Source organism: Varroa jacobsoni, unplaced genomic scaffold, assembly GCF_002532875.2.
Source record: "Varroa jacobsoni isolate VJ856 unplaced genomic scaffold, vjacob_1.0 scaffold_928, whole genome shotgun sequence".
Lineage (NCBI taxonomy): Eukaryota > Metazoa > Arthropoda > Arachnida > Mesostigmata > Varroidae > Varroa > Varroa jacobsoni.
In genome coordinates this window covers 268,949-341,037 of record NW_019213830.1, presented here as the reverse complement: position 1 = coordinate 341,037, position 72,089 = coordinate 268,949, and the positions used below count along the sequence as shown (strand labels likewise).

The 72,089-nt window shown below is 42.0% G+C and overlaps 1 protein-coding gene and 2 long non-coding RNA genes across 7 annotated transcripts in view; 2 read left to right on the top strand and 1 right to left on the bottom strand.

Moving 5' to 3' along the window:
• Window positions 1–10,473, bottom strand: part of LOC111265061 (uncharacterized) — a 24,841-nt gene extending 14,368 nt beyond the window's left edge. For all 5 annotated transcript variants that reach the window (XR_015312908.1, XR_015312906.1, XR_002683249.2 and 2 more), the window contains exon 1: window positions 7,148–10,473. The gene's annotated coding sequence lies outside the window, so the exon portion shown is untranslated. The remainder of the gene's footprint in view (window positions 1–7,147) is intronic.
• Window positions 10,474–35,539: 25,066 nt separating this feature from the next.
• LOC147752864 (uncharacterized) lies at window positions 35,540–37,740 on the top strand. The gene is made up of 2 exons (XR_015312910.1): window positions 35,540–36,712; window positions 37,025–37,740. It is a non-coding gene; the product is annotated as an uncharacterized LOC147752864 (long non-coding RNA).
• A 7,901-nt stretch (window positions 37,741–45,641) lies between these two features.
• LOC111265062 (uncharacterized) lies at window positions 45,642–53,285 on the top strand. The gene is made up of 4 exons (XR_002683250.2): window positions 45,642–45,767; window positions 47,325–47,429; window positions 47,659–48,278; window positions 52,550–53,285. It is a non-coding gene; the product is annotated as an uncharacterized LOC111265062 (long non-coding RNA).
• Window positions 53,286–72,089: the final 18,804 nt, after the last annotated feature.

Genomic DNA, 72,089 nt, shown 5'->3' with positions numbered 1-72,089 from the left:
TATTCTTGGGGCATCGGAGAGAGGCCCCTAACTTCGATTTTGTCCATACACGTTACGCGGCAGTATTCTGGCTAGACGAACGGTCAGTGGATCGCGCCATGAACCCATCAACTCTTAAGTCGACAAGAACGCTGGTTACCGTCTCGGTACTCGGCAGGGTGGACCCAAGATATATAACTAGCTTGAGCAGGCGTATAGTATCAGCAAGCCGATTGTGTGGACCATACGGAGGCAATTTAGCAGCGACAGCCACACCCGAAGACATGCTTCGTACACGCATGTGACACAGATGTAACGAAGATTCGACAAGAAGATCCAGCTAATGCCGATGTGAGCGTTCGCCACTGCTTTCTGTTAGCACCAAAACACTTGTACGATACCGATCATCTGCAACCTACTTGTTTATAGCCAAATCATACAAAATCAACCATTATCACCGCAATTATTTTCATATTTACAGAGAAATCACACCCTATCAGTTGCTAGGTGGATCCTATACATTTCCTACAACGACGGAAGTGTAACTTATAGCCTTGTATAGTTTAATACGGATTAACATCAGAGGACGATGGTACAGCCACATTGCTCACTGGGGTGAGGGGTGGGGGGAGATGAGATCAATGATTTTTGACCCTCCGCGGCGAAATTTGAGCGACGAGACAGGTTAGGAGCAACTGGCAGCGTAGAAGAATAGTTACAGCAAGTGTTTGTCTCTAGAATAAAGACAGAGCAAGAATGTGCTTATTACTAGATTATAGATTGTGGTTTGTCTGCGGTTTGTAATTAGCCATGAACGATATCCCACTGCGACAGCGGTCTGATTCTGTTCCTTGTAGTTTTTCCTGTGCGTAGCATCGACTAGCTACTCCATTTAATTATATAAATACTGGCTTCACTGGGGGGGGGCGGGATCGTACTGCGTTCGAAATAATTGCATCAGCTGGCAAAACGCGTAGATCGCATATTTACAGACCAAGCGATGAACAACACACGTATTAACGAAACAGCCACACAGACGCACACACATTTTTTTTATATATATATATATATATACATACATATAGGCGTTAAATGCAATAATAAGATACACCGCCGTCAACTAAATAGTGCCCTGTCGACAAAAGAAAACTTAAATAACGGTTTCGGACGTTAATAAAAAACAATTAGTCGTTTTAGTCAAATTGAAGACAATTAGGTATGCTTCCACACACCTGTTTTATTCGGTACTCGATTATGGACATTGTGTATGTCGAGAATTTTGTCAACGTTCATAGCATTTAACTATTAGGCTATAAATAATCGTCATCGTTTTGTATGTATACTGTTGGAAAACAAGGAAACATAGGAAATCCGGCAAGTTCGTCTCCTACAGACACGTTGCTGTACCCATAAGGTGCTAAAAAAGCAAACACAGGCCCATCCACCGGATCGTGCGCGCCGTTTTTTTATCGAGGAGGTGATGAAAAACAAGTTTATGGCGACCAAGTGATGACATGACTAATAACAGATTCTACAAAGATTTGAGTAGGTTTTATCATCATTAGAAGACTTCGTGTCCATCGCTTCTGTCTACCACTAATGTTCGCTAGAATATCTACTGTACGGGATATTTTCGGTGTCGCGGTGATACATGATAATTACGGCTTACTTGCCCGGTTTGCCCGTCTACTATATCTGCCATCAGCGTCTTGATGCTGTTCCCCCATAGAGAGATTTGCTGAACACTCACACGTGTCGCCACTGCCGCCGCTGTGACGTAATGGTCAATCATTGACATCTGAGTTCAGCCGTTCGTCTTCATTGATAGGTCCCCCTATACGGAGACACACTGCGATTTAGCCATCGGCTGCTGTTTGGGTATTCGGCACTGCAGCGATAATAGCTTTCCCTGTGTAGCGGTCCTTTATTAAGGGATGACGGCCAGGGTAATTAGTAGTTGTTTGGACAAAAGTGGCAACATCTCTTTTTCTCGCTCACAGGCCTTTCACGCACAACTCGATAGCGTCCGTTACGGTATGACGACGACTATTGCAACGCAACGGAGATGCTTTCATGAAAACAACGTGCAAGAGTTCCCTTGCACGTTACGGTGCAGACTTTTTATGGGCTGCGGTTCCTTAAAGTTAGGTCTTTTGCATTGTGTTCGTATTGCCGATAACTACAGAATCTCACTGTTCATGCAGCATACTTCACCTAGGAGCTCATAACTGCCATTGTCATTTGGTATGTTCGGACAATGAATGAACAAAAAATTTAAATAAGCACAAAAATTACATTTAAATAAAGTACTAATTTCTGTTGCACTACGGTGCTGGTATATCTGGTATAAAGCGTTTCACTGACTACCTATAAAGCTATCCAGAGCTAGATAGAGGTTGCCGAGGGCCTGCTATCTACGGGGTATAGGCCGTTTGAGGACTAGTGATCTAATATGTTAGGGCGCCGTTTCTTTCTTTGGCTGATACGGAAATTCGTTAGCACATGCGTGGCATAAATGAACTGCTCGCGCTCTTCGTTTTACTCGTGATCTTATGATGGTATTGAAAATTTTTACATGTAAACAAGCAAAACAAAACACGCGCCTATGCAGTAATTATTAAACGTTTCATATTTAGTATTCGCTTGTATTACATTAAAGTGTTTCTTCGCAATGCAGCAGTGGCTATTTATCAACGGAAATCACACGACCACCAGGTTTCCCGAAATTTTCTAAAGACGCTAGTGATACGCGTTGCGTACACTTGGCGTGAAACAGGTCATCCGCAATGCAACCGAGACGCTGTGCACGTACATCTTTGCCCCAGACACACCATCGACTCGAAACTACAATGACCACGCACGAAGCATGACTCTTCTATTTACCACCGATAATGTATCACATGTTGAGCTATTTAGTGCATAAGCCGTGCACATACGTGCACCCATATACACATACATATATTATACCCTCAAGCGTTTAACTCGTCCATTCAATTACAATACAAATACAATGAGTAGTTCATTCATCGATGCATCGTTAGCCGTCAATCCGATAGCGACCTGTCGGCATTATTATGGGCCACTTCAACGATTCGACAACTATCGATAGGCAGATTGGAAGCGAGTGATGTCCTGATCCAGGACAGTGCGGACTGATAAGAGACTTAGTAGTAAGTAGTATTGGTATCTGCAGCCGATATTGTAATATGCATTGTTATAAATAATAGTAAGATTTGGACGGTTTTGCGATAAAATTAATACTTCATCTACGCTGTGTCTGTTGTTCAATGGTCGCTCGCAGCTGCAGCTATAAGAATCACCAATATGAGAGCCCTGGCAGGACCGACAGGGTCGTAGACTATATCAGTCTGAAATTTGCAGACGGATATTGGATCTTGTTGATATCTCTGTTCTTGATAGTGCTGCTATAGTTATCCACTTGTTATTATTGGTTTGAACGTATGCATTAGTGAGTCCGCGGCAACTCCTTCGCAGCGCCAGTGCCGATCTCTTTTAGATTGACGTTGCCATTACGGTTGTCTACGAAAACAACTGTTCGCTTTGTTTACGTAATACATTTTGGTTAAATTCTATTATTATTACAGTTGTTTCTGTCGATAATGGTACCGCCGACTAGTTTCTGTCTAGTCGGAGTTTACATATATAAAATTGTGACTAGACCTTGCTTCCCTATGCTTCTATCTGACAGAACATGTAAATGGTTCCTTGTCGCTTTGAAGCGAACTATAGGCATAAATGCTGGAAAAGGTGATTCTTAAAAAGCAGATTCTTCGAAAGCTTTATACCCTTTAGTCGAGAGGATACGACAATTTACTTAGATTACGACCAGTTTAAGTAGGCACCCATTTTAAAGGCACCCATAAACCTGCCTATTTTTCGTGTTTTGCGTGCGATACTCAGGTCGTTAGGCACTTCTTCAGGCGGCTGGTTCCCATCGCCAAGGGACATATGTATACATCCGGCTTCGAATCAGGGTCATTTGGCAAGTAAACATATTAACCACAGCGAAACTCCATAAACCTACCTGATTTTTTCCCTCCAGTTAATTTTTATTCGGCTAGATTGCACCAAATCATTGGATCCTAAATCATACATTTTTACAGATTTTCGTTTATTGGTATACGTTGGTACATTTCTCCGTTTCGGTGCAGACTGAAAATACATCATGTCAGCGTGCGAAGATTTTTATGCGGGTAATTAACAATCGACGTGGTGCCCAGACACGTGACAGCAATAGGCTTACGTGGGCATGACAATCCATGTTACAGTGTTTTGGCTATTGGCATTATATAGGCTGACAGGGGAACTCGCACGCATCTATTGGATGCAACATGCCTTTACGTAATTTACGGGAACAGCAGAAGAGCAAGCAACGTGGAGGGTGATTTCTTCCTCAGGCCCAATACTAAATATGCATATGCAATTAAATAGAAAACATAGATAAATAATGCGGATGTAACGAAATAGTTAATAACAATCAATTAATCACTGAGATATTCGAAAAGTGGCATACACGAATATCGACTTTAGTTAGTAAGTTGAAAGTGCTGCTCAAAGTTCATAATCAGCATAACTTTGATTTCCACTTGATTTCGCCAAAACGGCAGAACAGCAGGGCATTTGCAGGAAATTACTAGGTTGCAGAAGGTTTATTTTTCCTTATCTTATTAGCGACGATACCGGCTTATCAAAATCACACGTAAAACACAGTTATGAACAACGACGCGACGAAAATATTGTACTGTTATAACGTAAAAACGTCCGATTTAAACGGCCTCAAATTAATGAACGCTTCTTTTTTAGAAAAACGATTTAAAACGCTTCAGGAAAAGAAACAAGGGGAAGAGGTCTGATCTATCCAATGTTTTCGATTTAGGGATTAGAGGTTCTAACAAACCGAGACGGAATAAGGAAACTCAAACTGTTAACTAAAGAAGCTGACGAGAATTAAGACGGGGGTATATTGACAAGGCGTCTCATTAGGAACGGAACCAAATGTGGCCAATTTTCAAGCATAATTTGATACATTAACTATTAGAAAATGTACAAACAGAACGTACTGTCGTGTTTCGTACGTGGACATATAGTGTCATCGATGAAGACAACATAGAACGGTCAGCTTCAACAAATCAAACAAGCTTAGATATTGCTGTTTAAAAATAAAGAGCGCCGGACTGAAAGTGATTGAGCCACAGATAGAATCCTACGAACGGCAATAACTTTACGAGATAACATTTCGATTAATTAAAATCTGGTGAAATGGTAGCCCCTATCAATATGCTAGTTTTTTTTGTTGAATTCAAGACGCTCCTCATGGTATAGTAACAAGTTTCCCCAACTGTGCAGTAGTAATATGTGGGTCTGTGAAACGACGTAGGCTCGAAAGCGAGGATGGGCAAAATTTGCCTATCTATTTGTTGCCAGGGGGCCATCAACCGCTTGAAACAGTGCTTAGCTAGAATAGTAACCGATGTAACAATTCCAAACACGTCTTTCAGCGTAAATTAGAGAGATAGCGCCTCTCGTTTCGCAGATGTCAATTGTATTCGAAATTTCTAACGGGCTGTCTTGTACTGAAAAAAACATGATAACTAAGCCTAAGATAAAAGAGTCTTGCTCTCCTATCCACATCGGATTGGAACAGGAATTACAATGACCTACTGATCTCGCTGTAGCTTCGGAATGCTTTGATGTTGGCTATTATGGCCCACTTCACCATACGTACGTCGCCGATTGAACAAGTATTATGATGATACAGTTTAATTAGTTGGGCTACAACAGACACCTATAATTCTTGTCACGATCTGGACAACTAGGCACAAATAAAAAATACCCCCCGATGAAATTTTTCATACCAGTTACTCGTTACTAGGATAATTAATTAAATTGCCAATGTGTATATTCGACAGATTTCTATGATATGCACAAGCGCACAACAACCTCCTCCAACAGACCATTGTAGCAGCAATTAGATGTGACATACATACGCTACAAGGTTTCCAAGAGCGTCTAACTAGATGGCCATTGGTGCGTTGGAGTGCTTCACACATCTTCACCTGACCGCAGGAATATACATGTGTTCAATCAATAAATAGTCGAATCACGATCCTGCGCATAGACACGCACACAATGGGTGGCTTCGTCTCGATGGTGATCTCATTTCATTGGAACACTGAAGACGCAACGGCCGTTACAGACAGACCTGTAACTGCGATATATCCACGCCAAGCTCAAGTGCGCGCATAATCATTATTCAAGTGTGATTATCATGCGGCCGGTAGTGCGCAAAAGATCTGCGACCACCGCTGGCGCATAATTAAGTCGACGATATAGCAACGTTACTCCAGGTAAGCCTCACCGGAAGAAATTTACAGGCAATGACTAAGGGCATCTAGGCATACAAGTCCTAAACTAATGATTGTAAGCCGCCCTAGTATCGTATTGCTTATTTATTGAACTTTATCAGTTTTAGTGTTATTTAATTCCGTATGGACGAGAAAATTCTTTAGAATCTGTTTTCACCAACTGGCACCAGAACATTCAAGAAAAGTTCCATCGAAACGCCTTACTCTATCGATAACGAACACCATAAGGTAAATAGATCGCGGAGCAGGTCCAGCTGATGATCCGAATTCACTTCGACCTTTCGGACGGCTGGTACATCCCAGCGAGAAGCGAAGTAAATCCGCACCCGGTTTCAACATCCTACCTCCTTACGAAGTGCCTTCAAGTCTGCTAGACACACACGTTCCAGCCTAGTCTCTCTACTACTGAGATTCGTTTTTAATACTATAATACCTTTCTAAGTTCATATGTGATAGGTTCGAAGGTAGCGGGTTTGCCTACTAATCTTAGAAACACGTTGTCTAAGCTTCACATTGGTCATAGACAGCAGTGTCGCACGTAAGACTGGAAACACTTAATTTATGGGAGAGCAGAAGGCTTTTACTGTTTTTCGAATTTCTTCCTAAGCTAGTCCTTAGCTTTTTCGAAATTGTTAAATTCACCGTATAATGATATCGCTGGAAGGTGCTGATAGTCGTCGAGCCCCTAAATAAGCATCCTATGCCAATGTACCAGCACGGCTGATCGCTGTCAGAATAGCAACTTTTCAAAATAAACGAACATTTCATGTCCGACTAGTTACCTGGTTGTTTCGTGAAAGGAATGACACATCGTGTCACTCACTCATGTGTCACTCCTGTTCGTTCCGAGCTGCGGGAAAGCTGTTCTTCATTTTCGGATCAAGTGCTCCGTGATCGTGGACGCATCGCTGTTATGCCGCTATCTACAAATTTTTATTTTGCGGTTGCACTGGAGCCGTGTGATGCTTTCACTATCTTGTCAACGCACGTCTTCTTTCAATGCGGATCCAAACACTTCACTTATAACAGTTCTGTGATATTTCTTTAAAGAACTACACATGTCCCCTTCAATCTTTACGTCAAGTATTTACGGATTACCGCTTTGGACTTCCTTAGAGTTCAGCTAAATGCCATAAAGGAATAACGACTACACGATATACCCAGTTTCAAGAAGCCAATATATTTTTCAATTAGACATCGTTTTTTGTTAGAGTTAGTCTAGTGTTCAAAGCATAGTATGATAGTAACGGAAATTTCGATTTTTTTTAACATCTATGTCAGCTACGAGAAACGCAGCGATGTTACGTAAATATCATCGTGAAACGCGTCCTATCTAGATACTTCTAACAGAGTTCTATCTTCTCCCACTGAAATTGACCTTTTATTATGCGATGCTGTTTGCTTCTCTATTTTGTGATACAGTGGCATCCAGATTAACAGGGCTAAAGGAGCAGTGTTTTTTCTATTAAAAAAAAAAACAAACAAACTATTTTTACAAAATATCAAAACAGTGTATTCTAATCAGACTTAGTTCATGATTCCAGTTCTGTGGAAATAGGCTTCATTACAAATGCGCAAATCATGTCAGCGGATCAATCATATAAATTGTGCAGCTTTGTATATATACACATTATGTTATATACACATTAGTTTAAAGAACCTTCGAAATATTGGTGCCTGTTAGAACTTCACAGTTGAGTAACAGAGCATTCTAAATTTCTATTACGAATTACTTCTTCGCCCTTCTGGTTAGTAACGAAGCGGGAACATTACGTCTACGTATGGATAAAGCATCGATCATTAGCGAGACTGTCTCTGTTATCTATTTCAAGTAAACATAAAGCGACAGTGATCAACAATACTTAAGTTGGTAAAACAATTTTTTGCAAGAAGATCTTTGGAGATTCACATGAAATACATATACTCATCCCTGTCAGTTTACGTGGGACGATTGACTAAAGTTAATGAAAATGTAAAAACGGATCGATACACACGTTGAAAAAATATACTAGGTCGAAAATATGAACCAATTTTACACCGGATGGATTGGCTTTTTGCTCTCTGAAATGGTCTTTGTTGGGTTTCCGGTTCAACCCCATTAAACATGACGATCAATATCTGAACTATTTAAACGCAGCAAGCTTTCTCGATCAATTAGCTGAACTTCATCTTTTTTTATCATTACAGTAACAAGCTATAGCAACAAAGATCAGCAGTTTAAACTCAGCGGGGTAACTTACTTATAAGTTCTATTATCATAAGGTTATTATCAGTCAGGTGGTGTTTGTTATTCGCGTCCATAGTCTCGTCTTGTTAGCGGCGCTTTTGACGTAACCCGTCCAGGTCGAGACGTATTCGAGCTTCCTAGTCTTAAGTGTTGCAAAGAGCAAAAGTAAATAGCCCTTTGTATTGCCAAAGTACCCTAATAAAATTAACAATCACTAATGGGGAATTTCTACTTTAGTCAGCAAGCTGATTAGTTTAGAATAAGTGAAGTTAAGTGGTGAAAATTAGCGCAGGCAGTTGCTAGTTCAAAGTCTAATTAATGACACATGAACTACTGCGCCGTCCACCTCCGACTGACGTAGTCTGTCTTCCTCCTCCACGGAAACACTGCAACGTACAGTGTCCCAAAATTGTACATTTGATTCGCATTCGTATTTCTTATGAAGATTCCCCAGAAGTTCCATTTTAAGGCTGCGGTTTACCGTATCAGCAGTAGGTTGAAATATCGCTTCACTTTTCTCGGCGAAGCCTTCCTACCAGAGCCTTCATTTTCAAAGAAGCCACTGCGCAAATTCGCATCCAGAGGCTTGGGGAAACTAACAATTTTGGTGCTGCCAGAGCTGTTCATTAAGCTTACATGCAGCGAAAACGAGGTTAATCGGAGCCATGAAGGTTAAACTCCCTGCCGCAGAACAGTAAAATAGGTGTTCTCACTTGAGCCTCAGATTCGAGCAGATTTTTTGCGTGAGAGGGTCGGTTATTCGGTTCGCATAGAAGTTATGGGCGGGAATCGAGACGGCCTTGATCTATCAGTTACCACAGAATGAGGCCGTTGGATTAATTACCATGCCACCGTGGTAAGCATTTTAGTTTTTTCGTATGCCGACAGCGGCGCTACAGTGCTAGGGTACGCCAGCATCCTAGCGGGACAAATCAAATGAAATAAAATAAGTACATCTTCTATCAGTGGCGTTCGAGACTCTGGGAGGACTAGGGCCTATAACGACAAAATTCCTGCAAGCAATTTAAGGCTGGGGATCCAAGATCAGAACTGTTCATACCCCAGTAGTTGTCGATGAATGTATGGCGAAACAACACGATGCTGTTATTGGCATGATGCTTTTTTCAGACTGGGGCGCATTTTCTGCCAAGGAGGAGGGGTTGATTGTCATTCATTCATTCATTCACATTGACACCCTATAACTGTGATATTTCATAGCACTTAGGTATTACTTGAAACAATATTGTATATAGTTGCATAATACACGTAGCACATGTATAATTTCTTTGCTGTCAGATTTCGGGTCCGAAAAAGGTTCTGCCCTTCAAACAGTAACGCATCATAAGAGCACAAAAAAAAAGTCTAGCTCGTCGCTAGCTAACTATTGTGTTCATCTATTTGCCTGGTTGAAGGCTGTTGGGTCGAAGGACTTTATGAAGCGCTTGTGACACAGAAGACACGTATTTTCGCCGGTAGGTAGATTGCGATCGGTAGACTATTGATTGTTTGACGTGAATATTATTACAACTTGTTGTTATTGACTCGTATTTGTTCTTATCTGTCCGATGTGTACTTAAGCGTTCGTTTCAGTTCTTTAATAGTACACTGAAAAATGCAACTTATTAGACGTCAGCCAGTATGTCGACGGCTTTCGTTCTAGATATTATGATCATATAAACTAACAATATACTATTAGAGTATATTTATCTATCCTCAAAAATAAATGCTGCTTCTGGTGATGCTAGTTCTGCTTCTTGTTTGGCAAATAGTCGAAGTAATGCACGAAACAATTATTCCTAGTTTAATATTATTACCATAACTATTACCGATCATAATCAAGTGAAGGATTGCTAGTCTACATGTCCTCGTGGCAACGTTACTTTTAAAACCAAATACTTGGAAATGTATCTGTTGTTTGTATATATATATATATATATATACATTGTTCTGATCATTCAGTTAAAGTAATTACATACCGTTTTCAAAAGGTGAGCTTTCTTTCGATTTATCAAGCGTCTCCTAAACTGTAGAAAAGGAAAAACAGGTAGATTATTTTTCATTTACGTCGCAGCTTCTTGATGTCTTCAAGTTTTCAAAAGCATGTTAGGCAAACTGCTTACTCAAAAGTTAACATATCGAATTACATTACGGAGGTACTCTACAGGCAACCAGAATTGCGTACTTCGCGTTAGTTACTGCTAACTGGTTTGCTTTGAAATAAAAATTAACTTAGTGACGCGAATATAGTTCCAGTTTAAACAAGCAAGGCCACATATGACTGACATGAACAAACTCTCTGACCAACACGATACGTTTTCAAGCGTCAAGTACATTTACATTTATGACAAAACTTATGCCAACACTGATAATTACTTGAAAATCTTAATAGTTTCTAATCTATGCAATAAAAATGCATGTCAACTAATGGCACTTTGAGTTTACGAAGCAACCGCCCAGGTTCGATTTTGTGCCGAAACTCTAAGAAAATGTAACTTCGTTTTTTACACTATGTTTAGCCACTGTTGCCTTTTATAAGAAACTGTTTCTTTGTAAGGACCGAAATAATTCAATATATCGATCTACGGAGTCGTGCGAAGCATTTTGAACGAGAACGTATGAAGACAACGAACGCGCTTCAGTGTAATTGTAAAAAATTTCTTTTTCTAAATATCTGAAAACGAACACGATCTTTTACTTAGACTTAGTCTGTTGCAGAAGCGTAGCTCAGAAGGGTCTAAAGGGAACTCTCTTGTCTTTTGAGCCAATGTTGCTTCAAAATGTGTTACAACTTATTCTAGTGGAATAAGAAAAGTAATAATCACCCGTAGATTATTTAAGGACACCTCGCATTTAGATTTACCAGGAAAAGCTTCAGAAAGACACGCTTCTCGAAATAAATGGTATAGCAAAAATCAAGGATTATAAAAAAAATCCATATGCCATTCCGGTTTTAACCTAGGTGGCCAGATAACATCATTACTGACAGATATTGACGAGAATACTGCCTATCCACACAATTATATGCTTTATTACATACTAATAAGGTGGATGTCTACCCTGCTAACCTCCTCACGGGTCATCAATTGCATGTCGCAGTGATTGCGCGTTTGTACAAAAACCACGATGCCACTCTAGAGGTATTTCAGAAACGACAGAACAAAGAATCTAGGGCTTATAGGTTGTTTATTCATCGAAGCGACTCTACTGCTGGGGTTTCAATTATGGCAAATGTCGCTTGTACAGTTCAAGACTCTTAATGCTATGTCATCACGCTGTCAAAAGACCTCGTGTCTACGCGGTTTCCTGTGAGTTTCCGCGCAGGCTACAAGCAAATGGTGCAAAGTAGGCTTAATCCGGTTATTATAATATTGTAATGCAGAAATATTTCTGCCTAGGAAAACTTCGGTTCCGACTTGCATTCGTTGCTTAAGAGGCCAATTTGCCTGATGTGGAGACGGTTCTGGGGAAAAATTGTAATAGACCATGCCTTACAGGTAAACTCGGCTAGATTACAGAGCAAGCAAAAAACACACACACATCCACAAAACATGTGGATCGTAGCGAATAATAGCGGTATGTCAAAATTGCTTTGACATGCTCTACCTATGGAGCAAAAAACGAGACTGAGACTTAATATATCTTTGCCAGTAGATACAATAATAGACCGGATTATTATCCGTACCTGGAAGAGTATTATCTGTACCTGGAAACTAGATGAGCCGCTAAAACTTCCAGCCATATTTTTTTTTATAAAATCCATGCCGAAATCGAATTGCTATAATTAATTCTTATCCGAATGAGCTCAAAGCCACAGCCAACATTTGAATCCAAAGGGCATTGTATAAGGGTTCCGTACGCAAAACGAAACTGCAAACTTGAAATAGAAACTCAAGCGTTTCGTTAAACCAATGGTGATATTTAGCGGTGGATTTGATTACTATGCAAATTTCTACAATCGGCTATATAAAATATACTTAACTTACATATCTAGCACGAGAGCAACATCACCAGCCATTGTACTCTCAGATTTTATCTATGCGTATACAACGTATATAGCTATATTATTTCAAGTAATAAACAAGTAAAGATTTTGTAAATCCATAGATTACTTTTAAAAAGTTAATATATAAAAGCGACTAATATAAGGGCTTTTGACTGCTAAATGTTGCCACCGTCAACAATATCTAAATGAACCGTAATAGTTGTTAAACTGTTCTAATCATAGGTGTCTCATACAATTTTTTACCATTGCATGCGGTTAGATCTCAGCTTCTTTGTCGAATACAGATTTTTCTATGAACTGTTCTAAGTTCGTCATCGCAGCGTAACTTAGAGCCCTCCACAAGCAAACCTTTTGACTTTTAATGCACTCAGGTTTCCTGAAGCCTCCACTGTAGCAAACGCTGCTTTTCAAAACAGGTAATGCCGTTTCGAAACCCTCTTTAGTCCATGTAACATAATTTTTGAGAAACTCGCCTACCATTGATATGCTATGCCCCTGAACGAATCATCGTTATAACCAGAGTGGGTATCGCGCTCTACAAATCAGCTTGATCCCAACTTAGGTACTTTATTATATGCGGTGGAGTCTCTCGTCTGGGGGGCGAAGACTGATCTTAAGAAATGTCCTCATTTTTTCCTTTAATACTATTAAGGTGAAATTTAATATCATCATACATTTCAGCGATCCACAATTACATATATGACTTTAAATTTTACTGGGAATGAACGGGAAATTAGGGCAATTGGGTTTCGTCAGGCGAGACCGAAGGCAGCCGGAAACGGCAGAATAAGGTGTGTCATCTTCCTGACCTACTGAGAGTGTCAACAACCTGCTAAGAAAACTATAAAGTCTCAATACTTAGCGTATCGGAATTTTAATCTTCGTACATGCTTAACGTAGCTTGTTATTCTGTTATATACGTAACACTCTTTTCAGAGGGCAAAGCTAGCATTTGAAAGTTAATAATTAATAAAGAAAGTTAATAATAATTTACAGCCTGAGATCATTCCACGACGTCCTTCCAGTGACCGCTAAAAGACAATAGTCTCCTTCCATCTTATAATTGACCTCTATTAATCGACATATCTTCTCCTATTTTTTTTTTTTTTCTTAGTCAGTACATGCATGATATTAGTCGAGCTTTGACGAAAATGTACTTTTCTTTGTAAGGAAGATAACTGACCTGACTGCTGACGGCGAACCTAAAAACGTTTTCACGAATTTTTCGAGGGACATATGGTGGTCTGGGTTCGAACCCGGGCACAGAGACACTTCGTTTTGTGGCGGTAACTATTGGTATCATAGAAATGTAAAGCGCCAAACGTTCTGTCTGTAGCATTAGTAGGTGTGTTATTATTATTATTATTATTTTGATTATCATGTGATACTCATCCGTGCCTGACTCAGTGTATGCGTATTTCTGTCAGAGGAATGCTTATAAATGAACCAGTCGATGTTATACATTTCGATTGCGTTTTCCGCCTTCACGCCGTACGCCGACATCGTAACGTCTCATCGTCTTCTATGCATAAATACCAATGAGATAAACGATCTTCCATTCACGGAAAATTTCAATGAACTTGTAGCACAATAAATCAATTTACACTTGCGGCCGTCTGAGACAGACCCTTATTCTTTCATTCTCTCGCTCCCCGAAACCACTCTGTCACTCCCGTTCTCTCCCTTACTTTTTCTAATTTCCCCCCTCTCTCAACGTCATTTATCGACGCCGTTCTATCTATTTATCCCCCTCCAAAAAAAAACTGACGCGAACTCTCGCTCATTTCTCGCTTCATTCTGCCTCGGCCTGCTAACTTTCGGTGATCTGGTCAAACGTTTTTATACATCGACTACATAGAACATTATGGACAACACAGACAGCTCTGTCGGGGACTACATAGACTTCGGCTTTAGCAGTTCGAAACGAAAGCATCTTTTTTCTTATGTTCGTCCGCGTTTTACTTCGATTTCATCCGGAGGCTTTTGAACATGTGTGCCTGCCTGCCTGCCTGCCTACCTGTCTGTCTGTGTATCCATGTTTGTCTGTAGCGTGGCTCGTGCCACGAGAAATTCGCACAGACGACCACCATAGCTGCCGAAGACGGTCGCGATCGCCACCATCACCGAGACGTGTCAGCTCATCAGATCGTGGTGCAGAGCATTTGACCGGTTCGTCGGATTGCTGCTATTGCCGCCATACCTTTGGCCGCTTCGAAGTTTGTCGCTATTAGCGTTCTGTTTCCTTTTTGACGTACGCCAACTTCAGACGGTATGATAGTAGCTATGATAGCAGTAGCGATAACCATAGTACGTACGGATGAACCGACAGGTCGACGAAGCCGCATCAGGCGCGTGCGGGCTCCGCTATAGATGACGCGCTTGTATGCATACGTAACGAGAAGCGAAAACGGCAGGAGCAGTGGCCACAGTCGTTATTAACTGGAGACAATGGCAGAAATCGAGTGGTCTGTAGTCGAAAAGAGGACGCTGAGAAATGTTGTGATCGAAACGCGAGCGAGTGACGGTGTAATTATTTGTGCACTAGAACGAATCGGCAGGCACGGAAAAAAACAATGCTGAACGTGCTTTCCTCCAACATAGTCGTTATAATAATTGGCATCAGCATCATCGCTAAGATAGGAATCACCAGAAGATAGCATAGCTAAATAACAGTAATAACTTGAAAACTATCAAATGTTACCACAACGAAGAAAAGCATGTAGTATAGTCAGTGAAACATAAGAAAAGAAACAGCTCGCAAATGTCACAGGGCTAATATATAATGGCGCCAAAAGGCAGCGAGTGCTGCTAAATTGAATCGAACAAAATGGCCACAGTCAATGACTGTGTGATATTTATCCAATGCGATCGTTAGCCAATTTTACAAGACGTTGCTATGCGCTGCATTTCTTAAGAAAGCGTTCTTTGAAGGCAATCATTTGTCACCCTCGACATAGAAAACACAATCTTGAATCACTCTTTTTGTCAGCATTACAGAAACGAACTATATATCCCAACAAAAGCCAAATACAGTTCGAACGTTTGGCAGCATATTTTCTAACATTGCCTTAGCAGCACCAGTTAACTAACTACATGTCCCGAAGCAACATGGAATCCCTACATACTCGCCCCATGTCATCATACCATTAGAAAGCTATTCGACACTTGTGCAACACCACTTAGCCCACGCCGTTCAGCGGTCCTAGAGTCTTTGCAGACTGAGCCCTCCTTTAAGCCACGACGTTGTTAGGACGCGTTCACGTCCGAGGTTATGGCTCGAGAAAATCGAATCAGCACTATTTCGCTCTGCCTTATCTAGGTCAGGTATTTTTCTTGAGTCTTTAGGCCATCTTCCTTTGCGTGTCGCCTACCTAACGATTCGGTATCATTCATCTTGTTTCAAACCACAAACTTTCTACTCGAGATTCGAGAGATCGCAACTCCATTCTCCCACCTGCAGTAGAGACGGTGTCTGTATTGGTAACGGTGATCCTCCAACGACTTGGCCCGAGCTCCGCTGCGCGTGCTGCGTCTGGATCGCTTTTGGCCTGTGCATTTGCTTAGCCCGCGACTGCACAACGTCGTATGTATAAACGAAGTAACAAAAGTCAACGCGAGCTGACGTTATTCCGGAATGTACAGGAAGGATATCGCCGCCGCGTTGACGCTATTTCTTCGATGAATGATGCGCGAAGATGTAGTTGGACATGGCAGCGGCTACTGCAGGTGCCGCTGTTATGACACCCGCATCTATTTCAAAACCACTGATGCACTCGAAATACCCACTAAACTATGGCTGATGCAAAGTCACACATTACATTTGCCGGTAACGGGCTTTTGGCATCGTTACCTGTGCGTGCGCTGGCTCATTTGTTCGTTCGTGGTAGAACGAAAAGACTCGCGACATTCACTCAGTTGATTGCTAACGAAGAAAGGACATTGCGCGGCGACAACGTAGCAGACGACAGCAACCACGAAAACACAACAATGGGCAACGATGGCGGCAGCAGCAGCAGCGAAGCTGGTGCAGCCAGAACGCCGGGCGGGCAATGACAAACTGTGCGTTAGTGATCCGGTCACCATCGTATCTAACGGACCACTCTTTGCTCTCCCTCTGACCCTATCAATTCCTTTCTTTATTTGTGTATCTCTCTGTCTTCTGTGGCTCCCAATAAAATAGTAGGCACAATCCGGCCGATAACAGAACAGAGTCGAACCAGAGAAGAAGCAGAAATGAAGGAGTGGAGTATTCTGCAGCCACCAGAATACGTTACGTCGCAGTCTTTAAAATGGATAGAAATTTTTGGCTTCTCTTCGCGGGTTGCCACCGCCGCCGACAATCAGCCTTGCGTTACGTGGCAAGTTAGGTGAACGCGCTAAATTGATAGTCACTACAGCGGCTATTGGGTTTGGATTGAATTCTCGCCCTGTTACCATCAGACCTTATGAGATGACTCTGATAGAAACATCTGTGATCCTGCTTGCCAAGGACCTATCAGTTAATTACGGGGGAATGGCTGAAAAAGGATACAAGCAAAAAGCAGAAGTTATTCGAATAATAAGCAAAATATAAAACGAATATGCGCATTGCATATGTTGCCGTAGGGTGCAAAACCCGCTTTACATACATATACACACACCTATATACATATATGTATGTGCATACATACATCCATGGGTGTGTCTGTGCAGGCTCATTGACGCAACTGTTGAACGGTCTCAGTGTACATATTATATACTGTATTCCTGACCAAGACGCATGCCGGCCCAGCAAAAAACAACACTTGATTTTTCCAAAAGAAGGCCGCTCAAAACTCAGATTCTAATCTCAAAAAGATCGTAATTTATTTCGTAAAACGATTTGACACTCGTTGCAGTTGCTTACTGCTCTTATACAAAGAAAAAAAAACTAGTAGGCCTGCAGAAGTGCGTTTTACTTTTATCGATCTTATGGAGCACTATTTAATACTTTTTGCCCTAATACCCCATGAGAGATCTGCTCCCTGTGGCGAGATTTCGATAGCTAAGAAGTATACACATACGAGAGGGCACGTAGAGATAAAGAGTCTAATTCATACTTGCTTCGGCCAAAAGTGGCTGTGGACGGATATTCAATTAAATAATTTATAGAAACCACGTGGTCTCGATGAAGCTGAGAATAGTAATCCTCGTCAGCTCGGCAATCAGCCATGCTTTACTAGTGGATTATCGTCTACTAATAAATATATAAATACAATGTCTTCATTAACCAAGCACACCGACAAGCGCATATCACGAAGTCCGGGATCTTCTCGTTGTGGGTGGACTTAGTCCCTGGGCTTTCAATAGCGAAGGCTTGAGGTCGATCCTCGGCCACTAATCAGTGATTTTTTTTCCAAATTTCATAACTCCTAGCTTTCAGCTTACCGAGTCACCGTATTTGACCATGCTAAATATCATGACACTCCCAACTTTTAATCGATTTATTTCGTTTTACCATAGCCGATGTTGCCTATTGCGAGCCTATCGGCGCTGTGAAGTTTCAGCCTTTATAAAAAAGCAGCTAATGATTTTATAATAGCCATGGCAGGCAGAATTTGCATGACGCAGCCAGCAAGCAGCTTACATGACCTGGTCAATAACTTCTATACGGCACCTTCATATAGATTAAAGATATTATTAAGCTCTCAAATGTTTAACAGGCTAACATCTCGCGTTAAATTTGGCTTTTGACACACCGTTTGACCGACGCAGCTTTCCAAAGGCATAGGCACGAATCGTCTGTCTGGATGCATGCTAAATCTATTGTTTTTAGTTGATGCCGAAGAAAGCGCCAGCCGACATCAATTTCATTTCGAAACCGTTTATAAAATGCGGTTTTTTGACGTCATGAACGAAGTATTAAGAAAAAAAATTTCTGCTTTAACGGCATATCGTTAAATTAGTGTTAGCCACGTATTTTACGTACGTATGCTTATTCAGAGTTGTGGAACTACACACCACCGATCTTATCGATAATAATAGTAGAATGATTTCGTACTTATTTTATCAAATCTATATTTTTTGCTTATACTGGGTGTCAAGGGAACAAGTTTGGTAATTCTAGTGACGTGTATAAAACAGCTTGAATAAAGAAGCCCAATAAATCTTTGAAAATTGCGTTGAGTGACTGTTATGTGTAAAAATTTCCATTTGATTTCCGCTAGTTCGTGTAAGGCATGTCTGTGTGTAGCTGCGATTCAGCCTATTGATGGGGGTCAAAGGTTTGAACTGCATAAGCTACACTTGAAGGCATATATACATCTGGATTGGAGGTCACTCCTACAAAGTTTACGATCCTACTTAGGATTCAGATGTTAGGAAACAATTAAGTTACTTTTGCGGCTGCCCAAAGCTAATTCCTCTATATATTTCAACGGTTGCACAAAAGGTATCTGGATTTTTCAACGACAAGAAAGCATCGAACACTTTATATATGCAACATGATTGCTACCCAATATTCGTGTGCGTCGTTGTTCAACAATAACATAAACTTATTAACGCTAGTAAGGTAATTGATACCTTATGCCATGTTGGCAAACTCTGTTCGACAATTCCTTGGATCGTTCTCATGTACAACGTTCGTCAATGATGGTCGCGGTAAATAGGAACTTTTAGAATTTCGTTCTTTCCGCGTCTCGCTGTTCCTGGCGCAATATGCAAAAAGGACGGGTACGGGAATCAAAGATACCTTGATTTTCTACCTGTCGAAATGACACCGCTCAACTTTTCACAGAATATAACATAGGACGACCTTGAAACATCTTCGAAATTCAACGCCTCTTCTCTTAACATAACGTTAGCACTGTTTCAATTCACTTGCTACCGGTACGTGCAGATATAAGGCTTCTAAAGTAAACATGGCCTTATCAGTCAGCAGAAAGCCTTTCCAACAGAATAGATGTAAAGATAGGCTGAACTGATCAATAAAAGTCACCGACTTGAGTAATGATTTTATCCAATTTCGCTTTATTTGATAGTTGTATTATCACCCATCAATCCCTGCGTACTATCCTGAAGATCTGATGCCTATGGCTATAATCCATGCTCTTAATTTATTAAGGCTATCTAAAGGAAGTGAACTAATTTGTCTGTAGAAACAAAACAAAAGTATTTTTATATTACCGCAAAATTTAGTTACTCACTCATGCAATATCCGACCCAGTATACCTGGTCACTTTTGCAACGTACAACGCTTTTGACCCCTTTTTAAGAATCGTCAACTAATGAAGATGTGTTGATTGTGTCGGAGATTATGACCTCGTCGGTGCAGAACTGCTAAACGAGCTAAATATCTGTCCATTAATATCCAATGCCTATGTCAAAAACTATACAAAACAGTGTATATGGTAATTCTGTTGTTCCATATAATTCATTCGTACCCGTGTTAGCGTCTCTTCGTCAGCTTTCCTTCTGTAGATTTTTACCCTTTATCGAATCGTTTATTCTAAGCTAATCTACAAAAGGAAATTGCCGCTGTAGGTAGATTTTTTTCGTTAGATACCGTGCCAGCAAGCAGGACATTAAAAAATACGCTTTTTTAGTAGGTCAGTTTTCTAATCGATCTCAACAAAAATTACACATTTCAGCCAAAAAAAATATCAACAACAGATACCAACTTGTCTACCCTATTGTTTACTTTGCTTCCGATCTACAACTATGACGACCTTACGTTAGATCATTATTGCTATTGACATCGTTGTACATCAATGTACTGGTTCTTACATGGGCTAACAAAAACAGGATATATCGATGCGATGAAACTGAGCGATCATTCGAGAGGACACTAGTGCACTAACAATAATGGTTTTTGTTAACATAACCTTTGGCAATGTCTTTCCTTTTGTTATGCTGACATTCAAGTGACCCTTTACCGAGTGTTTCCTGGACTTTTTTTCTGGTCGCCGTGTTTACCTTCTCTCTCGGATCAAAAACCTGGTGGGGGTCTCGTTATCATTGATATATATCTCTTGGCATTGCTGCTATTGTACGAATTTCTCGTCGTAGGAAGAAAACGAAACAAGATCGGAGATTTGTCACAAAAAAGATAGAAACAAAAAAAAGACTCGAATCACTATATCACCATTTACTGCGCATCCTTCTCGTATCCGGCGATTTGCCGCCGTCGGCTCCCAGCCAACAGAACCTCATTCGGTTATCGACCGAATGCGTGGTAAGCGCCAGTGCCCGTGTCAACTTCAAGAGGATGCCAAACCCAGAGTACGTCCAGCAATCAGCATGAGCAGGGGAAGTGGCCAGGTGAGTTAAGAGGCACTAATTCGTTTGCAATAAACTGACAGACAGGCATACAGGCACATGTAGTCTGTCTGCTAGAAACAGAGAATGACTGATGCGATAGCGTGTCCTGTTAGATTCGGTTGCAACAATAGTAGCAGCACCAGCATCAGAATCCGGAGCTCAGACTCCTATGGACGATTACTAACTAAGCAGAAAAAAGTCGTTTACTTATCATGCTCTTTGTCGTAATGTACACTTCGTAGTAATTCGAGGAGGACATAGACACACGAAGTGTTTAATTGTTATAGTAACTATAGAGCGATATACAGTTGAGTAGACGTCAGCCCAAGCTGGGCCAAGTGGCAGAAGCATATGCCGCCGCCACTGGACAAATCAAAGGTTTTGTTGTTATCGTTGTCACCATTTACCCTCTTGGTAACAGTTGGTTGTAAGCCACTTTTGCTTTTCGAGCGTGTGTATTCTCGATCGCCGCCTTTCGACAAGATGAAGTTCCGTATGATGACTAGCTGTAGTTCATTCGCTGTAGTACGATGTCCGTCCGAATTCGGCCTCTCGTGGCCACTCCCTCAATGACCGACCATCGTTGACTGAACGGATCCCGAAACGAAAAACCGAGAAGTTCGGTCCGACCAAAGGCCGAGTTCTGCTTTAAGCTACTACCACGTCCGAACATTCTACTGCTACAGCAACGGCACAATGCCCCTTTCCATTCGTTGTTTGTCGTAGGGCGCCTCGGTATTTCCTTCTTCGAGTACGAGGTCTTTTTGCCCTTTGCTGCCTTGAATAACGTTCAACTTGTCATACCTATTACCCCCTCTACGCGGAATCTCCGCCAGCTGACAGCGTCACTGCAATACGCATGTCAGCTTAATCAGGCCAGTAACTAGGCCTACTTACCATGTATTGCTAGCGTACGTAGTACTCGCGTAGATGTTTATGCTCACTGAAATCTTCTGTTGGTCAAGCTTTTGCTCTTACTCTTCTTTTTTCCTCGTTTCTCAGCATTGCTGCGACGGTTTGTACTGTTAATGAACGTAAAGGGAAATGCCAGGCTGATACGGATAACAAACTTAAATGAAGGAACTGATGAGCGCCAGCCTAGCTAGCGCTAGTAATAAGCGAACGACAACTGGGTGTGTCAAGTAATACCGTGCATGGTCCCCGTTAGCTAGGGGGATCCAGAAGACGCAGCCTTATGATCGCGATTAGTTAGGCCAGAGATTGACGGCATCAATTGTCCTACGACGCCATGCGAATGACCACCGACCACACGTGGTCTCCCCGTTGTTGAATGATTGTAGCGTCAATGGTTACAGCAGCAAGGTTCATACGTCTAATTCGCAGGATCCTCCCAAAGGTCTGCCCTTCCTCCTGTTTCCGATATATGTATTTACTGTTACTGCTGTCTAATTATGAAATGAGCGTTATCACTATCACACATTTGTACCCCAGCAGGCACTAGTCCTGTTGCGTTGTATCATCACGCCTCAATGGGTTGATCGGATGATGCAGAACTAAATGTTAGCTGCATACATGGGCATTCGAACGCATTTGACAGTTATCCTTGAATCCTTGAGTGGATAATCCTTCGATCAGGTGATAATGGCGCGGTGGTCATCATGGTTCAAACGATGACATCCCTATTATATATGTATATATTACCTATATATGTGGTATAATATACTTCTAGCATTACTGGCGAAAAAAAATTGGTGAATAGTATTAATTACTTGCTTCAAAGTATTGTTCAAACAGGACATCCAAAACGCCGTTTTCACTAAATTGTTTGCTATCGTAGTTTTTGTCTTTTTGAAAGATTGGCGGTTACGTGTTTCCTTCAATCGACTATCAATAAAGCGTCGCTTTCATTCGGCAGTGAATCGAACTACGAACGCTTCGTGTTAGTTTTATCCCGTTCGACGCTCTGTTGCTATGCAGGTTTTCAATGTCAAAACATTTCGTGTAATTGCCACAAAGGTTTACGCGAGAGCTTGCGAGATACAGAAGCAATGGCTTGTTTTTTTTTTTTATCGCAATTACTATCTCTTTCACCGAATGCAGGGAGGTATTGTGTATCGAACTCAATAGGTCGGTCACGTATTCAATGCACTGAATCAGGTGAGTCACGGAATACGAATCAATTAGTGGCACAACAGACAAATAGGAAGGCTACCAACCGTTTCGATAGGATAATACCGGTCACCCGTTGTATCGAAATCAAACACCCCAGCGTTCTTTGAGGCCGTAAATCTCGTTCGTTCTTCTTCGCTATGTCGGCATCGACGGCTGGCTAAGTCATTTAAAGCTGAAGAGAGGACGAATGTATTTCAGCCATTCTGTCAACGAAGCTAGCCAACTTCATTCAGAAGAGACAGCTATAGCAATACGATGCTATCACTATCGTCAATACGAGCGTAAGATCGACTTCGTTCATATGGCCCCTTTTTAATATTTCTGTAGTCTCGTGCGTGTGCTGACCGAAGAAAATGATGCGAATTATGATATGACAATGGACTCAATTGTTAACAGACCAGTGGTAAGTCTAAATGCTGCTACCGGTTGCCGTAAAGGTGTTGGAGCACGAGGAGGATACGCTCATGAACAATTACGCTTAGTCCCGCGCACCGTGATCGGCAGTTCGTTTCTTTGATGGTCGAAGACGGGGCACAATACAGGGGTACGTGGGGGAACAATGCTAAAATGTACTGTAAATAAATGCACGCCTGCATACACACACAAGGAATATCTAAGGTTGTGTGTGTGTGCATAAAACCTTGTATGTATGCGTGTCTGGTGTATTTCTGACATGCCAATGCTAATTCGTTAATGTTAAATCAAACAAAATCCAGCTTTGCAGACGATTAAATGCTTTTCGTGAATGCAAAAGTGATCGGCTATGGCCGAAAATGATATACAGGTCTAAATTCCCCTTCAGAATATACCCTAAAGGTATACGTGATTGATTCATACGTATATGCACCAGCTTAAACGATTTTTTAGGTTAGTCGAGCACAATTAGGTTTATGGAAGTAGTAGGCATCGAACCGTTTCATTTTCCACTACCAACTACTGATTAATCGAGCATAGTCTTGCCGGAATCACAAACGGTTTTTTATTAACGCTTTTGCATTTATATCAAGATCAAGCAATATTCATTGTTTATTCGTTGAATACCGATCAGCCACGACTTTTGCTATTAATTCTACCGACTGGAGCAGGGCTTTTCCTATTTTTTTTTTTTTCGAAACCACGAATAGGTATAGAACACTGTGTAAGCTGTTATTGATTATCACACTCTCAATAAATGATGCCGCACTCTGTCAGCCATAGCTTCGATGCGCCGGACATTAGTCGATCAGTATATGCGTGTGTCGCGTTTGTTCGCGCGACGCATCGGTGCCGATATATGATCGAAAGCGATTATGAGTATATGTATTGCTTACTCGCTTGCTAGCCGAGTCTACCATATTTCTTAGTGTTTATCAAATTCCTGCCGAAGTCAACCGGCGGAGTCAGAGCCAACTAAAGAAAATCGACGATAACAACGTCTTGCATGAAAGACACAGTGCTGGGAAGAGACCGTGCCAGGACGCTACCAAAGCAGCGACAGCACACACAGCAGCTAAATCCCACTAATGGACAGGTAGCTCTTAGTCAGTATAGCAGGATGAATTCAGCATTTATGGGTGTGGCACCACAAGGCACAAAGGCTAAAGGGGGAGGGGGGGGGGGAATAGCAACAGCAACAGCAAAAGTAAAGCGAAACGACGATCGCCAATAGGATAGAGTAGTGACTGTGCCGTCCCCACCGGCATTTGTGATACTGACAGCGCTAGCTGTCGTATATGTCTACTTCGGGGTTTCCGCAGGTTCGACGGAGGTGGCGCCACAGCCAAGGTTCAAACATGAGCGCCATCGTCATCAGAGTTCATCGATGCTACGAGGAACTAAAAACAACCAAACGGATGGACATTAGAACGGCGGCAATGAAAGCCCAGCCAGACTCATAACCAGAAACAAATGTTTCGATAGACATCGACGGAGCCCTTTAGTGGCAAACAACAACAACAACATTTTACTGAATGAGCCCTTGGTTGGGTACAACAGAGCCCCTACTTCGCGATGTCCTGCCCCATGCGTCTTGTTCACTATGGCAACGAATCACGGTTGGCAACAACGACAGCGACGGGAGTAGCCTAGACAGATAGGGGCGAACGAGCAACGTAAGAGAAAACAACAGTTTATTCATTACTTAACTTACCGGCCACCTCCGTCGTAGCTAATGCTATGCGTGATAGGAATCCGCAACGAGCCAACAAGCTGTATCAGGGTGACTCTGGCAGAAGTTATCTTTTTCGCCGTTAATGCACGTTTAGCATTGCGGCTCTCTGATCAAACAAGCGGACAAATTTACGCTCAGAAATCCGTGCGACAAACAAGCTTAGCGTAATGCTGCATTGTTTGCCACTAGCAGTGCAGAAAAGCACTATGTGGGCATTAAGCACAGGTACAGACGCAGGCTAGAGGTACACACATATGGCGATTAGACTGAAACCTACATAACGGCGGAAAAAACGCTCAGAAGATAAGTGGAAATGATACAGAATCTGTCGTTCGATGCCGCTATTGCCACTGCTATAGATGGCGGCTTTACTGCCTTTTAGAGCAGATTTTCTAGTGAACTATGTGCCAAGTGACCCTGGCACAAGTTCCAATGGCGCAATGTGCTGCAGTGCATTAAAACCTGGACTGAGTTCTGATAGAGCGTGTAGCATGTCTGCTACCGACAAAGAACATCACATTCGGTTAAAAGTAAGGACTCCTTAATTTTGAAGAATCAGCTGTTTGGAAACTCGGATGTGGTTTTCGCTGTGGCTACGCGAAACCACTACCGCTTCCATTAGCTTTATTTAGTTTGGTATGGGTGAGCCATGCAGAAGCTATACCAAATATGCGTTGTTATCACAGACGCCTACCGACTATACCTAAGTAACCAGTACAACTAAAGCCACTCACGCTGAGTCTAGGGGGTACCGTATAGCCAGTCTAACGCTACGCTGTAGGGCATTGGCTTATGCAGACTCAAACAGCTTTTGGAGCCGAAGTCTATGCATGACGTAATGATAATATGAACGTCCTGTGCATATAGATACCTGTACGCGGCGATACATCAGCGTGTGTTCCTCTTAAGCCAACGAAGTGATGGACCGAAAAGCTTATGAAGTCCCACGACACGAGGTCTTCATGAAGTTGGCGAAGTGTCTATCTCTTTGGTGATTATACGTGGCACCTAACAATATCCGCCGGCAGGCCCAACGACAGCCGCAACCAGACGTACATAGTAAATAAAACTGACAGTCAAGTTAAAAAAAAGATAGGTATAATTCGCGGCGAAGCTCGGCGGGCATTCCTTTGCCGCATTTCTAACGCAGACAAAACACGGAAAAATAGTGAGAAATATGAAGAGCTAGGGCATTTTGTAGTCGTTGGTCATCGTTTCTATAAACATTTGACTTCTAGCTGCATAGATGGGGCAGTAAAGCATAGCGAACAGGAACATGAATCATACTGTACTGGGATCGACGATTTAATAAACGTTACAATGGACGGCCTATGTACAACATTGTTAACTACCTCGTGTCTGCCTGTCTGTCTCCACACATTTGACGTGAATGAGACACACGGACAAACATGAGTAAACATAACTGAAAAGGGCAAATGGGTAAAAGCAAATAGTAATCAAATATATAATTAATATTTATAACTATTATATTGCAAAGTTGTTATGGACTAGGAATTGTATCGGTAAGGTGTCTGAGACCGGACATTTTCTAGCAAATTTGTTTGGCTTAGGTTTGCTGTTGTTGTCGTTAGAGTTTTTATTGCTAAATTAACAAAATAAAGAAAAGCATCAACTTTGTCCGAAGACTACTCGTTAAACTACGCGACATTGAAAATGTATTGTTAAAATATCGGAAAAAATTTGCCCGTTTACCAGCAGCCCTTGCCGAGCAATTGATCGTACCATAGCCAACGACAAAAAGAGATCGAAGATTCCGGCACGCACAAAGGTGTCTACACCTCTGCGTGGACCATTCGTCGACCCGGGGGGTTTTGACTGTTCATCTATTCTGGGAGCTAAACCATATTCAAGCGCAAAGTTGTGTAGCCTCTCGTTTTTCAGAGGCCTTAGCTAGGCCACCTGACCTATATTTACTGACTAACGGTTGGTATTACAGTTATTATAATGAATACTAGTATAGTTACGTAGTTTGTTTGGTAAACACATTGCGCTTCAATCGGATGTGGCAAGGGTGCAAAGGACTATGTACGCGATCGGTCAATAGCACCTCGTCCGAATCGCCAGGGTTTATCTTCTGTTGAGCATAACACACAAACTATACTCGTCCAGGCGTTGGAAGGCGTTTGAATTTGGAGAGATGGCCGACATGCCGATCGTGGCCGCTGAGGCCCGCCCACTCGGTTCGGGGTGCCATCTGTACCGCTGGAGTAAAGAATGTTGTCTAGATCACTATAACACTGGAAAATACATTGGTGTGCAGGAAACGAAATCCTCAATCAACTTATAAGGTGACCAATGCAAAAAACATCTGTTCAAAGGTTAAAAATTGTCCTACTGCGAGTTCATTCTACAGAGTCGCTGTACCTGCTCATACTATTTATCGAACTGGCATTGTTATTTACATGATAACACATTAAAGTACATTGATAAACAATTGTGTAGGTATAAATGAAAATAACGCACCCGAGCATTATTCGTTTAGAGGTAGCTCGAGCACAGCATGAACCTGTAGCAATACATACAATTATTTAGTAACATAATATTATTTTCCGTACCAGCTATACATCAATGAGCGATTGGCTTTCAGGCCTCGGATTGATGCAATGTTATTATAAATAGTCACATAGAAGGCTAGCAATCACAATGGTAGCTAACAATGGAACTCTCGGTTTGCTCAATCATCGTACCTTAAGGTTACTCTTGATGTGACCACTATGTGAACCGCTCAAACATTATGCAACTACTCAATGTCTGACTGCATTGATGGACACGTTAGGGGAGACGTTATTGGAGGACGTGTTAGGCTTGCTTTATAAGGGGACAATTACACATGGCTTGGCTAGTCGTTTGTATATATATTGTTCCTAGTATCTTCAATTGGCGGTGGAATCTAAGCAGATAGGCTCAGTCAGTGTCGGCCTAACAACTACCCTTGTCTACGCATATCAGTACGATGTGTCGCAGATATATCGTGTTGGATTATTTCATGCATCTGAAATGCGTAACAAACAAACATCAAAGGCTCAAGTAGAGCCTGTGGCTGTAGTAAGCGCAACATAGCGTTTCTTCTCAAACCAATTTACCTCGCTCTTAAATATCGCCGACATATCAGCTAGATTTCGGCCTTTAGCAAAACTTCGTTTGTGAATCTCGGCCTCCTTCTTTCACCCCTCCTTCCGCCCCCAGTCAGAGCTAAACCGCTCCAATCGTCAGGAGCTGCTCGGCGATTCAATAGTCAAACTTCGTTGAACAGCCAATATTCCTTCCGTCAATCCTTTGATCAATATCGATAAATAACGGTCGTCTCGTCCGCAATCAGAGATCGCGTTAACACTTACATCGGCTAACAGCCACAAGAAAAAACAACATCAACTCGACGAACTCCCCACTACTACAATAGACTGCCATATTCTACTCTTAGTACGCCATAAGAACACTCGGGACGAAATACGTTACGGAGTCTGACTTTTTCCCGTTCCAGGCACCATATTACCTTCATAAAGAGTCGAACCGGCAGCTTGAGTTATCGTTGTAGTTGACCGATGGACGGCAGTAATCATAAATGATTCGCGCTTCGTCGTTAGGCAAACGCTGAATCGGACAAAACGTGCACCCTGGCTGGTTCTATTCTTATGATTACGCCTATGTTTGAGTAGTGCAATCATATAGAGAAGTTTTTCTTAGTAAGCGAGCCATTTGCTTGTGGGTGGATGACTAGTGAGAAAACAGTCATCTCTCGATCAGTAAATCCAGTAGAGTATGAAAGCAAAAAGTTGACTAGAAGTTCAGCCGGCAACGTCCTTGCTGCCGTAATCATTACTAGAATCATCATATCACAATACGTATGGATATCAGTCACACGTAGTCAATACGATGAAACTTCGCTGTCACATCGTTAACTTACTCAAGCCAGATATTCGACAGATAAAACAGTGCCAATTACTAATCAATATTTTAGTTGAGCTACGTCAAAAGGACACTGATAGGTGAGTGTAGTAGCAAGCAACAGCTTAAAGCGGTTTCAGCCTTTGTCTTGGCTTATTGCCACAAAACGAGTCATCAATAGAACCTCGTTAGACGTACCCCACTTCGGGGTATATCGGGGACAGCTACAGTATTGAGTAATATATACTAGTAGAAGTTCTGGAGACAATTTTTGCTCAATGGGCGATTCAGCAACAATGGCAAAAAACACAGGACGCGCCACAGCAATAAAGGAGAGGCCTGGAGCAACTTAAATGGGCGTATGACTAACTGACTGAGTGTGTAAGACAGAAAACTGTGTTTGTGAATGGCGTAGGTAGTAGCTGTTTGCTGTTAGGGGGCAAGCAAGAAAAGCGAAAGGGGATTGGCTTTATCTGTCGCTATCTATCGCCTAGTGAACGAGGAAGAGAGAAAGAACGGCAGCTTTCTGCCCTGCTACTGCTACCGCTGCCGTGAATTGGGTACGGAAAAACTAACGGCACGAAATAGACGACAGCGTGGCAGAAACAACAACAATAACAACAGCCATCGCAGCACCACATCGACATCGAGCATTTGAAGGGCGATCATCCTTCTTGGCAGAAAGAACGTTGGCAGGCCCCTAGGAATCCAGCGCGCGCGTCCTCACAACCGGCAGCAGGCCAACACAAACCACGACTACTAAAAAAGTTCAGCTGGCTGAAATACAGAAGCTGACCAGAAAGTCAATGGACAGACCGTCGGAGTCATCTATTGACGCCGGAGAAGTTGCCAGGCAAAAATAGCCGCTTGACTAAGTTCAGCCAGCGCAAGCATACCTTTGCCGTCGCCTTCAGGCCTAATCCCTTTCACATGTAGACAACGGCTTCGGTCTCATACCAACCAATTAACTCAATAAGCAAATGGAACGATGCGGCATTGCTTTTAGTCTGACCGACTAAGCAGGTGGTTTTTTTTTTTAATCATTGGCCATTCCGCGCGACGATGTGTGTCAGCGCCGGTAATTCGTAGCTGCCGAACAGAAGTTGTGTTCGTAGCCGGACAATCGATAAAAAAGTTGTAGCCATGCAGTGGCGACCAGGTAACTTCGTAGCTTACGTATGTATACGTGTGTACTTGTGGCCACTTGTGTTGCATGATCGGTTTGTCCCCTTCTGCCTCCCTTTTATCTTTTAATTTTTTTACGTACGAGAAACATACATAGATGGCTATGTCTTGAGACGGGCAATAGGTTGATTTTAAAGTGGTAACAAGGGAACATGTGGCGACAAAGAAGCATGGCTACGAAAATGTCGTATGATGCATGGAGCTAAATTTCAACGTAGCCATAAGAGCAACTGTTCCTTGTAGATCTACACAACGTAACTTGTGACTAAATAGAAGATATTTTTGAAGTTGTATTAAACGTATCTACTGCATATTTAGTCTGGAATCTTGATCGGGAAAAAAACATTATTCCGCTATATAAAGCCAAGTATCACGGGCGATATTGTTTCGCTGGCTATTTCTATATGATTTGGTGTTCCGGATAAAAGCCTTAGTCGCTAATCATTGGTTAAAAATCTGTATAATGAGTGAGGTAAACGTGAAATTATACAGCTTTTTTGATCAGCAAAGAAGATCTTGAAGATCTGCTGGAGGTGAAATACCTTATTTCGTCAAAACAGCCTCCGTACTTATTGTGCAGGCATCATTCGAATTTCCCCGTGTATATTTTTCTTCGATTTTTCTAGCTGTGGTTGAAATAACCAAGCAAATGTTATCGTAGGACATTTCATCGATTGACCATCCCCGCTTCCCATACAATAAATACGAGCTGTTGAACCTAAGTTCTATAGGAATTCTTCCCTTCTATAAGTGGTATTTGTTTTTAGGCCAGAGACACCGCCGTGCTCCTTTGTCACAGCCTGAGTAAAAAAATTACTTAGTTGTTTCGGATCGTTCGATCCGAATAACACGGATAAATGCCAGATGCGCGAAACGTCCCGTCGAATGGCGGCACTTTAAAAATGATAAAGCATAATATCTAGTTATCTACGTATATCTAACGTGTTCCTTATCCAACATCCAAATCTCTATTATCAGGCATTTTCGACGGCCGCGACCATTGGCGACCCTTGCAGTGTTTGCTTGGCGTTCGGTACCGTCCCCCGCAACGAGTGCAGGTGCTCATCCGAACACTTCGACCGAAAAACGTTCCAGTGTGAAAAGTCCTAAACGCGTGTGAAAGTCCTAATGTGTTGTACGTGCCACACGCCAGTAATCGTAGCAAATTCGCGCCGCAGATACCCGATAGCTGGATCAATCGACTGATCATACACAGGATCTCCCGCACGAAAAAATAGACGAATCTCCGATCATTTCTCTCTTGCTCGCCGCTGGTTTCTTTCGTGATAGAAACTTATCCATATGAGAATCAGGTTTATTGGTCAGCAGCTGTGCTCAACATTAACCGATCCATCAGTTCGATTTGAGATCATTTCGTATGATCGAACAAAGATACAGACAGAGCAGACATTATTCTAATTACTTTGTTCGCGTTTGAGAGAGATCCCTTTTCATTAGGCCGTCCGCCACGTAAGTTCAATGTTTACGTGCAAGCGTAACAGCGAGTGCAGCAACATGCGTTATGGCTGAAACAGACGCGCGTAGCCCTATGTCTGCCGTAATGGCCGAACATTATAGAACAATTGAGGTGTATCTGTATGTGAAGACGAACGAGTAAACTTCATTATGAAATCTGCATTCCGGACGCCCGATCGATTGATCCGTTCGATGAACATACGCGCGAACAATCTATATGGCACGGACGTTGATGTTCAATTGACTGAATACTCTTCAAAAGACCAGTTTGTTTCATCAAAGAACGGCTGAATTCTGGCCTTTGCAATCTTCTTTCTTTCCCAATCCTTTTCATTAGCACAATCTGATCCACAGCAGTATGCTTCATGCGGTTCCTGCAATGTAATATTGAATCTCAGCAGCGGCAGAAGGACCAGCAGCACCATTATATGAGTATTCTTGCATTCCAGTATATTGTTCCTACTGGTCTGTACATGTATAATATTCTATAGAACGATAGCTCGGTTAGTTACACAGTTAACATGTGTTTTATTATCATGATTCATAAGGATGTGGCTACCTGGCTCGATATTATCAGTCTCGTAGCAATCGCGCGGAAAAGTGGCGACCTGCGCCTCCGTAGCTGGGCGCATCTGAGCCAAGCCAATAAGCTCCTTTTGCAGATTATTCTCACCCTTTTCTATGAATATCATCTCTGTCAAAATAAATATCGGTATTCTCTAAGGTACTGTAAGCTTTTTTTGACTACAAGTACCATCGGCGCTTCATATACCGGCTTAACGTTCCCTCGCGCGGAGGATCGAAAGAAAGAATCCAACAGTCTTCAGTGATAGGCATTTACTCTGCAATGCAATACCGCTTTTGTAGGCGTGGAACTTGTCACTCGTAATGTTTGACACCCACCTCAAAAGTTCTGTATTATTAAATTGAATAAGTTTAATTATGTACGATTCCAGTATTGAAATTATCATATCAAAGCTAAATATAGCGCTAATCAGGCTATAGCTTCAACTTAACCAGCCATAACTACTGTTTGAAACTGTAGGCAATTTCTAATATAATAAGACCTGTGCCGCGCGCACACTCTCATTCGAATCATGAGCGCAAAATGAGAAAATGGTTTACTCATCGAGAAATGCTAGATCACGACACGTTACTTACTTACCTATAATGCGCCCAGTTTAATTTTTCCGTAATTTTCTATTAGTGTTAAGCTAAATAGCATGTGATTACTTCGCTACTCTTCGAAATGATATAAAAATCATTATCAAGGACGAATCGTTTAGTTAAGTGACGACAATTCTGATGATGATTTCGTACCTTGCCCGGCGAGTGTTAGCTGCCGCTGATGCACGACGGACAAAGATTTTGTCAATAACAACCATTGGTGCCGAAAATTGCCATTGGGTGTCCAGCTGTTGATAGCACTGCTGTCGTAGTAGCAGAGGCCGAATTCGGGGATGGGTGCTAGACAGGCTACGGGTCGCAACGTGAAAAGATACGCGCCCATGATATCGGAAGAGGTGGACTCCACCATCTCGATGACGTATGGAATAGGAAAATTACAAAAGGCCCCCCCCACACCTGCGGAAACATTGACGATACTGGAGATAGTCCGTTTAGGGCGTCTACAATGACCTTTGCAGTTTTGAGCTGTAACTGTTTTTAACTAGAACTTGTTGGTTGTACAAGTGTTCACAGGGTCCCACTTTTCGTTGGACCTATAACAATGTAGACAGGGTAGCTAATATATGTCCATATCTATTTACTGTATTTTCATCTTGATGAAAAGCTTGGCTGCAGAGAAAGGTATCAATTTCCGTTGTGCCCAGATGGCTTATTTGGATAGATAGGGCTATCCGCTTAACAGTTACATGCGAGCATTGTCCGATTGAAACCTAAACTCATGAGAACACCTGCATCGGACCACCACCCTGATGCCATACAGCTATAAATGTTTATGGTGTATGTACCGCTTTTTCAGCTGCATGCACCCACCGGTATATTACTGTCTACGATTTTTATAGTTTAACAATGGGTTAATGTAATGTGAAGGCCAAGACAAGCGAGCGTCCCGAAATTTTGTTTCTTTAATCTTTGTTCAAACCGTTGGTACGAGGTTGTACTTTTTGTTACGTTCTTAATTCAGCCAACGTGAACAGATATGATATGTTGATGTACACCAAATCTGGGTGCTAGCACACGTGCACGCTAGCTCGTAACTCCTTGATCGTCGCCTTAACAGGAGGTCCTTGAATAGACTCATTTTCAAGTTCGAAATTACCTTCCCGGATCTCTTCGGCCAATGACTCACACTGTTTTTAATACTAAAGCATTTCCTTTTTCGCCGGTGTAGCTCCAAGCTAGAGCTCATTATCCTAAATCACTTGAATTCTCCGTTTTGTTTAAGAACTTAGTAAAGTTCGCCGCCTGAAAGCCTAAATGACGATATCTGAATAAACAGGCCGGCATTTCGAAAAGTTCAAATACATCTTGAATACCGAAAAAAGGGTCCCGGAATTTCGCACCGGCATAAATAGCGCCATCTTGTTAGAAATATGTATATACGCATAAATAGGTAGGGTCATTTTTGAATCACTGGTTTTGCCAATGCGGCTCGTTATGCAGTTGGATCGACGAACAATTGGGTTGTGTATGTGTTGATGTAGTAACACGCAATGGCACTTAGTTATGAAATGGGGTGCACATCAAGGAGCTCTAACAATAAACCGAGCCAGCGAAGCAGCCTTACCCCCAGGCATCTTTTATGGCCGCAACGAGAATAGTGCATAGGGCATTTTGTGAATGAACGTGAATTTTTTACTTGGTAGTTGCTGTTGTCGTTGTTTTTTTTTCTTTCGTCACAGCAGATATGATGACGTGTGCACGCGGCGACCGCTTCGGGCGACAAGCGAGGGACGGTCGCGATATGCTTCTGGTGCCTGAAACTCTTGCCTTGCCTGCGCGGTACGAAATAGATAGTGCGATAGAACAAACCTGATAGCGACAGCTCAGCGGAGCGGCATCTCCGCAGAAGTCATTGCAGCAGCAGCAGAAATTTCTGTTCCCTTGCTCGTAATTCTCACACTTATAGCAATAGTGGTAGTACCTGCCATTCTGTCCACTGCTTTCTTCCTATTGGAACCAGCGTCTGGTCTATTGCACATTGTATCTCCATATACGAAAGAGTGTCCAGCTGACCCTTGCGTGACGATGCGCGCGCATCTTCGTACACGCTTGTGTGTACGTATACATTTGTGTACCTATCTGGTTTTCTATAAGCGTGCGTGCGTGCGTACGTGCGTACATATGCACTTTATCTAACAAGTCGTTTTCATTTTTAAACGGAAAGAAACTGTTGGCCGAATCTGGCAGCGGCAGTAGCTAACGTGGTCTGTCGCTGCTTCATTTCATTCCGTTCGCGGGCTTCTCGTCCGTATCTTCTGTAATTACGACAGACGCAGCAGCAGCAGCAGCAGCAGTTGTTGGTCGATGGCTTGCTCTGATGATATCCTGCCGTCACACTCTCTGCCTCCATTTTTGTTATCTTCGTCTTATGTATTGCCTCTATCCGATTCGTTGGCCCTCTCCAGACGCCCATCTTTTTCTACCTTCTACCAGTAGCAGCAATAGGAGATGCTGTAGATGAAGACAGAGGCGGCGGCGGTGGCGGCGGCGGCGGCGGCGGCGGCGGCGGCGGCGCGATGGTGGCGACCTGCAGCAGTCCGCAGCGATCGTTGCCGAGGCACTAGTGAACTGCTGAGCTCGCCATCTCTTGTTGTCTTCGTTCACCTTCTCGCCGCCGCTTCGTTCGAACGGAGCAGAAAAACAGTTCGCTAGCTCAAATCAACTTCTGTCTACTACGACCAGCGCCACCGCTATCACCACTAGGATTCGTAGAGCTTATGTTGCCGCTGCTGCCACTGTCACTGCTTTTTTTCATCGTCGTCCTCACCTCTATCTTTGCCTATGGCGTTTCTTTTTTCGCTGTTGGCGCTACAGAAGTTGCAGCCAGTTCCTGTTTAGCCAGGGCTTCGTAGCATCGACTCATTCGCCGGTAGTGGCACGCTATCTGTTCCTAAATGTCATCTCTTTTCCTTTTTTGACGATACCCCGCTGCATGGAGATACTCCGTCCCCCACCTAAGCATGCTCGATTTTCTATACTCGCTAATACGGAGTAGCGGTGGCCAGAAGAGAGGATGAATCTGTGTATATTTCTGGCATATGCCAACAGTAACGCTTACCTCCGGAGAAGCACAGCATCGGGCAAAACAGAATGGCAACGAGAGACTTCAGAGCGTGGCGCAGATACCCGTTCGACGTCGGATGAACGGAGCCAGTTGTTTCCCCCGTCAAAGCAGTGGCAGTAACGCGAGCTGCCTCCGCTAAGTAATAGCAGTTTGCGCTACCTCGACGTTCGGCTAGCCCGCAGACAGCAGCGCATTCATTGATTGGATAGCGGATAAACAACGAATAACAGGCCATAGACAGTGGTGATGATGCAAATTGAGGCACCCTGCTGGTCAAGTTGCGCGGCAGATTCAACAGCCGAATCGAAGATGGACACAAAGAAGAGATTAGAAACGAAGGCTGAGGTGTGCAGTCCATGGACACGGGAGGGTGAAACAAGAAAACCAAAAAAAAAAATGGCAGAAAAAATAGGAAAATGGCAGAAGGCAAGCGGCCAGCGCAATATACGAAGTAACTACAACAGCAGGAACAAGCGGTATCAACATAAAGAACGAGCAAAAGCAATCGAAAAAAAGTCAATGATCGTACGTAAACGAGCAAAACTACGCGTGTGTGTGTGTGGATTATCTACATGTTTGTACATATCTGTCTGAGTAGGCTCATGTAAATTAACGTAATAACGTCAGCAACGGAAGCGCCGCCAGGAAACCGTGTTACGGTTTAAAAGCTTTGGACACTCAACGTCTTTACATTCATTCGGGTATCATTGAACAACAGGGCCACTACGACCGTTCACATGTATGGAATATCTATTTACTGCTTTTTTATGCGATGAAATATTACTGGTTCGCCGTATCAGAAACCATGTACTATGAAAGACGATAAGATGTCATTGAGGTAATCGCCAGTGAGCATCGATGACGCAGGTGATAGTAATATTCGACATAAGTACAGTGAATGGAAAAACGTGGGGAAGGAAACGTATGTAACTGGGTATGAAGTACCTTCTGCGCGGATTACAGATAATTAATGCAGGGCATTTGGGGATTAACGGCAAAAAATAGGTAACGTCATAAAAAAAGATAATTGTTAATTGAGAGTACATTGCAGGTCTACGTGTGGCTAACATGGGGAGAACATAACCTGAAGAGATAGACAACTCAACGTGCGCTTACAGCTTCGCCCTTCTTATGTGTTGCTACGCTATATCCTAAAAACACGATGCATACATTTCTATATATAGATGACAAATACTGTTGTGTGTAATATATGAGTTATCTAACAGGTTCGAAACCTACAGAGCTTATACGAAGTCCTGGCTATGAAAATAAGATTCGTACTTTTTTATAGCTATTAGTCCATAAATCTATTTTCCATATGTCTCGATGTTTGGCTTCCACTGGACCTGAGTGAATCAGAGGTCGCTTTTCTCCTGCGAATTTTAGCGTCCCTTAAAATGCCGTTTTTGCCTTCATACAAAAATGTCTCATAAGCCTAACTGAGAACACGGACCATGGCTATATTTAGGAACTAATCAATACGATACCGTAACAACAAGGAAATTTCTAAATGTTTCAACCGTTTCGTCTGACACCGCCGTTGATCAGCTGGCCGTCAGCATAAAACGAAATGTGATTACGCGCGGATTCGAACCCAGACTACTACATGTATCTGCTATTAAAAAGCAGATAATAACTTACCCATTATCACAGAGGGTCTAGATAGACAATGCAAATGTGCTTATATACAATCCAAAATCGCGTTCTGTTATTCATTCACGTCGTTTTTCAATAAATAATTTCGTGCTTTGTATCGACAAGCACAAATTCGACTTTTTAATTAGAAGTTGCTACACAAGCCTTTTGTGCGCAATGGTAGAGCGCTACCCGCTTGTTGTGCTTCGGGACTGTCTTGTTATTAAACACATTTTATTTTTTTTGTGTAAAAGTAAAAGGCTGATTTCACTTGTAATAAAGGTAACGTGGACGAATAATCGTCTGTTTCTTGGTGGCTATAACTTAATATAGCTTCTTCCCTATATAGTTTAGAGATAGTTAATCATTCAATACAAGCTCATCGTACTTGTTGACGCCATACAATTTTCGTAGAAGCATACACCTGTATATTTGATGATACGATATATCAGCGTGGACGATGAGGGTGGCTGCTTGTTACACGCCTCGGTGTTACTTTTGAAGGTGGAGAATGAGAAAGAGGTTGTTGACTTCGGTTTACGGCCAACCAAATTAATCTCATGATTCATGAAGAAAAAACTGTATCCCCCTAGGGACAAAAGTATTTCTTAATTCAGTTATCTGCATTATCCGTACAGAACTTTCTAGGAGCAAAACTCAAACGACCTACAACTGATCGGCCTAATCCGTGCGCTCCGAGATTTGAACCCGCGGACCTAAACTTCTAGTGTATATATATATATATTTCGTATTTACATGTATTTCTGCTTCGATCGAAGGAAAAAATTATGGCAAGAAACGATAGAATCGATCGACGGCGTCCACTCCGTTCACAAGAGCTTATCCCACTCCAACTTACCACGACTGAAGACAAGTTTGGCAACACTTACATATTATACGTAAATAAGAGAAAAAGCTGCACAAAAAAGAGGTATCGTAAAAATGGCACGAAAAAAGGAAAACTCTGATCTGAAATTCACGCAAATCGATGCGATTTCGTTTCAGTAAAAAAAAAAAAAATGTATTTGTAAAGGGAAAGCATTGGATTTTAGAAATTTGTCCTTTTATGGTGTATATACACAGCGTCCTCCTCTCGCGAGGTGGACGCATTGTTCTGACCACTACGATCCCACCAATTAGCTATTCTAATAGTTCGAGGATTATGTTACTTCAATACTTCGTTGTTTAGTGTGACATTTGTATCGTACGGCACGGTAATTAGCTCGGCAAAGTACTGGCCCCAGCAGATTTTGCCGCAACGACAACTCAACAGTGGATCTGACGATGGACGGAATCTGCGCAGTTATTTCTGTCAATTTGAAAAACAATTATTGTCGGTAACAAAAATCGTTCTGAAGTTTTTTTTTCAAGTTTTACGTCTGTGTCTATTGAGGGGAGACAGAGAAAGAGAGAGGGGTGGGATGAGAGAGGGATATACTTCATAAGAGGCTTTTACATGTCGAAAGCGATACGATGTGCATTCAGTGACGAGAAAATTGCTTCTCATCTTCCGGGACCCGATACTTGTGACCGTCGGGGCTTTCCTCTCAAGTGTTTGACACAGCTGCACCGTCACTTAATCAACATCTGAAAACAAACATGGCTCCTTTCTGCTGTTGGTTCGTCAGTTCAGATTTTAATTTCCAGATTGCTAAAAGTTTTCCTTTAGGGCAAATCGCTTCTAACTCAGGTAAAATTATAATACCTGATAATACAAGAGCGGAGATACCTGGCGCATCGATAATGAACATTTCTTTTCGTTTTTTTTTGAAAATAGATTTTATAAAAAAAAAACTCATATGTTTGTCTTATTATGATGATGATTATTATTATCATAGAGCTTAGCTTTAACGCGAAGCTCTCGATCAGCCGTCATGAAATTTATTTATGGGCACTTGGTTGTGGCACCCGGCCATCCGTCTCTAATCTCGTTCCTGTCGTCGACGTTAACCGTTTCTTCATTCACTAGTATTGCTCGCTTACCGACATAAATCTTCGAGATTTTTCTTTATGGCCGTGATGTAGCCGATACAATTAGCCACCGTTATACAGCAACGCGAAACATGCTATGGCCAGCTTCTGAAGAAACATGTTAATTGCATTAGCTAACAGGAAAGAGCAACAGGCCCAAATTGATTCTGTTCTAAATATCCTTGTTTACTTCTTCCTTATGGAGTCCTATCCAAGTGTTGGTCATTATATCTATTATGGTCAACAGACGTTCTAGGGCTGGATCTGCCACATAACCTATCCCTTCAGGAATCATTAGAAAAGTAAGTGGTCCCTGTACCTATGAAGGATTCTTGAAGTCCCTCCCGTTACCCTTTTACTTAAATATGTGATCGTTCTGCTCGGTTCCTGCTCTTTTCGGCTCTGGCGGAGCGCTACCCGAAAAAAAGAAAAAAAAAAACATACGAACCATTAGATTACCGCGTCGGCGTTAGAAAAACAATGAAACAATAAGGACTCGCTCTTCTCGAGCCTCAGCTTGCGTTCTGTGTGGTGACAGTTGGTCGGGCGCACCCGACGCACCCTCATTCTGTCACCTGACGTTTCATATTTCTCTCTTCGACTCATGCTCCTCTTCTAGTTACCACCATCTACACCTGACCAAATCTTCTTCGAATTGACAAAATATGGGTCCCTGCCCGGCGTCTTCCTCTATTTAGCCTACGTAAATGTACTTCGGATATATATACACATAGAGTTTCTTTTGTATCGCTCCGGCTCCTACTAGAAGTAGCCTTAGCTAACGATTAGATGTATAGAAGAAGAAAATATAGAATATAGGGAAAAGTATCAAAATTGACTTTATCATCGACCAGGCACGTCGTCGAATCGAGAAACCTTCGACCTATGTGGAGGTTGAACGTACTGTGTCTGGACAACACTAAGCCAGTTACGATGGCGGAGACAGCGGCGATATCTCGAATTGATTATAAATGCCTAATGTTTATATTGTATTTTTTTGAAATGTTTTTGTTTTCGCTATTGTTGCTGCTGTTGTTCGAATCTATTTTTTTATCACAATCTTTCCAGTATTGTCAGCGTATTTATTCGAAGCATCTTCCATCTTCGCCAGCGGTACCGGTTGTGGCAAGTGAGTTCCGTTTATCCGCTGGCAAACGTGAGGAGTACGTGGCGTATTTTCTCATAGAAAACACAGAGAACGTAAACGTGGTGATCTATTTTGTTATTAGTCGGCAGGCGGCAACACGCGTGCGGCGCCGGACAAATTTTTTAACTCTAACTTACTAGTTTAAACTCGATTTCTTGTACGCGCTGGTGAAGGGCTGGTACGAGGGACGCGGTCAATAACAAAAAGCAGACCCGAAATGATACGATCAAACTAATTAAAACGTTGTCGATTTCAAGGGAGGATAACCTTTTGTTACCATTATACCAAAGACATTCATATTAAATTGTTAAAACTCAATTGATGGGTGGATTCAAAGGAAACAGACAAATCCATATAAGATTAAACCCGCATTCAATAGTACTGCAGCGGTCATATGGAAGCGAACTGTTAGGGTAGAGCGTGCTCTACCATATAAAAACTATATATCATAGTGCTATATAAGCGTTAGATATGTTATTATATTATAGAATGGAGATTGTGTATGGTTATGTTATGCTGTTGGAATTGTGCATTTTCGCTATTAAAATTCTACCCATCTTGCAATATGTGATTGATCTTTTCGATCAATTAACATAGCGGATAAGTAAGTTCAAAAAAAAAATTATACCGAGCAAAGTATAGGCTCATCAAAGGTAAGGCCGCATTGCAGTATGAAATTGCTCTTTATTGTGATAGCAGCTATGTGAAGTGCTTGTTTGAATAGGACAATCCTTATATCTAAGGTGCCTATGTACTTGAATGAACACAGAAAGTCTAACTTCTCTTGATCTAACTCTGCTTTGTTAAAATTAACTGTTGATCGAGAAAAGCAAGTAGAAACAAAGAGCTTTCGGAACGCCGTTTCCTACAGCTGATCGTCAATACATCTTAAGCGTGTTTAATCAACGATACGAATTGACCTGAGCCCCCTTGTTACATTTATCTAAAATAATCAAAGGGTAACAATTTTTACAGAATTATGCGTGACCGAGGTAAATAGATGGCCAATGATGTCGACGGTACGAATGGCAACGGCACTCATACGATTTAAAATACGTTTCTGATATTTTCTACAATCTTATCTATTATCCGTACGGTTTGATCTCCCTTCTATAAAACTGAAATACGCTAGTCTTTTATAACTGAGGTGTTCCGAAACCGTACTATGTCTATCATTCCAGCCAGATATACACTGACCATTACGCTCGCTGCAATTAGTCCTAGATGTTGTCGACTTTATGGCTTGCTCTTGCAATCCTGCGAAAGGTAACAACGTATCCATGTGTATCTGCACCGTTAAGGCACTGAATCCCTTCTAATTTTGAGTCCAGCCCTCCGAAAAGATTCACACATGTTACAAAGGCTTCACCTATTTCGGTCAAATACAAAGTTCTTCATAGCAAATTGGAGAAAATCACCTGCGGTTATTTAGCTCATGATTAAAATGAAACCTGCATTCTGTTCACTAGTATACGATATTACGTGGCACTACAACGATCCTAAAGCTACAGTTTAGCCTGATCAGGGATAAGCTTCTGCTAGAAAGAGGCCTCTACTTGGACTATTTAGTGAAATATTTTGGACTCCAGGAGTAGTTGTTCTTCCTCAACAGTTGTTTACAACTTGGCGCATCGGTTTCATCAAACTTCATAGAATTCTTGTCAGTGTACAACTAGGCAGAAAGATCTCTGACATCTCAGCCGAATCTACCTGCCGAATCCGAAGGCACACGTTAATGCTACCGCATGATATCTTCATTACATACGTGGAAACGAAAAAAAAACAGATCTTTGACTCGAGCTTCGTTGACTTTTAGAGTAGATCGCGGGTAATCGAGGATCTGTCGCTCGCACATTATCTAAGGCAGCGATTTAAAGTAAAAGATCAATTAGTTATAAACTATTCAGTTTGTCCCAGGAACTGTTCCTATGTCAATGGAACCGATCCTTATCGAGGACAACGTTTGTTCTGGGCGAGTTCTTTCGCCCAACTTTGCATACATTTCTCATATAAGACAGTTGGGTCAACGATCGCCGACACAACGCAAGGTCCCGTCAATATCTTTACTTCCATAAACAATCCAGGGTCAAACTCTATCTACACCCATTCGATACGACAATCCAGGTAGGGATTCAGCCAATAGTAGTCATCAGGGCTTGGGTGAGGAGCTCTCCTCTTGCGGTGTACGTATTGCGGTGTACGTAGTCACCACATAAGCATGCAGAAGCTCCAGTTGAGGTGGTATGTCTGAAAATTTCTACCGGTATCCATCAAAAGGCGCTGAAAACCATATGGCGCCACCTAACTCTAATTGTATAAAGGAACTAAATGGCCGGGTAGCCAGACGATATCCAGCCACTGACTTCACGATATATAAGGAGCTGATTCTAGGAATGGGTAACCCAAAATTGAGTCAGCTGGAAACGAAATCTGGAAACGGGTGATTTGTACGACGAAATCATCTGGCGTTTCGAAATCATCTGGCAGTCTTGTGCCGAATTGTCATTTCATCAATGCGATAGGTATTGTCGCACAATATTGGCTACTTCCAAAATCTCCATGTTGTTATCGTACTGTTTAGTCGTAACCATTTTCGTCTAACATTAATTGTTGTATTCTTAGGAAAGTGCCTTCCAGTGATATTGAGGAACGTAGTGATCTCAGCGATATTTCCTCATCAGCGGGAGATACAGGTGCTGTTGAGTCACACTGAAGAGTCACTCTCAGGACAGAACTTCATCAAAATTTCGTGCCGGTACCCTTTGAATGGATGAGTCATTCAGGTAGTTGTGAGGGTCCTATTTACGTTCATCGGTAAGAGGCGACTGGCCTCGACAAAGCGTGACTGTGCTGTGCTGCGGATGGCATAAAAGCTAAATTGTTTAGCGGACATATCTGGAATGGCCTTATGCTATTTACAAATTATCAAGCTGCTAATTCTTGAGCTTCGAAAAAATAATTCGAACTAGTATATTATCTCTGTACTCAATTCAGCATATCTATACGTTCTAGCAATAAATAAACTAGCAGAGTCAAAAAGCATTAGATCTTCAGTTAATATAATCCAGAAGCATAAATATCACAGATAAATATGCTTTTTCTGTTGCCCACCCGGTGGGCTACGTTGCGTCACGCTCACGTGACAAGCGCTTTTCATGACGGAAGTCATTACGGATGCCTCGTCCGTAAAATTTTTAGCAGTACCATGACCATTCTGAACGTATCTGGAATTAGAGGGACGATCGGTGACATTATTGTTGTTTAGTTAGTGGACTAACTAATATCCATAGGAGGGATGACGCAAGCGCTTCTGTCGAAGAGCGAATGCATCGTCTACTGACGGCCACCTGTATGCATGGCCGCACTGAGCTGCTACAGAAAAAGTGTGTCCTCTGCGTAGCAGTGCAACAGTCAGACAGAGCCAGAAACGATCCTATAAATGCTGATGCGATCACAGGACCAGCACGCCAGGTTGGCACCATCTAATCAGTAACTTTGTTAAAACAAATGTGATCGGCTAAAAGTCTAAGTCAAGAGAAGTTTCGAATGGACGCCGGTGAATCGCCCGAGCTTGCATCTATCTCTAAATGGAAGTCGTAGTCTATTTAGGCTTCATAACGCGAGCCATTGATCTTCACCCTTATGATTCCTATTCAGTCTAGACTCACAGTATTTATACCTTGTTAAGCCTCAGAAAAATCCATTTGTTTCGTATCAATAATTTCCAAAGTGATCCTTCACCACAACTCACAACTATGTTAATTTCCATGCAATTAGAGACGAAGGAAGTTTCTCTGTGACTTTCTAGCCCCACGTACTTTTCTTACGCGAAATATATCTTATTTGTTTGATAAAAACGTGTCCATGTACGTATATATCATATGTCTTTATGCAATCCTCACTTCCTATGTAACCGAAGAAATGTCAAGTGAAGTTTTCACAAAAAAGAAATCGGACGATTTTTTGGATCGAGTACTGTTTTTACAAGTATCGAGTACTATTTTTATCGAGTACAATTTTTCTATGAATGAATTACAAGAATTTGAATTTATACTATTTCGGCTCAAAGTCTTCGCTGCTTTTTCTATCTATTAATTTCGATGGGCCATTAGACTTTACCAGGGAGCTAGCAATGCCATCGTAGAAATGCTCGTTGCATTGCAAAACGGACACGTTGAGAGAACGTATTGCGTACTGCTTACGCGCTTGTGTGTATATGTGTCTTTTGAGCATGAGTAATCTGGATGGCTTTGGAGTCATGGGTTTGTGGAATCGCCTCAGGATGCTACGATGACGCACCATCGGCCCGTTGACTGTGCTTTGCCCGCGCTCGGCCCGTTAACACATTTACGCTGTGAGCAAAAAAGTAATCCATCTCTGAGCGAGACAGGTATCACCATAACACATATACCCTTCCGCTTTTTCAGACTAACTGGCTAGCTGGCATACGCTAACGGGCTCTCACGCAATAACTTTTAGACGTATATCATACCAGGAAATTCCTGCGGTTTGCAGTGTAGTTTCCATGTTCTTTAGCTCTCCCTTAACAAAGAGACACAATTGGAGTAAACCCACTACGGATACAAACGCCGCTGGCAGAGGTCCGTCCTAATGGTTCAACCCGTAGACTCGTTCGCCCCCCGTATCACCTTCTCGTAGCCTTCTGATCGACACACAAACTTGCTCATAGAGCTTTCCAGTGCTCTCGGTTGAACTAGAATCGGACTTATATCATCAGGGCTTGCCCAGCGTTTTCGTGTCAGCGAAGCCCTAACTGGTTTAGCATTGTAGCGGCACGCTGTTGTCACAGTTCGAGAGAGGGCAATCAGAGGCGGCTCCCTGCTGGGGAAGGGCAGGCCAGAATGGACTAGGTGCTGGCCTAGAAAAGGGGCAGCACACTCTGCGCGACGTCGGAGCCAAGCACAGACCAAAAGCACATAACCGGCTGGACAGCGAGGGAGCTGCCCCGCCATTCACAGCAATGAAGTGTAACAGTTGACACCATCTAGCCTCAGTGGACGTCCATTTCAGGAATCATATGGTAAGTTGGATTTAGGTCGATTCGTTAGCGGTTAATTAGAGCTAGACGCAATTACTGGACACTATTCCTTGGCATTATCTGAAATACCTCCCTGTCTCGACTTGATGCATGATGAAAGGAGTTCGGATACATCGTGTTGTAACGAGGCTGATTTTCGCCAAATTTTAACTTGGACAAACGTAGAGTCGAGTCTGTCGAAACGCTATGGCTATTTTGTAGCTGTATGTAAAAGCCGCAGCAGAAAATTTTTCTTTCGATAATTTGTTTCTAGACCTGTTGCACTTCGTCTAGATTCTACGAAATCAGCTATTTTGAAGTTTGTCTGACCATGGCTGTCTTAAATTACATAGTAGCCTAAACTGGCATCTTTTTGATAGCCCAATTACGGCGTAGAATTTTTTAATCTTAAAATGGAATTAAGTAGTTTTAGCAAGTCGCTAAAAATATGAGAGATCTACATATTCAATTCTATTTTTATCCCTATTATGTAAAGTCAAATCAAGTTAGGACGAACAAATCTCTATTATCTGATGAAATGCCCAACGCAATTTCTAACGTAAAGCTTAAAAACCTTACTAAACAAACGCTTTTTGAGCCAAAGAAGGGGCATTCTAGCTAAGCTTTAATATAAGTTTCTTGGAACAGGGCGAAGGTGGTGAATCGAAATGTTTATAACACAAAAATCACTTGTAAATTTCCAACCTAGTGTTACATTAATATAAAATGTAATATCTTATCAAACCTCAAATACAAACCCAAGTTTACTTCCGCCTTCTTTTTTCCTGATGCTAGTCATCTTCATAGAATATCTAACAGCGAGCATTGCTCATCTTGCAAGAATTTGGTCAGACTATTACAGAAAGCGGGTCATTTCTGCCCCTATTATTCTGGGATCCCAAAATGCTCGCCGTGCAGTGCCACCTACCTCGAACTCACTTAGCGCATCCGTACAGTCCGCGGAAGGTTTACACAGCCCGGAAAGGCAATGCGGGGGGTGGGGAGCATGAGTTTAGCAGACGGGGTTCGTTGACCTGGCTGACACATCAGGAGTCAGCGGAGTCCGTTCGCCCCCGGGGCAGAATGGCCCTTCTCAGTGTGGAGTTTTCTTGATCGGGTAGAGGGAGGTCGAATAACATTGAGCTGACATATAGGGTGAAAGCACGGACGAAGCGGCGACTTTGGAAAGTCCAAGGATTTTCGCCAGAGGAGTGAAAACGTAATTTTTTTCGTATAGTACGTATACCTTATATAAAAAGTCGATATATATTTTTATTGTCCGAACTATATTTACAAAAAGAAATGAAAACGATTTGAACAATGCTGCGGCGGTCACCCGATCAGAATTGTATTAGGCAATACCCCCCACCGATGTAGTGCGATATTACAGCAGGTATGCAGTGCTGCAGTGTTTTGGCATGTTATTGGATTTCAAGAGTTCGCAGGTAACACATCTGTAACTACTTAAATTAACTTGGAACGGAAACAGAATCACAAACATTTCAGGGAACGTTTCACTTAGTCGAGAAACGGCTCTTTGTTTTGTCCTATTTTACATAGGCCGAACCCACTACATCCAAGGAACCGGGCCGTCTACACCCGGATAAGTTCCTGCCACAATGTTGATGAATAAAATTGCACTCCACTAGCAGAGTCCATACGTAGGTTAGTCGAATTATTTTTTACTCTGTCTAGTAAAGGCCAACCGCCTAAGTAATACTTAACTATAACAGAAGAACCGGAGACGAGACTCGAGACATTTTTTTTTAGAATTTCCAGTAACACTTCGAATTCTCATACAAATGGTCATCTTATAACAATATCCATCTATGTCCATAAACCTGGAACAGGAAAACCTTCTGTCTAAAACAGCTGCATTATATTATCTTTACAGGCTACCCTTAGCTTTCAGCTGCACCTCCACACAAAATTTGGCTGTCATCATCATCAACAATGATTTCTGCTAGGCGTGCTATTATTACTCGCTGCTTTAGCACCGGAAACGTCATCAAATCATCTTTGTAATGTACCACTGGCCTGAACGAGAATCCAGTGCAGAATCAGAAGCACTGCCAAAAGCCAAGACTACTTTTTTGCTCATAACCCGCTCCGTAGTTGTTCTGCTTAAGAAGTAATTGCGTGCGTGTGTGTAAGGTTCCCGCTTGGACAGCTTCTTCTGGACGCATGCTCTCGATAGACCCGCTAGATTAACCAAGCTTTTTTAAAACTGCCTAGTGCACAAAAGGACCTCTGGCAATCGCCAGTGTCTCTGTGGCACAGCGCTAGGGCAGCTAAGACCTGAAAGGACCCTATAATCCTGGATCTTCGTGTCCGCCTACAGCTAGTTCGAAACACCTTTCTCGACACCTAATCCATTCAACATCTTTCTCGAGACTTCCGGTATTCCGAGGAGACAACGCACCATTGACGGCCATCGAAAAGACATGAGATTTCAGCGACCTCTAGAAAATCGGATGCGAGAAATTTAGCCCAGTGTTCGCGATGTCAGCACAAGTATGAATCCACCCTATAACGATCGCTTCGTAACGTATGACCTTTACATACATTATGTTCTCCAGTCGCTAACATGATTGGACTCTAAAAGTGTCCAGATATCATACGACAGCCAAGAAACATACGTTCATTCGTACTGTATGGATGCATTCATCGCTAAAATCAGGTACAAACTTTGTTTGAGCGCAGAAATTGGTAGCTGGAACAAACTACCCTCAATAGGCATCTTTTCGAGTCTGCTGTTCCTATTCGTACCAGGAACGCGAACTACAGCCATATGAACGGTTCTCATATTGAAATCTATTAGCGTTTGGGTTGGTACTAGAAATTCCATAGGCAATTTTCTGTATGTATCCTGAGCAATTCCATGTCGTCCTCTCTGGCAGGGAATCTCATCGAGCTCTCATAAAGCTTGTGTTTTATAATATTCTTGAGAAATGCGTCGTCAAGCGATAACATATATGACTCATGGCTATGTCGTGGCGATGATGGCCTGCTGAAACGTCCCTCAGATCTTCAGTGAGCAATCGATTGTCCCCCATAAATTACCCGAACGTGCGTTAATCTCAGATTCATTCAACTTAGAATAGTCGTGAAGCGTCTTTCGTGTGATATCTGGCACACTGACATGAAATCTATTTTTGCTGAATATGCAAGCACTACCGAAGTATGCATTTTATTATTGAATGTAACGTACACGTACACGTACCAACCTAAACATATCATCGACTTCTAAAAATGGCTCCTATCAGTATTATATCTCTGTTGAGCATTTACTAATTTACAGCACAGTGAATAGGCAGCGTCGAGTGCTTAGATGCCCTAATTACCAGCTAGCCACTGCCTGCGATTGATTTCTGTTTTCTGCCTTCGTGCCAATATGGGGTGGGCTTATCTTGTTTTAGGCAGGCTCGCTTGTAATTCAGAATCAGATCGCTCCCAGAACGGTAAAAAATGAATGTGGCAGAGTCTCAAAGCTTTTTTCTCCCCTGTTCATCTATCTGCAGTAAATAATCTCTATATTCTATTTGACCTATATACGCAGCTAAATATATACGCATTTTATATATACCGAGTTTTTGCAAAGTACGAAGGACGACGCGGTAGAAGTTAGTGGACAAGCATTTTTAGCATCAACTAGACGAAATTTGTTGGCGTCCGTCGACATTTATTGTTGTGAGAACTTGCAAGGCTTTTTGAGAGACTTTGTTTGGTCGCCTTTTAAAGGCCAGTGGAGTCGTCCTTAAAAGGCAATAAATAACAATTGTCCGAACGACCTTGTATGGGTACATAGTAGTGTTTGGCAAGCATTTTTCAGAGCGTAGCGTTGCTAAACGAGCATATGCAGAAACAGTTCCCTTACGAAGTGCTTAAGATATAAGACAAGACGTCGCTAACATGAGTAATCTAGACGTACTTAAAATGTTATTATAATAATATACTTTGATTAGGTTAAAGGCCCACCTTCTTCCCTAAAAAACCAATGCGCTTATGTCGGAATGTTAAAATGCGTCTTTCCAGTGATGTTTCAAGCTTTCGGCCAGTCTGTTAACTCGTATCTATTAGGTCGACTACCGTGTAGGTTTTTTTCCTGACTATTGATATGCAGTAGAAGGCGGCCAAGGGTATTTGTATCAAAGAGTAGATCTGCAGGTAGATGTGTTTCAATATTCGAGATAGATGTTCGATCGAACAAAAGGGGTCACGTTGCAACACTCTGGTACTGAAGTGATCCACTATTCATAGTACGAATGTGCTCCGAAGGTTCCGGCTAAGGCAGAAGAGTATTTCTGCACCCAAAAAAAGCGAATCTTCCAAATTTCATAGCTCATTTTCCAGTTGCTCCTTTATCTCTTTCTTAGAATGGAAACGTTTTACCGTGTTCCCTGTGCTTTGGCTATTTAACCACTTCTATCGAATTTTGTAAACTGTAGTAGATAAGGGACCAGACAGCAAGCCTCTATACGACTACATGGGCAGCAACCGCTCGTGCGAAAAATATCTCGTACGGAAACCCATATACTTCATGGATCGTTGAATGTAAGCCGGTCAGTGGATTGGCGTGATATGGCAAACATTTGGCCCTACCAATTAAATGGGTCAAATATGCGGCGGCAATGTCTATCTGACTAAGCCAACTTGCGTGGAACCTGGAGGCGAATCAATTTTCAAGTTATTTTCCATGCTCCCGCTTTTCTGCCCTCTCGGTAGTACATACACAACCAGTGAAGCACTTTGTTTATCCGAGACAATCAGCATCCCTGAGTCCAGTCTCAAGAATCGGTTCCAACCTGCGGTCGGTTATAAGCTTTCTCATAATGTTGGTATATCCATTTGAAGGCAGAAAGTGACGATCTTTTCTTGCATACACGTTGCGTACGATTGTGAAACTAAGTGTTTATAATCATTGACCAATCACGTTCTTGAGCACTCCACGCATTACCAGTCAACTTGCGATATCTCACAGTGTATGCTCGTTTAGACGCTGTCCTGATGACCTGTTTTGCTGTGAAGTGTTTGTTGCCCATCAAAGCTAACAACAACAACAACAACTGGACTCTCTATAGCTCGCTCGAGCCTCTATGCTGAATAATTTTTGTTCTATTTCTGGAATCCCCTTGATGCCGTTGCCGATCTGGCACTACGCCTTAGAAAATTCACCACGTGAGCACTCCTAGGCTTAGCTTAAAGAACACCAAACGTAGATACAGTCAAAACGCGTTGTGTTAAAAGCCTCATTTACGTCCAACGTGTACTCATTGGTTCAAAGATGCGGTTCGGGTTTAGCAACGCTCGAAGTCTAAAAAAGCATGAACTAGATCTATCATTTGGCTTGGGTATAGAACAGTAAATTTTTTTACCTTTACTTGATTCTACAAACAGCTACCATTAAAATCAATTCCCGTTGACTGCAGTTACGATGGAAACGATAGAGATATATGGTGTATTAGGAGGCTGCTACAATAGATTCTATTAGCTGTTATATATATAGACAACCTTGATCTGACCTAGAGCTACTGTTGTTATTACCGTTATGTGCTTCAAATCTCGATGATGTCGGGCCGATTAGTAAATCGAAACAAAATTCGCTACCGCAAACAGATTATCACAGTATTTACAAATACATTACATTGCTATAGCTGAAAATTCTATTTACTTTAAGTTTATTCGAAACAAAAACACCAACAATTTATCATTCTATCAGAATATATAATCGATATACCAAAAAGAGTGACAATTAACTTAGAAAGTATAGTTACTATCCGCAGCATATATTTGTGTTAGAAAACACTTACTCCTATACATCCGAGAGCTCTGAACAGCTAGCCATGGCTAAGGCGTACGCTGACACCGGCTAGGGGCGCGGTGTATCTAGACGCCACAAGTGCGGCCAAGTTTTTAACTTAATTAGTTTAAAACTGGCCAGTTCTGGTCTTTAGCAGAAAGCTAGAGAAGGTTAGAAGGCTTCCTCATGTATTACAGTAGAAGTGCCGCTTGTAAGATGGCTTTCCCTTCCGTAGGACTCAAGACTGACCTTTGCTTCGGAAACAAGCGGCTCTCAATCCGAAGTATATTCTGATTCTGTTCGTAACGAACTGATAACCGTACCGCCGGACGACGATTGTAGGTAACTTACGTATTGCGTAAAGATGATGTTACAGTTGTCCCGTTCATCTAATTTGAGCCTTGTAGACAGCGTGTCGGTTTTTGTTACGCTTCATCGTCGTTTGTTACTCGTTCGATTGAACCAAATCGATGTTGTCGGTCGTCTTTGTTGTTAATGAATGGATGGATGCATTACGGGGGTGTAGGTGGTTCGGAAAATGTTTGTGTCTGCTCGCCGATCGTCTGGCGAAATTCGTATGATTAGCAAAACCTATAGTGAACATTTAGTGCTTAGTGAAATACTTACGATAACTGGCCCGTTTGCCTAAATTAGTGGTCCGCATAGAATATCTTCCAGCTCTATGTTACCTGTACCGAGCATCCTGTCTATAGAAGAGTACGCGAAAGTCCAAACGCCCCCAGGCGTTCTGACGCAGCAGCGTCAAGACTGTTTTTGTCAACTGATATACGGTATACATATATTGTTCAATAGTCGATAAAACGTTATCTGAATGCCATGGTATTGTGTCATTGGACGCTATTCGGATACAAGCTATTCCATGTTTATAATATGAATAAAATTGTTGTGGACAGATTGTTTGGGTCATAAAGAAACCCACAAATGACTCGACGAAGACAATTAACATTTGATGTTGGCGTTGCAGTGTTCTCTCGATAAGACAATTGATACCCGTAAGGAATATTTACTATCAGCAATCACTGCGACGAAACACGCTGATATAAAGATAGTATCAACTTGATATGGATGTGATCGAAGGAACAGCGTATCTAGTCCGCTTTCCGCTTATAAGAAACGCAATTTGTTCTAATCTATTCGATGTGCTAACGATATGATACCTGTTTGAACGAGAACAATTTATAAACACGGATCGAAGCAGATACAGAAAAAACCGGTGCAAGAACTTTGTAACGGCGAGCGCCAGGACGACGAGCGCCAGGACGACGAGCGCTAACGGCAAGGGGATATGGCGGATGAGAAGCGTCGTCTGCAAAATGGTGCTGTCTATTCACCGCGGCAAAATACTGTGCAGTGAATGAGGCTGCTTTCAGGGCTTTGCGAATGAAGCTTGCTGACATTGAATGTTTTGTAATAAAAACCACGTCTGCGAACATGGCATAACGTAAATAAACGTAGAGTCGAGATGAGAGACCAAGCTAAACTAGCCAGATCAGTACGGTGCGTCAGCAAGTGTACTTGCAGCGGCAATGCTTTTGGACATATGTCGTAGTGTCGGCATACATGCAATCTGAATACCAATAGTTAGGACCATGTAGGAGCCGAATAACTTACTGCCAAGTTAAAAAATCTTAGATCTCTTTGTAATATCGTCCAGTTGTACTATTCGATACCTATTGGCAAATAAATGAGATTTTGTTTCAGTTCGATGATTTTTTTCTAGGCTAATATCGTATGCTTTTTTCCCGTTGCGGGCCACAAAATGAAAGTTGCGTGCCGAGGAGATCCAGCGTGGCCTGCCTTAAAGCTGTTATTATAGTGCCCAAAGACTTTGCAGAGCCGTAGGTTGTGAGGAACTTGGGGCGTTCGCCCAAAACAGAAACACTAAGCTAGAAAATACTTAGATAGCTAACTTCTCTATGGGAAAACAAACTCGAATTTCTTTTTTTATCATAATAGAAGGAGCGAAGTGTTCGCTATTTCTAATCGTTACCACATTTGTGTTGTAGCCAGAAAAAAAAAACAGTTTAGTTTAGGAAAAGTTCGGTAAAAAATGACAGCTGTCAGTTTTTCCGGTTGCCAGTTCTCGGTATCTGCAAACGTCCTTGCAATCAGGCTCCAACAGCATCCGTTCTTCGAGCCCAAGAACATTTCCGCCAAATCGATATCAGTCGAATTGGTTCTAATTGAAACAACAGCATCTTTAAAATTGACAGTAGACCACCGCACTAAGTAAGCCAGAACAGCTGTCTTTTCTTCTTTATTATTTGTCTTATAAACTCCTTAAGCCCCGTCTTCTATGTATCTTTATGAGAAGCCCTAATAACGAATTCCTCTTTTTGCCTGCCCGAATCCGTTAGTCATAACCGACCACAAACATCTCGCAACGAAAGAAAACCCTTTTTCCCGTCGCAATCTACCGACCAAGTAAAAAAGTCGAAGAACTAAGCAACAAATCTAAGGGCGGCCATGTATGTACATAGTACATCGCGTATACCACCGCGTCTTTGCCCAGCGTCGTCTAAGCGCCCGTTACCCAACGACCCAGCGAATCGACAAGCACACAAACCGACTGAGCAACAAACCTACCTATCTATCCATTCCATCTATCTATCTACCTACCTACCAATCGGCCAACCGAACGGCGATCTAGGCTTTTCGAATGTCGCTCTTCACCCATAGAAACAACTGTATTTCTCTTCGGCCAGCTCCGTGAGAAAATCACGAACATCTAATCACGAATTGCGCCTCAGTCACCTTTCATTCATTTAGTACCGCCATGCCAAGTTTTTACGTCCATTCACGTAAAAAGACGCCAGTAACGACAAAGACTACGACGCCGTGAGCAAAATGGAGTGAGGGCAAGCAACAAAACACACGCCGATGTCGATGATGATTATGATGAAACTACAGCAGCTGCTGATTTTGGTGATGCCGTTGCTCGTGGCGGTGTCAAGGAAAGAACCCGACTCTGAAGTGATTCTAGCACCAGCCAGCTAATCATTATCAGCAGTACAGCCTCATAACTATTTCCTGACCCTTCTCCCGCTACTCGACAGGCGAGAAGCTGACCGCAAAGCTAGCTAGTAATTGGCGACTGAAAGTACTCTGCAAACGAAATCCAGAATAGCTTAACCAGCGTACAGATAGCGATGTACTCAGCAGTACGGCACCTTCTACTAATACCAAACAGTAGTATTGAAAACAACAGGGCATGAAAAGGAATCGAACCCTTCGCGAAAGAGACAACAGCAAATTGTAGAAGAACTGCCGTACAACCAGGATAAAACATTGTGGAAACAATATGCTCACTAGAACGAAAATAATTTACGTCGTGAGCCTTACATGCTCGTGTGTGGAGGTTTACGCCCCATGTCGACTTGGGCCGGTTATAGCGGCGACGGCGTCGCTGGCGGTAGAGATGTCTAATTTAATCTAATATATTCAATTTAATCACCTCAATATTATATCCCGTTTATTTGGCTGTGTGCGAGGCTTGTACGCGGCGATCAGTCTGCGACCGGCGCAACATGGCTCACTACGTAAATGTTCTCCTACACGGTTCTCCACCATGAACCCCGAGTAGCAGACGTGCAAAGGACAGAATCCGTTCAACGAGTGAAGCAACAGCACTCACTGCTGCGTACAAGCATGGCCCACCATTTCGTCGATTGAATGAATATATTACTCGCTCATTTCTCTTCAGCAGCCATTGAAGTTACATGGTGTCGGATATAATGATAAGGGTACGCAGAATGAAGGAGTCAAGTATAGGAAGGCAGGAAGGAAAAATCCGCAACAAACAATTTCATACCACTTTCTATTTAAACTGAAGAATAGGTTTTTGTGCACAATTCTAAACTATTTGTACTTATTGCTACGACGTAACGTTGCAGCACAATTAAAAACCGCGATCTCCTAGCTGTCTAGACTTTTTTTTCGGACAAATGATGTAATCTTTTTAGCACGTATGAAATCAATGAAAAATTAGGTCGTCTTCTTAGTCATGCACACGTCTGGTTGGCATGTACGGCTTGCCATCGTCGCAGCTTCAGCGTATCACACAGGTTCGTCGTCTCTGTTAATCGTTGCTTTGTTACCACGCTTTACCTCAATACCGACCTGAAGGGTTGTCCTCAGCTGGATCATGCCTAATCACACTTGAGATCGATTGGCATTTTGAATCTTAAAATATCTGTATGTCGGATTGGGGCCTGTGAGACAAAACAATCGGGGCGGAACTCAAGGCCTGACAGAAGTCGTTGGAAGGTAAGAGAGAAAGCCAATTAGTATCGACCGAAGCAGCAGCGACAGAAAAAGAATCCTATCGACTTCGTGTTATGTTTTATGTTATCACATCATCATCAGCAGCGGCAGCAGCAGCAGCAAATAAACAAAAAGAAATTGCATTAGACCAAATAACAGTTTTGAGCCGCTGCGGAGAACGGCGGGATCAGGCAACCTCCACAACAGATGACGAGAGCAATTGTAAAGCCGAATCTCAATAAATATAAGCGATTGTTTCGTAGGTCTCCTGGAGCGCGTAAATAGCGAATATTTTCGAAGCATGAAGGAATCGACGCTTAGATACGCGAACTCATAAAAATTTGATTGAGGCTCTCATATTGCTAAGCAGAAACCGTATTTTCCATCGTACTCCATATTTATCGTGTAATTAAAATCAACATTGTAGCATTTCGTTCAATGGAAGCTCTTGCCCTCATGAAGCTCTAAATAGGTCAAATTGCCTCGTTATTCGTCACTTTCAAAGGAAGACGGCCTAATGCACCTGGCCCTTTTGTGGACAATGACTCAGAACTCACTCACGGCTTCGGCTGGTACACTGTTGATAAACAAATTAACCAAATACCTAACACCACCGACTCGAACATGCCGTAACCTGCCATCGAGCAAACTTTCATTGTCTCGTTACACTGTGACTATAGTATCAGCCTGTTCGTTGTCTTGTTCAGCTAATGATTGCGGCTTCAGAAACTTAGCTTGCCAGTTAAACTTAATAAACATTCAAAAAATTTCCCCAAAATAACTAATAGTTATTCATTCCAAACAACAAAATAACACCTTAGCCCATCATTCATAATGTGTTAAAAATTAGAACAGCTGGCAGTGATCATTCCCGATATATATTTTTTCAACTCTTTTTTTTGTTTTTATTTGTAAGCAGCACGGTGACGACGACGACGACGACGACAATAACAGCATAGGCCGACATTTCCCTTTGGCCTACAGGATGAATTTTGTGTTTGCTACTGTGAGTGGATGTATGGGAGTGAATTATGCGTTTTTTTTTGGCGTCAATTCAGTCGAACTGCTACCGACTATTAAAAGGTGCAACAACCCATAGCATCACAGGTTAACCCTTTTAGGGTAAATGACAGAAGAAACACGAACGAATCTCTGATCATTTTCGTCCAATGGCCGTTCAAGTCAGATATCTACATGTAGATAGTAAATAGGTAAATCGATATGATGGTTATTATGACGTTATGGGCACGCGGTGCTCGACCGTTATAAAAGTGCCGTATCAACAGACTATTCTGGTGCTATGATCAGGCGTTTTCGTGACAGCATTTACCTTTAATGGTTGACGTTCATACAGTAACAGAGTTCTACTGATAAAAAAAAAAGACAGAGTGTCCTAGGAGTAGAAATAGACTGTGGAATCAAACAGATTCGCCAATAACAGTGACAACAAACCTCTATCTGAATAAAAATCGTCCGTGATCGCAGCGCAAGATCATGTGACGATTGGAAAGATTCGTAGAAGAACAGCAGACGATAGTCGGACATCAGGCTCAAATCTGTTTTCAGTTGTTGAGAGGTCACAGGAGACTTCAACGCTGACAAAAGTCAAACTGTAATTTCAACGTTCATTGACTGCAACGATCCACGATGTCATAGAGTATGGCGCCTGAATTGAGGCCTTTCGATGGTTTATTTTTAGGATTATACAGTAGAACAGTCAGTCAGCGTAATTACAGCTTCGGCAATCGGAACCTGAATCACTTGCTTGTCGTCTTCAAAATATCCCTTTTTGATTCACAATTACCGTTTTAGTATAAATCGTACGGCAAACAACTTTGATATAGATAAACTCGGTGAAGTCTTGCTTAAATACGCTATAAGCAGAAAAATTTGGCGGAATTACATTTGTTGTTAATTATAGGCCAAAAGAGCCAAAAATGCAATGGCTCGTAATGATCAGAAACTTTAAAAAAAAATGCAAAAAAAGACGCAAAAGCTTCCACTGACGATTGGAACATACCTGGGCGACCGATATTATATACATATGATATTTTTCTCTTCTGAAGCCCATCATTTCTGTATCAAAAATACAGGTGTATCAATATGGTTTTTTGAGTCATTTTGGTGAATTCTAGGTCTCTCATATCTAAGCCCAACTAATAATCCTCTGGCTTTCATCACGGAGACCTTCCTTGGATTTTTTAAAAGCATTATCAAATTGGCGTATACCGTCGATTTTGACAAGAAGAAACATTTTAAATCTTAATGGGAGTTCGTCCATCCATAAAGGTCGTATGATAGCCTATTCTAGCTTTTTATTTCGTTTAGAGAAACGACCCATTCTGTCCACCATGATGAATGACCAAGAAGGAAGCGGCTCCTTTCTAGTTCTAAGATTGGCGGATGAACGCATGCTCGCTATCACAAAAAGCCCGCTAAAGTCTGTTCCAATTTAGGTGCTGCACCCTGTATAAAATTCTGTATGCACACGCCAGGAACCATGTTCAACACGCAAGACAGTGACGACAATTAATCGTATTAACGAAGTATGAAAGGTCGAATTTGATAAAGTTCCCAACAAAATTTGAATTTCATTAACTGTCCATTAAAACGATACTCCTGCTATATCTGCACAAGTAACATTTGTGCCTCAATGTTGCTGCGCTGCCCATATCTACAGATATTCATTTGAATTTCGGTTCCATTTTCCTGGTGAATCAATGCTCGAATCTTATCATTGTCTTGCTTCTGATTGATTTTCAAAACCGGCAACTATTTTTTTGTTTTCCACTATTTTAAGTGACAGTATGAGTATCCCTGCGTATCGTTCTACTTCACCATTCGGCTATACCAGAAACTGAAGCCCTTGTCACTGCCGTGAACATACGGCCAGAAGCGCGCACCAGCGGAAACAACAGGCTGACCGGACGAAGCAGGCACCCTTTTACGGTTTGTTGTTAGCTGCTCTAGTCTTACAAGTTCAGTGCAGGGAATGATGACAAAAATACAGCACAGGTACGAACTACCATAGGTCGAACGGCAGCGTGGTCAACGCTGCCACTTGTTTGCTTTGGGGAGTATTTGTTCGGCCCTAAGGTACAGGTGAGAAGGATTGCATCACACATACATTGGACACAGCGTGCCCACCCGGCCTATTTACCTGGCGAAAGGCAGAAAAGGGCCGTTATGGCCAGAGTAAAATCGATTTACGCTCAATGAAACAGACATTTTGTCGATGAACTTCGCTTCAGCGGCTGGTTCGACCATCAGCCGTGAACCTTAAGAAGGACAAGGTAGCCTGTGCAATGTGGCTTAGAAGACGCGGCAGAGTGCCTTTAGGTGTTGCCTAATAGCATTTTCTGGAAAAAAACATTTGTTTAAATCGCTGTGCCGTATTTCAATTTAATTAGTATCTATAAATTAGGCGTAGATATATATATATGGTCGTTAGGTCAACAGATGGATCGCTGCTGGTAACAAATATATCACCTAGAAACTGAAGTGGCCATTACAATAAGGATACTATAAGCTATGCCTAGTTTCGGGTACTTCAGACCTGATTAGTCAGATTCGTTATAAATGAGCGAGCGCCAGTTGCCCTGTTGGGGACGACTTTTGTAGGCCGGTAATTTAATGTGGAATCTCACAGTATTGTTAAGGTTTCTGCCGATCGTTTTCACCGAAACTCACACCCTTTGAATGCTATATTGCTATAAAAGTACAGGTATCTTAATCAATGAGGCCAAACATAGAAGGAACAACAATCTATTTCAATAATTAGTGAACTATTTTTGTTTGTGTCAACGCTGTGGCCATGCTCGCCATTGTTTTAGCTGGACAGTTAACGTCGATTTAGCATGCAATGGGCACAGGCGAAGAACGCTAGTTTTTCAAGACTATAAAAATGTATAAATGCCTCTAAACGATAATACTATTCAATGCACGATCCAGTAATCTGAATAAGTCGCCAATTGCATTTTACGTCCGAGAACAGCGGAACACCGAACGACCAGATAATGATCTGCTGACATTTACTGCACGGACAGGGTTAGTAATTGGTCCGATTGAAGGTTCTGATGATGACCAACATTAAAATAGCATTATTACGTGACCCGGCACTACGCAGAAGTTGAAATTTTTTTAACGAAAAAAAAACTATCGCCGTTGAAATATTCAGTTGTTCGCTGACGTCGGCCAAGCCGACAATTCCCCGATAGACAATGTCACGCCGTCGTCTGCTCTATCAGTAAGATATCTATGGCTGTTACACACATCATAAGGAACGATGATTTCATCATAGCTCTATAATTGATGGACATGTTTGCGCCAAATCAGAGTTCCGTATGTGCGATATGTATCATATCTGGGAAAGACATGGTCTAATAGCAGCCCCTGCCAGCAGAAAACGAGTTATGGAAAATGATGGAAATCGCGACTCTCTGCCATTGCGATGCAGTGTCGACCTTCGTTTGATAAACGCATCAGCCATAGTGAGCTTAACTGTATTGCGGATAAAGCAGATTATTATATAATAACGTACAGTACATTTGCTGGAATGAAATTCGAGATAGTCTGCGGTTATTCAGGTAAAAAAAAAAATGGAAGAAATTCATGGTGAAGCATGGCTCTGTGTTAATGATATCAGCCAATTATAGCCTCGGTCCTCGAAGTTGCGTTATTTGGTGCGTCAGACATGATATTGGAAGTCTCGTTTGCGAAGCTGTAGCGAGGGCAACATATCTGCATAGAAACGTATTTTTTAACATCAGACCCATATCGATTCATCTAATAATCTAAAGAATAGATAAATTTGACAAATGGTCAAGTTAATATCGTTTCAGTACCGCCTTTGAAATATATAGTGATGCATTGCTTTAATTCGTTTAGATTTATATGCATATAAATTTCGTTGATTAGCTGGTTGTGGTAAGCAAAATTAGGCGGGACACTCTAATCCAGCTTCACGAAGGCATTAAATGGAAAAAAGAAATTGGTTTGACTTGTCATCTAATAAATAGCACACCTCGTTCTCTCGATAACAATAATAATAATAATAGAATACTAACTAAAAATCGGCATCAACAAGATTATATAAAAACTGCTTAAAACATAACGAACGGAAGGAAAAATGATAGACCAAACGCAGAAAATAAATAAGTTAAAATGTAGCATTTCGATAATGTTTCAAGCTTCTCTCTTCCTCTGTCTTTTTTTTTTCTCAGTAAATTTCGTTGCTTTTTCTAAAAGTTACGTTTGATCGGTCTCCGAATCGGTTCATTTAAATTGTTTGTAGGTTTCCATTTGTTATCAGTTGTTACACTTCTATTTTAATGGTATGTCTTATATTTCGAAGTATCGAAATGTTCGTATTATAAGATCTGAACAAAACGATTATAATAATTTCGTAAAGCAACAAAATAATCCCCAAAATTTAATTATATTTGACCATTCACAAGTGACAACTTGGCAAAAAAGAGCTCTGCTACCAACGTATAGCATAGTTATTCATGTGCCGTTACAGCTTCCTTAACTGAAACCGGTTACAACTTGTTCGAAGGTTCTGTTTTAGGTACTTTTGCGAAAAATTCTAGTACCACTAAATCCTGAAGACCTAGTACTAGAAATACTGATACATAAGCGCAGAATTTAACCTGTTCCCCGTTGTAATTGACCGGCTCCTATATGCTTCAAGGAGCGAACGCCAATTTAGCTGTAATATAGAAAGAGATTACGCTCCTATTTATTTTCACCCAGTACTTAATATTTTACCATAATTTGCTTACGGTTGGCAAAATCACGAGTATGTTGTCTCTAGCTATGTCTGGCTTAATCTAATGCGTCTCTCTTTGACGAAAACGATCATGATTTCTAATTGCACGGGTTAAGAACTATTTAAGCTGTGTTGAATTGGCTGCGTGATCTTGGCTGGCCTTCATCTTCGGTAGACGGCTGGCCACAGACAACTGGAATTTCGAATTTTCATATTGGAGACTATTTCGAAAAATGTGGTACGCAGTAGCCTTTTCGAGAAGGTCACTTTTATCTAACTCCGCTAGCATAGAAATTTCTTTTTTCTGTTCTATCTAAAGGAAGCCAAAATGCTTTTATTCAGCTTTGCCAGTTGCCAGACAATTACGGAATGTTTCCCTTTATACTTGAAATCCTCTTTGTTGTAGCATAAACTGGCCGTTCCTCGATCGAGTCCACTACTCCTCGTGATGGCGCAGTAGTAATGTGTTCGTCTATTAAATATTAAAACATATGGTGATCTATGTTTGAAACGGGGCACCTTTGTTTTGTGGAGAAAGGCAGTTGTCTGAAGCAATGCTTAACGAAACCAGTAGCGGACGTAAAATTCGCAGCAATAAATATTGCCAAAGAAACGCTTATGTGAAAATGTCACGTACGCCTTATAACTTGAAATTTTCTCAAAAAAACTTAAATTAGGTAGATAGGAAAAAACACTCAACACAACTGAATGCCTCAATTCCGACAACGAAAGAAAACCGCTAAAATGTCTGGTACCGTATTTAAATTTTAAACCGGTTGAGATATATCCTGTCTCGAAAATTTTCATGGCACATATAACTAATCTAAATTTAGAACTAGACAGACTAAATTCGAAAACTTTCTTAAGATATTTCAGCTGTAATCGCAGCTACAATGAAACTCTTCGAGGTGGTATTTTCAACCTTTGCACTCGTTATACGACCGGGAACATTTCGCTTTACGAGCTCTTGGAAAAACAGTACAATCAATGACGTTAACCAGCAGTACTCTTTAAATTAGCAGGCAATGGAAGATTTCATGAGCTTCGAAGGCGCTTGAAGTTTTTTAAATGTTTCTGAATGAAGTTACTAAATCCAAACTTAACTCAGTTCAAGGCAAACTGTGCAAAGTTTTCCTTTTTGTCAAACAGCGCTTGTAAAAAACAAATCTCGCAGGACGACGTTCTAAAATGGTGGTCTCTTATCTCTGTATTGATTGGATTCCGTCTCCTAACCAAGTGTAAATATTTTAGTACTATACGACCATTGTCAGCTGCAATAGTGTCAAGCAGTCGTTTTTATTCAATACGTGCACCCACTATCTATAGTCAGCTAAAGCACGGTATATGCCCATTTTAGAGATTTCTGCATTAAACAACGACAAAACTCAATTCTTATCTTTCTTTTCGCCACCTTTCCTGCATATCCTTTTCTCAGCCATTTCAGGAAATTGTTTTCAATTGTATTACTGCCTCGTTATCCAGCAAACACACAAAACCGACCGAAACGGCCTGTTTCATCGACTGCTGCTAAGCGGGGCCACTGGCAATAATCGCGATTCTATCGTTACTTGTCCTATTTTTTACATTCCTTCGGTCATATAGCGAATCTACTTTTTCTTTTAACTCCATTTCTTTCTCTTAACATTGACCTATACTTTGGCACAATACCGTTTACACACTCTAGGCTCCATTTGGCCTGCTTCGTTCCTACGAACTTCGCTATCGTTTAGTTAGTATGTATATCATTTTCCCCTTTTTCTTCGATTCCACTGGCACCCCAACGTGCCTTCTGAGATATGTAGCGTTCAGGTGATAAAAACACCAGCCTCTTGTCAGAGGATTGTTTCTACCTAAAAAACGCACAATCGTCATTGAGGTCTTCGCCGTCTTTTCGAGCAAAACCAGTGACGGTGGCTTGAAAAGCACGAGCAGTTCGAGGCGAGAGTGCGACAAAAGACGATGTATTGCATTCCTGTTTTGTTTTTGTCATTATGCCAGGCCTGTTTGTGGCTCCACGCGACGCTGTGTGTGTGAATGTATTGGCCTCTAACTTGTTGTTAAGCGATACCCCGACAACGAGATAAAGAGTCCTTACGTTTTCGCCTTTCTTCGATGACTACGTCTTGCGATTCGTGCGTTGCCAAATCGCACTCTCAGCGCATTGATCTCCCTGTCGACGGCTGCTATTTTGCTAAGTGGGGCGGCATGGCTGTTTGAAGTAGCGTCACCCAGCTCAGGTACCCACAGGCGGCGGCGCTCGGGCTATTCGGAATGGTAGGACAACTCGTTTAGGTTCATGCTAGTTTAAAGGTGTTGCTTCTTCTTGGTTAAACTGCCGCTCCTATTATAACGTCGTTTTGGTAATGGCCTGGTAGAAGTGTGGGTGGAGGTATTATTTGCATTTAGTCATCGTCAAGCGCGTTCTAACATGGTGACGCTTTGGAATCAAATGGACGAAGGTCAAATATAGTATAAAGAACTATGGGAATTGTCTATGCCACTAAAAAAATGGTGTATGGTTGTATACTTCTTCGAATTTTCTGTCCGCGTTCGGGAAATTTGCCTTCAGTTTTGTTGCTGTCGTGAAACTAGAACGATGCACTACTGCAACAGGCGTGAAAAGCAAGCAAAGCCAAGGAAACCAAAATTCTTGGTTTTCAAAAGCTATTCGTAAAAAAGTCATCAGCGTCGGTGAGCATCATGCACGTGCAGCACGTGTAGCCTAGAGAAGTTAATCTGTCAGACTTCAGTGATATGCCACAATGATAATTACGGATGTGATTATCTTAAAGAAAATATAGAAAGAAAAGGGTCGCAACGAGGACATGCTGTATACGGTCAAAATGCGTCCCTTCCATCCGTCATCTCGAGCGCTCCGCCTGAGAAAGCTGTTATCGGGTGACGAAGCAGGATCTACATTGTTGATGCGGTTATCAGCTACGGTTATTGTACTTGAAGTTTTATATGCAACACCTAATAATTCGTGCTCAAATGGCCGCCGCTTCTCAGCTTTGCCCGCCTATCGTCCACTGTCTATTGACTTAAGTCTATTGACTCTAGATAACGATAATAGAGACCACAGGAACATTGGAGCGGCTTTGGCATCAGCCTCTAACACCGTAAGCGATACGAGACAAAACGAACGAACAATCCATCTCTGGGCAGGCAAACCGCATAGATCTAATAACTCGCTCTAAGTGGTGACAGCCGGGCAGTCGTATGTACTAAGTTAGTTCTCACGTTCGCCGGCGGAATGATTTGACGCAACTGCTGGTCAATGGAGGGTTCCAACAGTTGTCAGGGTGCTAATGTCAGTATAGGTTCAGCAATAAGAATCGCCTATAACAATGAAGACAAAGGCACTTAGTGCCATCATGTATTGCTGCATAGCAAATGTGGTATTAAGGTAAGCTATATAAAACCTTCAACGAACCTAACCACAGTACGGTTACCTGCTGAGGTTAGTAAATTGCATACCATTGACACGTTTCATAGTAGTAACGGCAATTTATATGTCGTCTAACTGTTACTATTATCATCACTCAGGCTAATTGAGCTTGAGAAGATTTAACTTGACACAGAAAGAGAGTGAAGCTTTTCTTAGTAGTCGTTCGAGTTCAAGTTCAAGAGGATGCAGACGTCTTACGGGGAAATGCTTCACGCTATAATAAATGACTTTCTTTATTATTTACGTAGGTTGTGTTGCATCTCTTCTTCTTACTTAACGAACTACATCTCGCGATAGAATACCTAAAGCAAGTACCACTTCCATCAAGTGAATCTTTAGTTAATTGAACTTCCCATACTACTGCCGACCATTTAAATGCCGAGGTCGAACAATTTCAGGTTTCTAATTTCTTGATAACTCCGCTGTACATTTCACTTGAGGTAGAGCTGTACATGTGTATGTAACATGTGTTACATATTATTCTACCAGATTTCTTATATCTGTCTTTAGATTAAACTTTGCTTCAACATGTTGGTGACAGACATTGTACTTTTCCAGCTTTGCTTCAAATTACGTTTAAATGAAGCTAAAAATCACCCGAATGTCATCCAAAAACATGTTTGTCCAGATATTCGCGTATGTTCTGCATAGATTAGGACATCTTTGCTCGACTCAACTCAAGCGTGAAGCTTTCGAGTCCGAGGCGAGCACTGCGAAACAACAATAGAAATTCATCAAGCCGCATTCCCGATTTCTTTTCCACTCCTATTAAAAATCAACACAGTTTTACTTTGTTCATGTTCCTCAGCAGCCCCGCCAACAACGTGTCCGGCAGGATGAGTGTTATTAAATCAAAAAGCCACCATTTCTCTCATGTGGCATTTACATGAGAGATCAATCCGATTTCAGAATTGGTTACGGCTAAATTCTACCAAATAGCGGAACAGGCTTCATTTATTTCGGCCGCTTTGTCCTAATAATCTCCCTCTCATACACCACCGCTGGCGTCGAACTTCGACAGCCCGTCGCACAGTTGTCCTATTGAGGACCGAAGGCCTCCCTCACAGCGGGCGTTCACGTGCGTTTAATTTTCAATGTCTTTCTCCGTGCTTGTCTACAAACATCCTTCGATAGTCCGTGAGTTTTCTTGTAGCCTCCGCTATCTCTGTGTTAGCCTCTGTAAGCCTCAGATCTAATCACATCGAAAGAGACGAGTAGGTATATACCCCGGAACAGCTTCTTCATGCTTGTATATTGGGTGTGCGTCATCGTCGCTGAGGTAATCGTTACAATAATCATTTGCATAGAGAAAACTTTCTTCGATGCAGTCTCTCTGATCTGAAGCCTAACCATACTAATAATTATAATTTTTGCATAAAGCGTATGGCGTTATTTATGCATCAGCGCTATCAATGCAAACGTATAACTTCCAAGTATTATACGTTTCTATGTATATACAACAGCTGAAAAGTTTAGCAAACAACCTGTGAATACCAACTGTCTCTCCTAAATATAGGGAAAATATCCAGCCGGGTTTTCTATCGACTGAAATGGTCTTTGTGGATACGGGTGTTACAACAGCCTTTGATGAGTAGTTAATTAAAGATTGATAATAAAGTGACATTTGCGCGAATTTTTCAAACATTCTATTGCTGTCAGAATTCGAACGTTTTATTTCAAAAACCAATGGTTTCAAGGCCATAGTATCAAAAGGAAAAAGATCCGCCAGTGGTGCCGCTTTGACACGACGTACGTAATAGGAATACAGAACACAAGCAGATCAGCGTACACGTATAGATTACGTAGAGTGTTAAAACTTGATATAATTAAAAATCGTTTAACTACTAGATATTTTACGTGATTCTTGCGAAATGGCTTCAAACTTGTATATTCTGTGGAGGGCTCTAATATGATATAAAGCAAAAACTTTAACTTAAAATGAAGTTGTAATGTCAACGTTATTGCAACAATGCTGTAGCCATCTGTCGTGCGACCACTCCTAAAAACATCCACGGATATGTTTTCCCTTGAAAATAACGGTCAGCTCTACACACTTAGAAACTACCTTTGTTGTGTCTGATCGCTAGAGTCTCTCCTAATTAGACGTACCATTTTTCTAATGGATTTGCATTTTTGTACCACGTACATAGATGAGGACGCGACAATCCCGCTATTTCAAGGTATACATGAACCGGATAAAATAGCCTGAAGTTTAATGATGATTAAAGCTATTTAACAACAAGTGTTTAGTTAGTAACAATGGTAAGTTCGTCTGACTGACGCGATAAGCTGTGAGTCCTTACTAATTGATTGTAACCATACCTTATTGTGTCCTGCAGGGCGACCATATTTCATGTCTTGGACAGATCTTTCTGTGCATTTTACGTACAAATATACTGTTATAAAAGTTTAAAACAGTACACTCGCTGTAGCTTTGTCGTTATTTCAATTTTCTTTGCAGATGCTATACATTTTTAATCACAGTGAAACGCCGCCCGGAACAGCAAGTATTCTATACGCGTTCCGAAAATGAGGTAACGAACAACAGGATCTCGCTTAATATATAGAAGATAGAAAAGGCACCTCATTCTCCAGCCATCCGCTTGTCCCACCGAAATGCAAAGCAGAAAACTAACATAAAAACAAGGGATGGCCTTCAACTGGCCTCCGTTGATTCTCGGTGTGTACTGTGTTGTCCAACACAACTATCAATATCAACCATTTACCGAAGTGTGGACGACGACGCGAACTTCTGCTTCGACTTCGTCGACGACAAAGTAGAGCTGCTGTTGGTGCTATTAACGCTATATTTTTTTCGTCTATTTTAGTCAACCAAACAATCGCTTGAAATTAAACGTTACGCGGTGTTTTGTGCTCGACAAGGAAAGATGGCAACAACAGCAGGGTAAAAAACGAAAATGCCCGTGATGTTCGGTCTATCTCATTGAGGTCCTACTCCTAGATGTGTGTACATATATAGTATCGAAGCTCTTGTGACTGGCCGGCAGTCCGTCGCTGTGCGAAGAACAACGACTGCAATGGCTGCAACAACCTCATATAAACGACGCCAAAACGCGACAGAAAAGCACCGCTGTCCACCAAATCTGTATCAGGAAGAGAGCGTGTAGACCAAACGAAGAGTGGCAAGAACAAAAAATCGTAGCGAAGGCAGAATCTTCTTCAGCAGCAGCTGCCCCAGCCGCCGAAACAACGTCTTCTTTTTCAATATGCGCCACAGGTCGTTAGAACGAAATCAACGAAGATTTATTACGCGACGGTTCGCACACGAGACCTCAACAACGGCAGGTAGTACCCCCATCGCCGCCGCTGTCGACGCTATCAACGCCACCACCGCAAGCAATATTACAACTCCTCCGCCTTCTTGATCGAATCCCAGCCACGGCCTTAGTCGCAGTGTTTAACTGGACCAATTTGTATGGAAAGCTGAAAAGGGCCAAGAAAAAAGGATAAGACCAGCACACAACGGCCCCGATAAACGAGCACGAGAAACAGAAGAAACTAATCGAATAAACAGAATAAACCGTAAGGTAATTTACTTTTTCGCTGTATACATACAATACAACGAATAAGCAAATATATATATATATATAAATATATATATTATAGCTAGTGGGGCTAGCGAAGACGTCTAAGCACGTATATCTTGTAATAATCGATAAATGTATATTAATTAAATTAACTCTTATTTATTAGAATTAAACTCTTAGAAAAAGTATGTCGCTCTTTCAACCTAGACTAGCAATGCAGTACCGCTTCTTATATCAACGAATTCTGCCCTATCGACATACTTTTCAAACATATGTATCAACTATCAAGGCAGCCATCTGATAAGGAAGAACCCAAAGAAAATAACTACATTAATATATATATATATTTTGTTACGGCGTAAACGTGTAAAAAACGCATGGTTTCTATCTTGGTTATCCGTCATCTCTCAGTTCACGGCTGTTTTATTTACGTATTGATTAATGTTAAACAAAGTTGCATTATTTGTCTTTTTCGTTTACGACAATTCCCTTCTTTACCTCCCGGACAGGGTGAGCTCGCAACAGATCTATTCATTTCGACCGTGTTTATTTTAATAATCAAACACATATCAAATGTTTTCACAGCAGACGAACTAGTGGGAAATCACGCCATAACCAATGGCCATGGAACCATTACGCTTTATAATGATGGCTTCTAAAATCATTGTTAAGGAATACATACAAAAACTAGTTCCAAAATCATCGTAAAGTTATTACGACTGGATGCAATAAACATTGTAAGATCTTCGCTGTTGTTTAAGGAATAAAGATGGTAAAGCAGAGGTTTGTTTCGATCAGGACTGTTATATTAACTGTCATAGAATAGAATACATAAAATATACCTATTACTATCAACAAATGGAACTTACTCCAAGCAGAAAAACTCTTTACATATATATGTATGCTTATGCAAGTAAAATACTAATAATAATTGGCACTTTCAAATTTGGCGCCAACTCTTCTATGGGCGTTACGCGTTTTAAATATGGCCATCGATGTAGCTATCACGCACATTTGATAAGGAATGGCCCAAAGCAAACAATAATTATACATTACCTGTGTTTTATACTAACTGCAGTAAACTTCATAAGCATTGTAACAGGGTAACGTGTTTTATATGAACATCATTCTCTTCCAGATACACATTATGCACACCTGGATATACACTATGACGTATTGTGATGCTTATAATTGGCGCCAATCTCGTGCTGCTGTAATAAAAAAAAAAAACAAGACGCAAGTCAAAAAAGATAACTGCGATGAAGACCAACACTCTGAACGGTGCCTTAAGCACGAATATATATTAATATCCACTTGGAAAGAGTAAAGGAGCGCCTACCCCCTCTAGGCCCCACACGGATATCAATCAGATACGGTGTTACAAGATGACGCTGCCGTGCTATTGCGCCTATTAGTTCGTTCGTTATTTTCTGCTCGTTTCCGATGTTGGTAGTTTTTTTTGTCTGCACATCTTCTCTTCCTTCGGCTCGTTCCTATCCTGCAATCAATTGACAACCGTAAACCGCGACTCGTGACAGTGACGTCTACAACCCAACGGCAAGCAGCCTTTAACTTCTTGAATTGATCAGGCGTGCAGCATACGTTCAGTATCTGTTCAAAGTTGTACGGCAGCGATAATAGCCGCAGATCGGACACGTATCAGAGCTATGGTAAAGGGTTCGTTCTATGCATTTTCCTTTACTTATGACCAAATGACTGCCGCCACCGTGGTTAGCTTCGTCCGTCACAGCTTTTGCGGATGATTCGATCGGGTCAGACCGATACGAATGTCGCGCACATATCATTATTACCGGCTAGTTCACGCTATGCACGAAGAGCATCATAGACCTTGTTGTGTTTTCGTCTCCAGCTGTCGACGACGACGACACGGCGGCGGCGGCGGCGGTGGCAGCGCCACTGGAGCGACTGGGCTGCTCCCTCTGAAACATGCTGCAGTTGAGTCAGCGAATGAATCACGAGCGGTGGAGAGTTGAATAAATCTGAATGGAAAAACGGAAGGTGTTGAAATTGGTCCGTTGTTTTGTTGGCTCGCCGTTTCGATAGTTAACATTCCTCCTTTCTTTTTCAGTTTTCTGCTTTTGCTCTAAGCTTCCTCCTCTAGCCGGCCCTAGCGAGCAAAATTCCAGCCGTTCACCCACTGGTCACTGTTATTTCGCCGCTACCCGTTGCGACGCGCTCTCATGAGCGCATTCAAACGCACACTCACGCCCTGAGATGCCACGCACGATCAAAGCCAGTCGGTATCCCCGACACTCCAGTGCTTGTGAATGGTGACTGGGTCCGGCAGCAGCGGCTTCGTGTCGTTGCCGCGCCAATAAAAACTGAGGCGCGACTCAATAAGCGTAAGTCAGCGGGGCCGTCGGCAATCGCACATGGACTACGGCGGCGGCGGCGGCGGCGGCGGTGGATATCGTCGCTGTGTCACTCGACAGAAGGAACAACAACGAGAGATCATCATCATCATTATGATCACTAAGAATGACAGGTTTATCTGTCCGTTTGTCGCATTTGCGATAATAATCACAAAACAGTCATCGGCACTCAATAGAACCGGCACGCTAGACAATGCGACGAGAGTGGCTGCGGTAGCTCAAAACGTTTAACGCACAGGTTCGTGTTCGCCGTAGTACGGCAATCGCTGGAGCTTGCAGCGGTGAATGAACGTAGTGGAGATGAAGTCAAAGCGTACGACCTCAATTTTTGTACGTTTTCACGTTTTACGCTTCGAACAGCAGCAAAAGTAGTAGCAAATAAGTAGTAGGAGCCAGAATAGAAGAAAAGGTCAGACGGGTCCGCAGGCCAATAACAACGGGCAGAGCGTGCGCGCTCACTAACCGTCTGCAGAGCAGGTTCAAATCAGGGATCACGGATCGCTAATGGTTTTGGCATTGGTCGCGGGCGGCAGCGGCCGCTGCTGGGGCAGAGGTACTTTCTGGGCATAGAGTTATACTTGGCAATGGGGGTGGTGAGCATACGAATGAACATAACGTAAGTTGCTGGTGGGTGATTTGGCGTGCTGTCTTACTGACATACCGGCTCGCAGCTAGATACGCTGTTTCTAATTCCCTAATAACGACTACCACTCCATAATATTTCATCTGCGGCATGCCACTGCAATGGACCCAGCAGCGTGCTACGTCCGCCGGATGCAGATTGAGCCGAAAACAAATCGAATTGAATCCCGTTGATATGTCATCAGCTCGGGGGCGTAAAGAGCACACAGGCAGTAATGGAGTTGAAGACATGAAGCCCGAGACGACGGACCGGCAAAGGGATTCAAAGTAACTGAAAGACCCACATTGTGGGGTTTTCCTTGAGCTGAAATAAGCTAAAAACTTTGTCTCAATCAATATTAGCATGTTTAAAGCTGTGTAGCCTTTGATTAATTTGTAGACGTAATCAACGAATGTTGTACACGCAGTGAACGAACGAAATTATAATAGGCGTTCCTGAC